The 69,289-nt window shown below is 52.1% G+C and overlaps 3 protein-coding genes across 6 annotated transcripts; 2 read left to right on the top strand and 1 right to left on the bottom strand.

Moving 5' to 3' along the window:
* The first annotated feature begins 20,977 nt into the window (after window positions 1-20,977).
* ALKAL2 (ALK and LTK ligand 2) lies at window positions 20,978-29,929 on the top strand. Its single transcript, XM_037048653.1, has 6 exons — window positions 20,978-21,223; window positions 21,832-22,153; window positions 23,305-23,358; window positions 23,442-23,522; window positions 25,654-25,719; window positions 28,098-29,929. Exons 2-5 carry the CDS (start codon window positions 21,895-21,897, stop codon window positions 25,716-25,718), a joined length of 459 nt encoding a protein of 152 aa, XP_036904548.1. The 5' UTR covers window positions 20,978-21,223; window positions 21,832-21,894; the 3' UTR covers window position 25,719; window positions 28,098-29,929.
* A 157-nt stretch (window positions 29,930-30,086) lies between these two features.
* Window positions 30,087-41,624, bottom strand: ACP1 (acid phosphatase 1). 2 transcript variants are annotated; one of them, XM_037048652.1, is made up of 6 exons: window positions 41,498-41,624; window positions 37,967-38,040; window positions 37,606-37,719; window positions 33,069-33,130; window positions 30,922-31,027; window positions 30,087-30,773 (listed from the first exon to the last, which is right to left on the bottom strand). In XM_037048652.1, exons 1-6 carry the CDS (start codon window positions 41,538-41,540, stop codon window positions 30,696-30,698), a joined length of 477 nt encoding a protein of 158 aa, XP_036904547.1. In that variant the 5' UTR covers window positions 41,541-41,624; the 3' UTR covers window positions 30,087-30,695. The 2 variants fall into 2 exon arrangements, with proteins under 2 accessions (XP_036904547.1, XP_036904546.1); XM_037048651.1 differs by lacking the exon at window positions 37,606-37,719 and adding an exon at window positions 37,767-37,880 and having other exon boundaries at window positions 41,498-41,622.
* Window positions 41,625-42,367: 743 nt separating this feature from the next.
* Window positions 42,368-68,785, top strand: SH3YL1 (SH3 and SYLF domain containing 1). Of its 3 annotated transcripts, none has more exons than XM_037048649.1 (10): window positions 42,368-42,482; window positions 51,949-52,059; window positions 54,270-54,383; window positions 56,505-56,569; window positions 58,380-58,492; window positions 59,336-59,464; window positions 61,179-61,347; window positions 62,151-62,226; window positions 65,288-65,344; window positions 68,030-68,785. In XM_037048649.1, coding segments are annotated over exons 1-10 (1,026 nt in total). In that variant the 5' UTR covers window positions 42,368-42,481; the 3' UTR covers window positions 68,221-68,785. The 3 variants fall into 3 exon arrangements, with proteins under 3 accessions (XP_036904544.1, XP_036904543.1, XP_036904545.1); XM_037048648.1 differs by lacking the exon at window positions 42,368-42,482 and adding an exon at window positions 44,590-44,659; XM_037048650.1 differs by lacking the exon at window positions 42,368-42,482 and adding an exon at window positions 50,229-50,306.
* The last annotated feature ends 504 nt before the right edge of the window (window positions 68,786-69,289 follow it).

Below are 69,289 nucleotides of genomic sequence, written 5' to 3'. Positions count from 1 at the left end.
CCTGGGAGCCGGGCCAGACGATGCTGGTGCTCTGAGGAGCCCAGCTTCAGAGGGGAGGAGAGGAGCGTGCCCCCTGTGATGCTGTCACCCAGACGCCCACGGCGTTTACGGAGGTCCCAGGGGATGTGTGTGCTCGGATGGACCGCAGTCTCGCTGGGCTGCTCAGAGGCTGCCACCAGCAGCCCTGGGGCAGAGAACTGACTTTTGGGGCTGGGAGGGTGGGGGTGAGCCCAGTGCTCAGGGGGCCCAGGCAGGTGCAGCGGCCACAGGTAGACTCTGTAAAGGAGGCAGGGAAGAGCCCGGGTCGGAGGAAGGCGTGCAGGGAACCAAATAATCTATCACCTGCAGCAAAATCCAACAGCCTTTCATGAATAATTAAAAGAACCCAATGCTCAGCCGACTGGGAACACAACGCCTTCAACGTGATGGAGGGAAGTTGAAAACCTGCAGCTGACATTGTACTTCCTAGTGAGAGAGGAAAATCTTCCCCCGCAAAGTCGGACACGAGACGAGGATGCACACTTCCACACACACTGGGCATCCCAGCCAGAGCAGTCGGGCGAGAAAAAGAAATAAAAGGCACCCAGATTGGAAGGAAGAGCTGAAACCCTCTCTGTCCGTGACGCGACTCCATGTTTCTTCGCTGCAGAAACCCAGCGAAGCTGCAGGATACGAGGCCGACTCAAAAATACAGAATTGGTTTTGTGTCTGTGCACCAGCACTTTTAATCTGAAAGAAAACTAATGACACAATTTCATTTATAATAGTACCCAAAAGAATAAAACATCTACAAATGTTTCTGGAAGAAGCCACAGAACTAAATAAAGAGAAAGACACCCATCCGTGGTCAGTTTACCAAAGGCCCCGTGGCAATCTGCACAGCTCCTTCCCAAACTCTCAGGCCTTTTGGCAGAAATGGAAAATCTGATCCTCAGATTCACTGGACCGGGAGGGGCTCTACAACAGTCAAACAACCTTGGAGAAGTACAAACTAGGCGGCCCCACACCGCCGCGCTTCAGGACTCACTGCGAAGTGTGTGTGCACCCGCCCCAGGGTTGGCAGCGGCAAGGCTGGCTTGCAGGTCATGCGTGGGCCGGGTCCGAGGGAGGGGAGGCTCGGGGCCCCCTGAGGTCAAGCAGGGCTACCCTGTGCCCTCGGGAGCGGTGTGCCCCCCCCCCTCGGCGTGGCATCCCCCCACAGGGGTGCACTGTTTGCAGCGGTTTGTGCCCATCCCCACCTCCTGGCCTTTTGGGGGTGGTGATTTGGTTTAAGATGGGCCCCAAACCCACCGCGGAAGCACGTGGTGCCGACGCTCAGGGGGGCCTATCTGCGAAGAGACAATCCTCATACGCAAATTCTAACAACTTGGTCATACAAACCTGTATTTTCTCTTTCCTAGTTTTCACTTCACTCTGTTCAGGTCAGTTATTCATGCAGAGAGCGGTGCCCCTATCCGGCCACCGCTTGCGCACAGTCGTGGCAGCTGACGCCGTCTCAGGTCCTACGATTTCCGCTCGTCAAGGGGCTGCTCCCGCACGTCGGACCCCGACCCTGTGCCGCTCGCCCTCCAGCTTCCCTGGATGGCGCTCTCGCAGTCGGTGCGTCGACACTCGGCATTCCCATACAGTGACTGTGAACTCGGGGGACATGAGGCCCATGGGGAGCTGTGGTCTCGCAGCCTCAGCCGCCTCTCCAGTGACGCCACACTGGGCCTTCCCTCGAGGCTCAGACACTCGCGCTTCTCCCTGTTTTGTCTTGGGGACAGGTGGAGACACACTGTCCACGTGAACATCCAGTCCAGGGCTGCCCGTCCCTTCCCACACCGGGCTCCGTTCTTTCTTACTTCGTCTCCCAGTCTGGAGGCTGTGCCCCAGGGTTTCCTGCAAACATGGAAATCAGGAGGCAAACTTCTCGTGTGAAAGTGTCTGATAACATCTGTAAACACCGCCCTCCACCCTAAATTCTGAAGGGTCGTGTGAGTGGATGTGGCCCCGCACAGTGAGAACAGCTTCCCATCAGGGCACGGAGTCCCTTCGGACACCAGGGCCATGCCAGGGGCAACGGCCCCGGTGTGGTGCACTGGGGGTCAGGTCTGCCAGCCTGGTGCCCACACCCGGGTTTCTCTTTCCCTCTGGAAAGTCGTGTCCTTCAGTTCTGGAGATTTGTTCTTTAACTGTGGTGACGATTCTCTCCCCTCACCCTCCCTGTCACTCAGGAATTCTGATTCGGTGGCCTAACGAACCTCCAGGACTGCCTGCCTAGGCTTCCCACACAATATTTTTGAGCCCATTCACTGAGTTTTCACTTGTGTTAAAGAGCCTGTTTCTGGGGTCACTGTGGGCCCCCGATGCCATCTGTCCTCTCCTCGAGGGGTGGTCCCTCTCTGGCCTCTCCTGCTGGCAGAGTCTGCCCGTGTGTGTACCTGCTTGTCGTGTGGTCTCCATCACTGCTGCTGGAGGTGTCCTATGCCTGGCAGCTGCCGGCCAAAGCACCTACTCGGGCTTCACATCCTCGCCAGGGTCTGGCCGCAGGCTGCCTTTCCAGGGCCAGTCACAGGTGCTGTTCCACCTGCTATGAGGACACAGAGCCCTGCCTCTCTAGGGCCACCTAATAGAGACCCACACCTGCCCACCTCGTCCTCTCAGGTGTGAGCGTGCCCAGGGGTGGGCGGCCAGTCTGAACCTGCTCAGGGGCAGTTCTGAGTCCCAGGGCTGCGCCATCAAGGATCAGGACTCTTCTGTCCCCTGCGTCACACGATGGAGCAGCTTCCCTTGCTGAAGAAGAAAAATGTGAGTTTGCAAAGAGGAGGGATGTGGGGGACGAAGGGCACGGGAGGGCTCCGGGGGCACCTGGACTGTGCCCGACGCCTGAGAAGCCAGGTCCACCCGTAGGGAGATTTAGATGCCCTGTCTGCTTCCCCCAAATAAAATCGGAAACTGCCTGGTTTTCCACGCGACTCCCTGTGCACACAGACGAGAGTGGTTCTGGCTCCGTGGCCAGGTGGGACAGCCACAGAACCGCCCTGAGAGTCCGGCGCTGGCAGCAGCAGGGAGCGCGGGGGGTGCGGGCTGCAGTGCGTCTGCACCCCCCTGGCTGGGGCCCCGAGCCGGGGGCTCAGCCCTAAGGCGCACAGGCTGCCGTGTGCAGAGGCAGCTGAGAGCCACAGATTGTGTATCCAAAGCAATTATATTTCAAAAGATGTTCAAAGTTATTTTTAACCTTTTATAGTCCTTTCTGGTTTTCACTGTTCAGAGACTATTTTAAGCCTTTTCTTTCTTTATTAAATTTGGAAATGCGGATGAGGGCACTTCTTGCAAATTGTGAATGAACGAGGAAGGGGCCTCTGCACCGGGAGGGGGGGCACAGCGGGTCAGGCAGGTGTCGGCCTGCCGACCACACTTGCCAGGCCAGGACACGCCCTGCCCACTGTGCCCCCGGGGGTCCTGTGTCCACCTTGTCCCAGGCCACACCTTTACCTGCACCTGCGGTGGAAAGTGGTGTGAAGTGTACTTGGCAGAGCTGGGTGGGAGGGGCCCCCTCGGTGTCCTGCCCTGCTCTCGGCGGCCCCACTGCTCCTCCCGTCAGGGCTCCTCCGTGGGTCTGAGCCCCCGCACCTGCAGGCGCCCCCCCTGGACCTCCCCACAGGCACCCGTTCGCTGCTCGCCCTGATCCAATGGCAGCAGAGATGCGTTTCCTTCCCAGACCTTCCCTGAGAAGAGTCGCAGGTGCCTCTTCCCTGCATTTCAGGTGCGTGCGCTTCATTCTCTGTTTTTCTCACTTGGCCAGATAGAAAGGCGAAGGGACGGAGCAGTGCAGACTGGCAGTCGCTGAACAGTCACGGGTGTAAAGTACAGCACAGGGGATAAGGTCAGTGACACCGTCCTAACTCTGTACGGAGCCAGGGGGCAAGTTGTGAGTGTCCATGACTGTCCTTTCCGTTCACGTTGCTCAGGGCTGGCCTTGGACTCCGCTCTGCCCCCCGCGTCCAGCCTGCTCCCAAGTGGCTTTGCTCCCCTGCCCCCCTTTTGCAGAGTGCGCAGAAAGAAGACGCTGTGCACTTGGATGTGAAGCTGGGATTTGGAGAGGGAGGGGGAGGGAGCATGAGTGGCCTGCTCGGGGCTGGTGCAGCAGAGCCAAGGCGTGTCCCGGGTTCCCTGGGGCACGTCCTTGACCATGGCACAGGGTCTGGGACACGGGTGTGGACAGGGGGCCGCCTTGGCCAGACACTGTTGCTGTGATTCACAGGAGTCGAGATAATGATAAGTTTTACTGGAGAATTTTTTACTTTAGAAAATGAAAACCACACACAAAAATATCACATTTGAATTCCCTCCAGAAGAGCGTATCGGATAGTACAAGCTTCCGTTCTGTGTGTGCCTATGTCTGCACATAAGCATTAGTTATTTCTCTTTTTCTGTTGGTTTGGAGGAGTCCTTTTTAATTGAGGTCAATTTTTCATGCAAATTCACAGATCTTAAGGGTATATTAAGACTTGCTTTTTCAGAGCCATTTCAGTTTTATAACAAAATTGGAAGGCGGTGTAGAGATTCCCTGTGTCCCCTTCCCCCCCCCCCCCGCAACAGCCTCCCGCTGTTGATGCTACACCCTGGAGGGGACATTTGTTACTGGGATGAACCACACCGACGTGTCCATCACCCAAGTCCATAGCCAGCGGGGTGGCCGGGCCTGGTGCTGGACACTCTGTGGGTTTAGACACATCCAGCATCGCAAACGCGACCCCTCACTTCCCCGAAACCCCTCTGAGCTCTGCTGCTAGTCTCTCTCAGCCCCCAGCCCCCCAACGGCTCACCTCCCCGTTGCCCACACAGTTTGCTGAAGAGTGTCTTGTGGTGACCCTTCGATAACAAAAGGCAGGTGCACTAGTTTCCTGTGACAGGTGTAACCGGCCAATCGGCCAGTCGGGCCGTGGGCGGGGCCTGTTCCAGCCTCTGGGGCGGTCCTGGCTCCACCCCCGAGACCTGCAGCACACAGCACCTTCTGCTCCGTCCTCCGGCCACCCTCGCCTCCTGTGTACCTGACGCCCGTCACAATTTGACAAGCTGCTCCCCAGCCACTTTAACATTTGCTGGAGTTGAATTTTTAATTTTAACAAGTAGTATCGCGCTGAGACGTTGATTTACCAATACCCACTTCCGAGCACCTTCTCACGTTCTTATGGGACACTTGAATGTCTCCGTTGGCGAAATGTCTGTGTCGGTTGCTCTGTGGGTGCTTCCTGTGACCGCATTCCACTCCTACGCCCTCTACTCGTGTTCAAGAGGCGACGTGTTTCCTTAGACATCCCAAGACGGGGCGACAACCACCAGCCCTTGAGCTCACCTCCGTTGTGCAGCTGAGCGGGGGGTGAGGCTGACCTCAGCACTCACGACGGGCACCAAACCGGGTTGCGCCTGTTGGTACCGCAGGCACACCGGGGCGCGTGCTAACTCAGGGAACAAGAAGAGTTTGCACATAGATAATAAGCATTTTGACACCTCGCGTGTATGTAAAAGAGGAATTAAAATGTCGGTTTTACAGTGTTTGGGAACCCCAGAACCGTTTCTCACGCCAAACTCACGGCCCCGAAGAAGCAGCCCAGGACACTGAAGTGTTGGGGGCTGCAGCTGGCAGAGCCCTGTCGGCCCCCCGCCCCACATCCCCAGGGCACGGTGTTGTATTTATGGGAACTCTATATAAAACTTGGAGAACCGAACAAAAACAAACAGACATGGCTTATGTTTTGAGTCATGAGAGTTCAGAACTTAGCTCGATGGCGTGTCTGCCGAACCGTCTGGAACTAGACCAGTCGGGGGTCGTGGCGCCGACAGACAGCCTTCGCCGTCACCCTGCCCTGCCCGAGCCACAGGTCCGTGCTCTCGTAGCCGCTGCAGTCGGAAAGCGTTTCAGGGTTGGCAGGATGGGTCCCGACGGTGTGGAAAATGAGATTTCTGGCTCCTAGGCCTGGAGTCTCTAAACCATGAAACTGGGGACACCTGGAAACACTGAGTTGTGGTGCAAGAGACGGAGAGGGTGGCGGGGCCTGGAGGAGACTAGCAGCCGGGCTGGCCCTGGGGGGCGCCGTCTCCCCATCGATCTTCCCCTCGTGAGAGTAGCGGGCACACCACGGACACCCTGGAATGTCACCTGGAACGTTTGACCCCCGTCAAACGTCAGAGACAGCTTCACCCCTGTGGACTCCATTCTCGGGGTTCTCACAACTCCTGAGGCCCGAGGAGCCTGCGGACCTGCACGCTGGGGCCATGGTCAGCCAGCGAGGAGTCGCAGAAAGGGAGAGGCGCGGACGAGAAGCGAGAGCATTTCCCCCTTGGCCACACACGTCCAGGCGGCGAGGCTTCAGTACTTCGGCGCCGCTCTGTGCCCTCCTTCACGGTGCTGACCATCCTCCAAATGCCCTTCGTGTCCTTCGCCCCCTCTCACATTCAGGGAGTAGCAGTTCACAGAGTGGACAAATGTGGATGGTGGGAAATGCGAAGAACTTCACCCTTCACACCAACCTCCACGCGTTTCTGAAATAAGTTGGCTTTTTCACGCGAGAGCTACGTTGCCGATCCAAGACCAGCAACAGCACCCGGGTCCATGCGCGGGCACGGGAGTGCGAGGACAGTGGGGGCTCAGAGAGGACAGGCAGAGCCTCGGCTCGGACGGCACCTGGGGCCGACGCCAACCTCGTGGGCTCCTGGGGCTCATCGCTCCCCCAAAGGGCCAGCTGCTCCCCTCCTTCCTCTTTGATTTGCCTTGTGGGATCTCACGCTCCTCACCCTCGGACTTCGGACCTGGAGGGCACTGGGTGCCTGTGCTCTGCAGGCAGGGCCTCCAGACCACCCACCAGGTAAGGACCATGTGGGGACAAGCCACTGTCATGCGAGCTGTGTCCCCACATATGAGCTGGCTTCCTGTCCCGCCTCCTGTGGGGCTGCTTCCCGTGCGTGGACGACCATGTGACAAAAACGCTCCCCGCCCAGAGGGGTGGGTGTTGTACCAACCTTGTCATTTCAGATCCAAAACGAGCCCATTTCTGGGTTACAGGCAGACGCATCGGGAATGAGGCAGCGCACCTGACCTTGGCTGATGTGCCCGAACGGTCAGCACATGGAGGCATTTCCAGTTCACACAGGGGAAATCCAGAATCGCAGAGAACATGTGGCTATCAGCAAAGCTCGGCCTTTCGAGCCCCCCTCTGGTCGCCCACACGCCAGCCCTCCGTCCGCGTGGAGGAGATGCTCCACACGAAGGGGACACCGTTCGGCCTTGAATGCACAAGGCTTTGCACGGGCGTATTGGGTAAAGCTGCAATAAAACGCCCTTCACCTTATCTGTTTAGGTGCTGCTCCTAAATATAAGACAGTGTCCTATGGAAGTGTCTGCTCCTCAACCCATGACCACTCCTAGGGCCTCAGCTACGGGTCAGTCGGGGTGTGTGCGGGCCCTGGGCTCCGGGAAGCCGTCCCTGGGGCAGGTTCTCGCACCTGGACGGGCGCTGCCGGCTGCCCTGCAGGTCGGAGTCAGGTCAGTGCAGCTGAGGGGAGGAAACGTCTGAGATTCGCATCAGGAGACGGGGGAGACCTCCCACCTCGAGGAGAAGTGTGGAGGCTGCTGCCCCAGGCTCTCCGGCATGGCCGGCAAGGACAGGCGGCGCTGGGGCTTCCTGACAGACATTACGGAGGACGCAGCCCTAAGGAGGCCGCAGGTGCAGCTGTCCGTTGTGACTGCGTCTCACCTCGTCTGCCTCGTCCTAAAATGTAACTTCCTTCGTTGGCCACGTCCTGCTGGAGCCGCGTGGGGAAGAAGGAGGAGAAGCTGGCAGGTCCTGACACTTCGGTTTCCACCCCAGACTCCCCTTTGAGAAAGACGCGTCTGAAACCAAGTGCTCAGCACCCGGTGCTGGGTCCAGACGTCACACTCCCAGCAGGACCTGCAGGCGAAGCTCGAGCGCCAGGGTGAACCTGCCCTGGAAGAGCCACCGGAGAGCAGACGCCGGGCGCCCAAGGCTGAGCAGAGACGGGACATGAGAAGTCATTTTCTGCTTCTCTTTCCTTATCTATGGAATTGTAAAGGGGAAAAGGGAAAGAGCTACCCGAGTTCGTACAAAGAAGTTAGAATTCCCGTTGTACAGGGGCCTGTAAATTCCTTTTTCTTTTTGTAAAAAAAAAAAAAAAATGTGATCACGTCTTTAAGATGGCTTATGGAAGCAGAAGGCACAAAGGTATGGAATTCAAAAGGCACAAAGCGGTGTGATGAGAAGCACTCCTCACTCCGCTGTCCATCGGCCCGGCCCACGTCCACAGTGACTCGGCGCCTCATCTTTCTCCCCTTCCCCGCTCGCCCACTCTGCCAGATCCCAAGTGCCCACCCCCTTCCAGGCTCCACTGGGGCCTGACCCCTGCACCAGGATTTCCCACCCAGATTCCATGCAAGTCTTAAACCTTGTCTTCTCCTGGGATGGCCTCCTGCAGCTCAGGGCCCAGCACTCCTGGACAGGACGGGCCCCAGCCGGGTCTGCCTTCACTGAGCGCTCAGCCCCGTCGCCCACTGCCCTGGAGCACGGCTTCCTCAGGTCTGGAGTGCCAAGCCCAGCCCAGACTGGGCTCCGAACGTTCAGCGCCTTTCTAACCACCTCCTGCTGCACGGATGGTAGGCGTCCTCGGTGGAGGGAGTGAGCAGGGCCTGAGTCACCAGAGGTCAATCTGAGGGGCCCGGGGCGGGGGCGGGGCTGGCCTCCCTGCGACCTTGCTGCAAACACAGCACCACTGTTTACATCTTGGTGCTTTTTCTGTCACTCACTGAGCCACCTCGGGGAAGATGGAGGACTCTAGCAGAAGGAATCTGGCCAGAGGCCAGGAGCAGTCGGCCATGCAGGCCTGAGGGTGGAATTCGGCCTTTATTTGGAACCAGGGGGAGGAAGAACGTGAGCACGTGGTGGGGTGGGAGGGGATGCTGGGAATATCCTTCGCGATGAAAAACTCAAATGTCTGTGTGAGTTTTGAAGCCGGGTGGCTCAAGGCTTCGTCCTTCGCTGCGGATGAAAGACAACTCCTGTGGGTCCCGGGGCGTCCTGGCCCTTGTGCGCCCACCCCTGTGCGGCAGCTGCCCGGCCCCGGCGCGAGCAGGGGGCACGCCCACGGCAGGTTTGACTAGGCGGTGTCCTGAGACTCGGACTTGCAAGGGAGCGGGCACCGGCCACCGGTCCTCTCTGTCAGGCACACGCTGGACAGCGGTTTACACTTGGCCCTGGGACGGCGGTAAACCATGCTCACCCTCGGCTGTGGTGGGGGATGTCTTTTCTAAAGAGGGGAGAGCATTAGTCAAAGAATCGGTATTTTATTTCTGAGCCCTGAAACAGACTCTCTCTCTCTCTCTTTCTTTTATTTTATTTTATTTTTTTGGCTGATAACAGATTTACCAGCATCTGGTTGTTCTATTCCAAAAAAATAGAAAAAATAGAGTTTTTCTCTCATATTATTCCGTTTACAGCCAGCACTTATCTATTTCCCATGTATGCATCACTGAACTTAAAGGTTTACCTTTTGTAAAAATATATTTTAAAGATGATAAGCAGCCACAGGAAACCTGAATCGTGGAGGGAGAGAAGCAAAATGACAGGGGACCTCCTCCCACTGACAGCGGCTCAGGTGGCCACGGCTGGACCGTGGTCGTCCCCGAGCCACACGCCGCCTTGCAGGGCAGGAGGCCTGGCACCACCACGTGAGGGGAGCGCTCACAGCTCAGCAGTGGCCACGACGCCCGGGCAAGGTTTCCCCAGGAAAACGAAGGTTCTATTTGGCAAAGCCAAGGCCACCACAGCCACGGAGGGCTGCCCTGCCCCCTCCTGTCCCTGACATTGTGCAGCTGCAAGGCCCAGAACAGGGTGGGACCACCCTGAACAGGTGTTTTTTTTCTCTGCTCAGAAACTACATTTCTTTCCATTCCAGAGCCATCCAAACACTGTGAACCCCGACCCTGGCCTGGCCTGATCTGACCCTGACACCAGCAGCATGTGCCCTGGTTCGGATGCTAGGCCTTCACCCCTCATGGGCACAGACACTCGCCTGGTCCCCGACAGACCAGAAACAGGGGTGCACGGGCTCCTGTTGTTGGTCACCCCAGTCAAGGAGAGACTTCTCAGGCATGCGAGCTGCTATCTGATTAATTAGGCCCTTTTCAATCAGGGGTCTGGGTAGCCACCATAACCTGTGTAAGTAGCGTTTTGTATGAGGCTAGCACTTTCACTGTCCCCGACACAAGTGGTTTTGACTTGAAAAGAACTGAAAGTCTACAAACTTCCCTTCTTGGTCATTAAACTGAGTCATTGTCCAGCAGCATTTACGGAGTGCTGTCCACCGTGTCCACTGTGTCTCAGATGTCCAGCTGAACGTGGAACCGTCTATGAAGACGAAACGCATGCTCTCGCTCTTCGCAGGCCTAAACCGGGAGGTGCCGGCCGGCTTTCTACCCGCACGCCTCACCGAGGGCTCCCACGCCGCTACCCCGGGCCGGGGCTCCTCCGGTGATGCACACGTGTGCTGTGGGTGCTGGGGGGCTCCCTGCGACGAGCTGGGTAAGCCTGGAGTGGGGGAGCCACCTGCCCAGGCAGCTGGCACCCCGTCGGCTGCTGGGTCCAGAGACTTTATTAAGGCTCACAACTGAAGGCATCGAATGACCTCAGTTCTGTGTGCAAAAACCCACCATTTTCCGTGTTTCTCCTTTCCTCAATTCAAAGAGTCTTTTCCTAAAGCCCAAGGGGAAGTCCAGTCAGTGCGAAGCAAATGCACTTCGGAAAAAGAGTGAAAAGGAGAAACCAAAGCAGCCTCTTGGGCTTGACTGACAGCAGCAGAGCGAAGCTTCCTGGAGACAGGAGGGCGGGGAGGGGCCCTGGGGGGAGGGGCCAGGCCCAGGCCACACCAGGGGGTGGGGGGGCTGCGGATGGAGCCCTGCGTGTGTTTCCAATTTGGGGAAGAGAGACGCACCACGAAGGCTGTAGTGTATGTGGCCTCGACCTCTCCGAACGGCATTTCGCTCTCTGGACACCTTCATGTGAACAGCGGCCGTTTCCTGAGACTTCCACGGAGAAGCAGGTTGGGCCCTGGCTCCAGAGCAGCCACGTGCCTGCAGGCTGGGCCGCCGGACGGGGCGACCGAGGAGGTGAGGGGGTCCCTCCCCCGACCCTGGGCCCCCATGGGTGCTATGTCGTCTGTCTGTGTTCGCTGGACTCACCTAGGTGGGGAGGGTGTTAGCATTTTAGAGGCTGACTGCCAGTAAAAGCCCTGCTTGGACGAACAGACACTGAAAATCCAGCAGCAAACAGCCCCTCGCCGACGCCGGCCTTGGCCTGGCTGGCATTCACATTTCACTCTCTTTCTGTCTGAGTTAGATTCCAGGTGCTCAGAAGCAGGTCTGTGTTGTCCTCTGTCGGGGAGGTGGCCGGGCCAGGCCACGAAGGCGGGCACGGCTGCGACCCCCTCAGAGCATGACCCCCATGCATTCCCTCACCCCGGTTCCCTGCAACACCATCACACACAAACGCACATCGACTCTGCACTTAGGTTCTCGCTAGACTCACAGTATGAAGCTCCGGTCCTGTCCCCTGGCCCCTGCGGTGAGCGTCTCAGGCCCATCTCCCCAGCTTCGAACCCCCTCGCTCCTGGGCCCTGCCTGGCACTGCTTCTCGCAACAGTGCAGATCGGTCAGTGCGCACCATGGGGTCCAAGCAGACACCAGCCCCACAAACCACGGGGTTTGCTGTGAATGTCAGCAAAAGGCGTCTGCCTACCAGCCCCGCCAGGCCTTCCTTGGGGATGGAAGGAGAGAAAGCTGGACTGTTGGAGTGGTTAGAACTGTAATAGAAATGTAAAGAATTTTTTTAAATATCCTCCCAGAGGCATGTGTTCTTTCGTGGTGGTAATCACCGTAGGTTATCAACAACTTTGAGAGTTGTACTGGGAATGTACAAAGGAGCGCCCTGGCCAGGTGGCTCCGTTGGTTGGAGTGTTGTCCCATACACGAAAAGGTTTCGGGTTCCATCCCCCACCTGGGCATGTAAGTGCAGGAGGCAACCGGCCAGTGTCTCTCTCCCTGTGTCTCCCTCCCTTCCTCTCCGAAATCAGTGAATGCACTTACACTCAGAGCTTCGGACCAGAGAAGGACACGGCGCTGTGGTGACAGGAATCTGGCTCAGCAAGGCCAGCCACGCCAGAGCACAGGAGTCGCAGCTGACACTGCATCGTCCAATGACTGTCTTGCTGCTGCTGTTGGGTGGGGAAGGGGCAGGGATTTTAAACCACAGCCCAGGACTCCACAGTGAAACTGCTGGGAGCCCAGCTGACCATTCCTCATACCACCCGCGGTTTCTAACCCAGCTGCTCCCACCCTGCTTTACGTCTGCTGTGGGCGACCAAAGTAACACTGGGATGTGAAGCAAAGCCTTGTTCCTGGACCATCAAATATCGTCCTGTCTCCCAGGTAATCGGTTCATGTGGTCAGACCCACAGACCCCTGTTGTCCATCACGACCAAGTGTGGTTAACGCACTTTTAATGTCATCCCTTTGAAACTCTCATGGAATCATTTTTTAAAATTTATCTTTAGAGGGGAAGGAAAGGAGAGAGGGAAAGAAATATCAATATATGGTTGCCTCTCAAGGGTCCCCTGCCAGAAACTGGCCTGCAACCCAGGCATGTGCCCTGACTGGGAATCGAACCGCAATCCTTCGGTTTGCAGGCCCGCGCTCAATCCACTGAGCTACATCAGCCAGAGCTCATGAAATCACTTAAGGAGGCGACTTAGGCTCTCGCAGAGGGAAGTCTTGTCCGTCAAAGACACACTCTTCAATTGAACAGCCAGTCACCTTCACCATGGGTTTCCACCAGATGCTGAGTCACCACCAGCCGGGAAAATACTGACCTCTGGGTAAGTGAGAAACTCTCAGTACAAACTCTTACACAAGATAAACAAGCTGTTTTAAAAATTCTGGAGTTGGCGCATCTGTGCACGTGCACATGAGAACGGTGTGAATGCGTGAAAACACACTGTCAGGACGCCTCAAACGAGAGGAGGGCCCCGTTCGCCCTGGGGAAACACCAGGCGTGTGCTACTTTTATTAAAAGTATGTCTCCGTGATGCTGGTATCATCTAACAAAATACAAAAACCAATCACTATGTCACACTGCACTTTGAGATATATATTAGTGAAGGCTAGTCATTGACAATAAATAATTGTTTACACTGTTAAATAACAAAGATTCAGCCCTGGCTGGTGTAGCTCAGTGGATTGAGCGTGGGCCTGCGAAACAGATGATCACAGTTCGATTCCTAGTCAGGGCACATGCCTGGGTTGCAGGCCAGTTCCCAGCAGGGGACACATAAGAGGCAACCATACATTGATGTTTCTCTCCCTCTCTCCTTCCCTTCCCCTCTAAAGATAAATAAATAAAATATTTTTAAAAAAGATTCAGGAGGCAAACAATCCCACTTGGCAGAGCAGTGGCCAGCTGCGAGAGCCAGGCTGAAGACTTGCTTTGCAGGAAGGCAGGTTGAATGCCGGCTGCAGCTCCACTCGGCAGGAGTGACCGGCCGCAGAGCAGCCACAGCCTCTGGGGACGGGGTGCTGGTGTCGGAGCAGTGGAGCAGGTGGCGTCACCGTTGACGTGCTTCTTGAATGAATTTATCCTGATGCCTCACTGCACAGAGCCCACCAGGTAGGGCGTTACCTGTCTCCGAGTGGTGGGCCATTCAGACCAGTGCGTTTTCGTGAATAACATTAAGAAATACACTAATGAAAGACACAAAACACGTGTAAGGCAGCCTCGCTCCGTCGAGTGCTGGTCGGCCCCAAGGTTTCCCAGAAAACCTCCGCCTGGGGGCTCATTTGCTTCACCACAGAAAATAATGAACAGCAATTTTCCTTATGAAGTGCTTATTTGCTTTACAAGTAAATTAACCACAGATTCTTTAAATAACAAACATCCTTCGCACATTTAAGACTCAATTGGACTTGAATTTCGCCTGTATTCTCAGGCGCATACACGAGTGATTGCATGCTCTCAGGGTCAGCTCTGCAAACATACTTTGCAAAAAGCTGAGCCAGTCACTCAGATGGAATTTCCACAGATGCCAAACATTTGAAAGTATCTGGATGATTGATTCCATTTTTCGTTTTCCATCTGAACGTTCCTGCCTCTGCTAAGAGCAGACATGGCCGCACCGTGTATCGGTTTCTCAAACTGCGTTTGAGAGGAAAATTACAAGCACCAAACCCACACGCGAGGGACCGTACATTCACACACTGCAAGTCGTGAGGGTTCAAATAAAAGTCAGATTTTAACGAGCTCTCACTTCTTCTACATATAAATCACACCACGAGAAGCGGGGCCCAGCGGACGCTGCCACTGCGGAATTGGTAACATTCGCTCCCACCGTTTTCCATGGCTGTGTGGTTTCAACCTGCTGATGACAATGACGGCCTGCCTCCGTGCTGGGGACACCCCTGCACCCACCGTTAGGGACCCCAGTAGGGCTGGAGCAAAGCACAGTCCCGGAAAGTGACAACCGCCAATCAATTTAAGTAGCAGCTGCTGATTGATTTTACCAAAAAGAAAAAGAGAGAGAGTGAGAGAGAGAGAGAGAGAGAGATAACGTTTATTGCTAACACTTCGACTGAAATGCCTCTAAGATTACACCAGGCAACTCCAGGTGTGCTGTGAGGTCCAGACCTTCATCGGGTCCGTTGTCGCCTCACTGTCGTCATGGTTACAGAGGACATTCCGTTAGGGTCCCATGGGAAGAGAGTCCCACGTCAAAGACTCTGAATAATGCAAATTGTACTTTTTGTCTGTGTATCCAGCTCCTATTTTGTCATGTACTGTCAATTATTTAAATGTGCAAGGCAGTTAAAGTAATTGTTGATCTTAGTAAAGTAAATTTAAAGAGAAAAAATCCCTGACTGGTGTGGCTCAATGGGTTGGGTGTTGTCCTGCAAACCAAAAGTTCACAGGTTCAATTCTGGGTCATGGCCCCGGAGAAACAACTGATCGATGTTTCTCTCCCAGTCTTTCACTCTCCCTTCCTCTCTAAAAATAAATAAAATATATGTTTTAAAAGACAAAAATAAAGTGTTCGTTTTGAATATGGGATCTCTTCCCAAACTCAGACGTCCCCACTCTGCAGGGAGAGAATGCCCACCCCGCCAACTGATACTTTTTTTTTGTAAAGTTACCAGTTTTTCTTTTTTAAGATTTTGTTTATTTACTTTTAGAGAAAGGGGAAGGGAGGGAGAAAAAGAGGGAGAGAAACATCAATATGTGGTTGCCTCTCTTGCGCCCCCTACTGGGGACCTAGCCCACAACCCAGGTATGTGCCCTGACTGGGAATCAAACCAGCGACCCTTTGGTTCCCAGGCCCGTGCTCAATCCACTGAGCCACACCACCCAGGGCGTATACTGCTACTTTTTAATGGGTATTTCTGTAAATATGTAGTAATGATTACATATGAAATAAAAACAATGTAATATAATAACCAGACTCGTACCACAATCTCCAGCTTTTCTGTGATGACCAATAATGAAGGGAAGGGAAGTCAGACAACCAGTGAAAGGACATTAAGTGTCAGCCAGGAGGAGGGGATGTCAGGCCTGCTTGGCCATTTTCAGAGCCTGGACGAGGGCCCATGACAGCACAGTGGTCACCATGAGAGTCATCTGTGGTCAACAGGTCAGTACACGATGGAGGGGTGTGGGGTTCTCTCCTGAGCATGTCTGTGAGCCCAGAGGCCCCACAGCATGCCTGCAACAGAGATTTCCAGTCCATGTGTGGCAGGATCAATGTGGATAGTGAATAATAATTCAGGAGATTCCAGTCCATTTCTCAGTGCAGATTTCCTCTGCAGCTGTGAACAGATCACAGAACTCCACTGCCCAGACGCCGTGTGCGATGTGGCGACACGCCCCTTCATGGCTGGGCCCAGGACAGAGTGTGACCTAGAGGAAGGCTTTCAGGGCAGTAACATGGTAAAAGGCTTAGTAACAGTTAGAAAATTTTTATCAGGTTTTTAAATTCTTTAGGCAGCAGTAAAAGGTGAACACACATTATGTGCACTAATGTTCACGGACCCCTGAGATAAACACCCCTGTCATGTCCCTTGTGGACGTGAAAAGACTGGGCTCCAGGGGCTGTCCTGCCCCAGACCAGGCCGCCACTGGGCAGGAACCAGCTGAGCCCTTCCACCCGCCTCTCAGCCCACATCCTCGGCTCTGTTCCACCCAACTGCCCCACGGAGGCTGACCAGGGAGGCTGGCTCCTCAACGGGCTGCACAGCCCGTCCTTTCCGCCCAAACTCATGGAGGTGCTGAGGGCCCCCCAGGGGCTCACAGGTGCGTTGCCCTCTGGCCAGGATGCTCTGCTCCAACCCCACCTTCCACTGCGTTCCAACGTCACTGTGCCCACGTCTCCTGAGAGAGCTCTGAGCGATGTCATCTTTGATCAACAACAGCGTCTGGGCCGCCTTGCTGCTGTGTGGCGGCCTGCGCTCCCAGCAGCACCGACCGTGCTCCAACTGCGGTTCTGCAGTGTTTCCACAGAAGGGGCACCGGCAAACACTTGTTTGGGTAACGCTCAGTGGCCTCCATCCGTAAACACACTCCCAAATGGTTCGCTCATTCGTTCTCTCAAAAATCCGCACATTGTGGCATGCCTCTGTGACAGGCATCATGGGACAGCTGTGACAAAGGACATGAGTCTCATGGAAGAGGCAGGGCAGGCCTGGGATGAGTCAGAAAGGGGGCGAAGGAGCTGAGGTTGGTGTGGCGAGAGGGAGACTAGGGAGTGCAGGGTCCCACAAGGAACCGTCCCTAAGTGAAGGCAAGGGGAAGAAGGAAGGAGAAAGAACAGCCAGGGCAAAGCAGAGCAGTTTGTCAGAGCAGTTGGGAGGCCAGCTGCAAACGCCTTGTATGGCTGCCCAGTGCACAGCCAGCAGGCGGGTGGGCCCAGGAAAGCACAGGCCTGTCCCGCCTGACTGTCCCTGGGGTGGCCCCTGCCCCAGCCCCTCTGCCTGGGCTTAGGAAAAAGAAAACATGGTAACAAGCACAAGTATTCTGCAAAGCACGATACACTCTTCTTACCCACGTGGACTTGAAGGTCCCAACACGGAAGGACAAGCTGCTGTGTTTGTGCTGAATGCTGACCCGCGGACGGTGGGCAGGGTGCCCGGTGCCCCCGCTGGGCCCCAGTGCCTACGACCTCCTCTGTGTCCATCCATCCCTGGCTGGCTCCATGCAGAAGACCCTGTGGGGACAGCCGGGTCCCGAGACAAGAGTGGAGCTAAGTGACAGCAGACTAGACCACCTCTGACAAGTATGAGACACAACTTGAGAGAAGTAGAGTTGTTTTTCATTAAGCCACTAAAATGGATGACTTGTTTGTCAGAGCAGTTGCCTGACCCTGAAACAAACGCAACTGTCGAGAATACCTGGAACGTGGAGCTCTTACGGCCCCTCCGAAGGGCCCACCCGGCCCACACATGCCACGTGCATCGGAACATCTGACCTGCAGGAAAACGCACAGAACGCAGACATTGTGTTGGAACACGCACACAGAATGCTGGTGTCGTTCCTCAGCACCCTTGACTGTGTTTTGTCCAGACACTCCCCTGGGCCATCAGACTGTCCGTAAGTTTGAGGTGGGCTTTCTAACAAACAGGAGTGTCTTTTTTTAACTCGGTGATATGGGGCGTGGACATTTAGATTCATAGGCCTTGTTGCCATCCCAAGGAGCCCGGAGGGCAGACGCTCTCTTCCTGAGCTGGATGTTGTAACTAGACCAGTTCCAAGGAGAAGAATGAAGCCCTTCGGGCTCTGCCCCACTGGTTTGGCTGAAGTAAATCACCGACCTGGGGGGATCCCAGGCCTTCACACGTGGCTTCACAGATGCGAGTGTCTTGGGAGTGAACTCGGTGGACAAACACTCTCAGAGCAGGGCGCTGCCCTGTACCCGAGGGGAGGCCCTGGGCGGGGCTGCGTTTCCGTGGTCCAGGACGGGCTCCCGGGTGCAAAGCGTCCATCCGCACTTCCCAGGGCTCCACTGACACCAAAGGCTGGTCCTGGCAGAAAGCGCATCTCCCCAAATGCTTTCCACAGTTTCGGTTACACCCCTAGCACACCAATAGCATGCTCATAGGGACAAGAACATAACTGGCCAAAGCTAGACATTAAACAGTATTTCTTTATAGTACATAATGTTTTCCTCTAGGAAGGGAAACTTTCCCTCTCTGGGAAGCGATTCGTCACATTGTTAAATAACAGGGTGGCTGAGCAAGCGTAACACACCAGACGTGTAGTGAACATGCGCCTGTTTTAGAAGTCTTTGAAGGTGGCTGCTATTCATCTCAAGTAAAATATGTAACTACGGAAAGCAGAAGAGTGTCTGTAGTTAAAACATTAGCAAGTTATACCATTTATAAATTTAAAAAGAGCTTGCCCGTCTCACAGAATAGCTCTACAGAAGAAACCGGTTAGGCGCAACTTTTCCCTCTCTGGTTAGTTTCATTTCTTTGACCCAGTATCGTTTTCTCAGGAGGAAAGAAACCTAAGTCAAATCTAGCAAAAGAAATTATTTGTTATTTTTTGTCAATAGTGTTAAAATACAATTTGTTGCCTAATTTTCTGTCTTTTCTTTTTTGGACCCTTCATAGTAGAAAGTTGTTCACTTACTAAAGGAGGAAATAAAATTATTTGATATAAATATATCACTTGTTGTTGCCTGAAAATAGACAGTGCAATTCATAGTGATTACTTCAAGCAATTCACTTCGGCCTTTTGCAGAGCGCTGCGGTGAGCTGCTCTGGGGACAGTCAGGGGACCGCACGGCCTTGGACTCCACAGGCCCCCAGTCCAAGCACAGAGCGAAGCAGAGAGACGCGGGGATCTGGTCAACACATCACATCTTCATGTAAACAGGCACGTGTACTCCATTTTGCCTTCACCAGCACAGACAACGCATTCAGCCAATCCAGTGGTGGTGACACTGGGCGCGGATCGCACGCATGTGCCCGCTGCCCGGAGAAGTCCACGCAGCTCACCCTGACAGCACGCGTGGCACATGGAAGAGCCCGGCAGAGACTGCTCATCAGTGCACTCATGTATTGGGGCGAACACGTCTGTAAAATGATTGATACAAAACGAGGGACACATACAGCCTTTTCAGCACAGAGAGTTACAAAAAGGAACGAACAGCTGACTTGTCTGATCCCGCCAGCCGGACCCGGCGAGTGGAAAGGCCAGCCAAGCACCGGTTCTGTGGCTGGTGGTGATGCCCGTGAGGCCTTGATCTGCTGGGCAGATCCGCACAGCTGAGTGGCAGAGAGCCGCCACGCTGCGAACCCTGTGTTTGCCTCATTAAAACTGACAAAGAAAGGATAATATTCATTACTAGCAAACCTTCCTTGGTTGGTAGAATTTGAGGAGGGGAGATCTTACTGGTATTTTTCAGAAAAAAAGTGTAGCTTTTGATTTTGTAGAATATTTATTGAAAAGGAAGGATTGTATGCAAATTTAAACTATGAGTTTGAGCTCATTCCTTGTGTTTTTCCCCCCAAACAGGCTTACAGGACAGTATTTTACAATAGGCGCTTCTCATGTGGCAGCCACGCGCCCCTCCAGCGGGGCCCCCGGGAAGCAGAATTGGGGGGGGCTTGTCACTAGGTGGCGGTCTTAAAAGAGGCGCTCACATTTTTTTTTTTACACGCGGAAAGGGAAAGGGAAAAGATATCTCATTTTATCCGCCTAAGATCTGTTTGATAAGAGTTTTTATTCTTTTCTCGAGTATTGCCTAACAGAAACGTCCCCACCCTGGTAACACTGCTTGGGTACATGCCCCCCTGAGAACCCAACCATTTGCTTCCAAACAGCAGAGTATTGACACCTAACCCAACGTGCGCGCGCGCGTGTGCGCGCGGGGTGGGGGCGCAGGTGGTCGTATTTTGTAATCGTCCATCTCTATTTGGTTTACCCAAAGAAACGGATCTGGTGAGGGGAGGGAGTGGGACACGGAGACACGAAGACAGGGGCAGAGATGGAGGCGGAGACCGAGAGGGGTCCTCTCGGCCGCCTCCCACCCCCCAGCGCCTCCCCACGCCCTGTGCTCCGGCCGGCCGCGCGGCTGCCCCGCTAATGGCGAAGCTTTTAATCCCAGCCCCGCGCCCCCTTCCCGGCGTGGCGCTCACAGCACCTCTCCCCGTCAGATCGCGGGCTTGGACGACGTCCAACGCTTGCCCAGAAAGCGCCAACGAAATGGGAAAGTGCGCAACTGACTGATAATACATTTTACAAGAAAAAAAATTACCGGAGACAAATTGTTGAACTCTCACCACGCGCCTGCCTATATCTAAAGAACCAAAACTTTCTGGAAAACGTGGGCCAGGAGGGAACCGCCCCCGGGGGTCTCCTGCAGGCCCGTCCCTGGAAGGGGCGCGGAGACCAGCCCGGAAGAGGGGCTCGCATCGAGGGGGCCTGGCCCGTCTCCGCGGGGCTCCGGGGGCCGCAGGCCGGAGAGGCGCCGGATCCTGCGCCACCCCGAATCCCCTGCCCTGCCCTGCAGTCCCCTGCCCCCGACTGCCCCTCCCAGGGCCGCCTGGCCACGCCACCAGGTTCCTCCAAACGGATAGACTCTAATTGATTTATTAAATGTCGAGGCAGCTCCTTTTTTAATAGCCCAAGCTCTCCATTTAGACAAAAACAGATCCGAGTTCCTGGTAAAGGCGTTTCTTCTCATCCTGTCACAAGTGACAGGAACGGAGGTAAATAGGTGGGGGAGGGGAAGGGAGGCGGAGGGGGTGGGAGAGGAAGGGGGAGAAGTGGGGAGGGGAGGGGAGGGGGAGGAGATGAAAGGAGGGGGCGGAGGGGGGTGACGGACGCGGCGGGGAGCGCGGGGCGGGGGGTGGGTCTGACGAAGATCCGCACGGGGGTACGAACACTTCAGCGGCTTCTAATTAAAGCCCGCGCGGAGCCCTCGGGACCCGCCTGACGTCGGCGGCGCGGGCTTAAGAGGAGACGGGGTCCGAGGAGGTCGCTGTGCAGCGCCCGCAACAGCAGAGCGGCGCGTGCGAGTCCTGCGCGCCGGTGCGCCCCGCAGTGCGCGCTCCGTCGGCCGGGGCGCCGCGAGGCATGGAGTAGCGGGACCCGGAGACGGACGCCGGAGTACGCCCGAGGCTCCGGAGCAGGTGAGCGGCCGGCTCCGGCGAGCCAGTGGTCCGCGGGCACGTGGCGGCCCGGCCCCCGTTGCAGGCTCCGAGGGTCTCCCGGACCTGGCACTGTAGGAGCACGCAGCGAGGGTCCTGGCGCAGGGGCTCCTCGGTGGGATTCGGGGACCTGTGTCAGGGCACGAGCAGCACACAAAGGCTGGAAACTTGAGCGCAGCAGCCGGGCCGGGTGCGCGGGCGGCCTGCTCGGAGGGACGAACCTTTCACACACGGCTGGGGAAGGTTAAAGAAAGTTGTGCGGACGCCTCGCGCTCCCCGTGCGGGATGTGCCGTTGGGTGAAAGTTTCGGGGCCAGGGCGGGACGCGGCGCGGAGAAGGCCAAGCTGTTCGCCCCGCAGCTCAGAGCAAGCGCCGATCTCCGCAACCGCTGTGAAACCTCGGTTGGGGTCCCCACGAGACCGCACCCAGCACCCCGTCGCCGCCCCCTCCTCTGCCGGCTCCGACCGGGGCTCGGCCAGGCGCCCCCGCGCGTGGTCCGCGGGGGTCCCTGGCAGTGGTCTCTCCACCGTCCTCCCCCACCCCCACCCCCCGACCAGCCAGCCGACTTTCTTCCCACTCTCCCTCCCCAGCTCATCCCTCCAGCCAGCGAGTTCCGGGCGCGCGGACCTCCCAGCCCGCCTGCGGAGCGCACGATGCGCGGGCCCGGGCGCCCGCTCCTCCTGGGGCTGCTGCTAGTGCTGGGCGCAGCGGGGCCTGGCCGGGGAGTCACCGAGCCCCGGGAGGCGGCGGACAGACAGACGCTGCTGCGGCTCATCGTGGAGATCATCCAGGAGCTGAAGAAGTACCATTCAGGGGAATCCAAGCGACTGCAGCCCCCGGGCCCACAGGACGCCGCTCCGGGCCGCAGGGAGGCCTCGGACTATGGGCTGGACCCTGAGGAGCAGCGAGCGGGTGAGTGGTGCTGCCCCAGGACCAAGAGCTCATGTTTGCTTGGAAATAGAAGGGTCTTTGAGAAAACATTTTTAAAAGGCAAATCCATTTCGATTGGTTAAAAAATAAAACAGTAAGTCCATGAAGGAGACCTCGAGGATAACCATCCCCCGCCCACTTCCAAGACGCGCGGGTGCTCCCTGGGTCGGCAGCGTCCGCTCAGATCTGCCCTCTGTCGTTAGGGAAACGGACGTGCTCCCCGCGCAGCTGTTCCCACTAAGAGGGAGCCGCTTGGCCTCCGCCTCCGCGGAGCCCTCCCAGAGCGCCCCAGGGGGCGTTTCCCAGAAGAGCCTGCCAGCTGCTAACGCGGCCCTGACACATGCAGGTCAAGGTGATAAGGTCGGTTTCCGGCAGACTGACCAAAGTCAGGGGTGGATGAGCACTGACACCAGGTCGATGTCTGACCCTCGGGCGGGAGGGCATCCCTGGGGGTACAGGCAAAGGTGACCACCTGCACAAAGGCAGGTCACAGGCCCAAAGCAGTGGAGCAGGAAGTACCCCCGGTGACCGTAAGGGCAGAAAATGTCCCTTAGCAAGTGCCCACCACAGCTGGGTCTGCTTGGAAGAGGGTCCCCAGAACGCTGCTTCTCTCACAAACCAGGTTCTCCTGCTGCTTTGAGACCAACTCTGCATCTACACAGCTTTCATAGCAGGTGGTCTGAAGAGATTGCATCTGTTTTCCAAATATGTACCCAGAAAAGTAAACTTCTGTGGCCATCTCTGTGTTGGGTGGATGAGGTGTTCTTTCTAGAACTTCGAGAGGTTGTGATTCCCAAGCTCTGTGAGATGACAGTGTCTAACTGCGATTTATTCGCTGGAAGCTCATTGTCAAAAAACCACCACACACACGATTTTCTTCACCCTCGACTTCACAGTCACCATCGCTCTCCTACGGGAGGGGCGAGAGTCGTGACACGGGAGTTCTGTGAGTCGTTAACACTTTAGGGAAACTGCGCCTCTGGGGACAGGGGTCCACATGGCATGAGGTGTGAGGAGCAAGGGCCCGGGCCTGTCTGGTCTGGTCTGTCCTGCAGTGACCACCCCCGCCCGGGATGGCGGGGGGAGAGGCTTCTTTCAGACAGTACAGTAACCACTGGCTTCCCCTCAAACAGAAATCGTTCCCCGGGATCTAAGGATGAAGGACAAGTTTTTGAAGCACCTGACAGGTAGGCTCTCCCTCACCCCTCACCTGCCCCCCCTTCCCTGCATCCCGAGAGCCCTCACGACCCGTGTCTCCTCCGCGTTCCAGGTCCTCTCTACTTCAGCCCAAAGTGCAGCAAACACTTTCACAGGCTGTACCACAACACCCGAGACTGCACCGTCCCAGCATGTAAGTGACGGGGCCCAGCTGTGTCGGCACAGGAGGCAGGAGGGGCGGTGCCCACGCCCTCCCTCTTATCCCCCAGCCTGCCCTCCTCTCTCGTCCCCTCGTAGCCATGGAGCCAGGGCCCGGTGACCAGCCAGTGAAGAAGGTCACGACATCTGGCAGCAGTCAGGGCCCAACTTAAAATTAGTGATTCGCCGGGATTGACAATGCTCAGGGTGGGCGGTCACCTTCTGATTCCGTTGGTGACAATCAGACGGATGTTGAGAGTGAGTGGCTGTGCCCTGGGGTGAGAAGCCAATGGACCTGGGCCCCCAACTCGCACCCTCGTCACCCCAGGGCTAAGTTGCTATTTCGAAGTCCTGCCCTTGTATTTGGCTTCATCACTAACTCGGAAATACAGACTGGCCCTTCTCGGTGGTTTCTCCGTGACAACGTGCACTTGATTTCCTCAACAGTGGCTCCTTGTGCTTGTCACGTATGATGGTGACACGTCACTGTTGGGTAAAGCAGCATCTGCCAGAGCCCAAACCAGTTTTTCTGAGCAGGTGCAGCTTCCACTGGTGGGAAGTTGACAGATAAGCGGTATCTCACCAGCTGCCTTCAGGGCTGAGCAGGGGGCACAGGCCAGATCTGCCAGTCCTGTCCTTAAAAAAAAAAAAGCCACTTCCACTTCTGTGAAGTAGACTTTTCCCAGCGCAGAGAGCAGTGACCCTGAGTAACAGCAGGTGTGCGCACTGGCAGAGGGCAGGCGCCCCTCGGGCTCTCCCAGCTCCCGGGGACAGGGACCCCAGGATGGGCAGTGCAGAGTCCCTCGGGCACTGCCCTGTTTTACGAGCTCTGAGCTCGCTGCCATAGGGGCCTGGCGCGTGCCTCTCTGCACTTCCTTCTCCCGAGAGTCACCTGCTGCTTGAGAATCATTAACCTGCTTCCTGAGGCCAGAGAACCTGCTTGTTCCCTTGTCTGTGTGCGAGTGTTCACATTACACGTAGTCTGAGAAAGTGGGACCACAAACCGGACATGACCATTGGGGTCATTGCCAACCCTCCCACTCACAGAGAAGCTCGGCCCCAGGCTCACGCCGACGGTGCCCTGGGGACTCGGCCACCTGCTGCCCAGGCTCCCGGTCACCCACACGCAGGGAGGGCATCCTCAGATGGGGCCCAACTGCCGCTCTCAAGATGGCAGGGGCAGGGTGGAGGGAGCCCAGTCTGGTGTCTCCCGCCCACAGGCCTGTGGAGCTGCTCTGGGTCCCTAGGAGGCTGGGCTGGGGGATGGGGGGTCGGGGCCGTGAGGGCCTTTGGGCTGCAAGTGTGGGCCCTCCCAGAGCAGCTCCCAGGCCAGCACACAAACCCTGCAGAGGTGGGGCCCCAGGGGCGTCTGGGTCGGAGAAGGTGAGGTCCCAGTGGAAACACCTGCACGGTGGCCTGGTAGGCTACTGCTCCGGAGAAACTGCTGCAGGAGCCAAGTCCCCAGGGACCTACAGGCCCAGCCTACAGGTGCACCCTGGTCTCCCGTGAGCCCAGGTGCTGCCACCTCTTGACCCCATGCACACCTGTGGGTACAGGGTCAGCTGCTTGTCGAACTTGCTGCTGAATGATGCATTCTTTCGGGGTTTCATGTGGGCTTAGGGGCTCTGCACCACTCAGTAGGACTTTGTGACTTGGTCAAGCAGCAGTGATTTTCAAACTGCCCAGGAAACCCCCCTGCTCCGCCCCCCACAGTCCCGGAGGCCCTGGCTTTCTGAGCACAGCTGATGAAGGTTGAACGGGGTACTTAGGGAAGGCTCTGTGTTAAGAAGCTGCGGGGACTCGATGGACGTGACCTACGAGGAAGCAAACGGAAGTCACTTGCGCTCCTGCCCCACTGCGAGATGGCAGGGCCTGCGCCTCCCCCACAGCCTCCCACTTCCCTCGTCTGACCTCTGCCACAGGACTCCCCGAGGCCCCATAAATCATTAAGTCAACAACTTGGGGCCCACGATTGCAGAGGACAGATAGTACCCACACAGCGTCCAGGGAATTCAGAATATCTAAAGAAATGAAATGGCTTTAGTGGCTGGTGCCCTTGTTTAAGAGTGCTGTTGACCAAGGAGCCGCCACAGTGGCTGATGGGCTCTGGTTTACTCCCACCACAGACTACAAGAGGTGTGCCCGGCTCCTGACCCGGCTGGCTGTGAGTCCCGTGTGCATGGACGGATAAGGTAAGCCCACCCGCGCCAGCAATCCCCTCGGGGACGGGAACAAACTCAGGGGCTTTAGTAGCCCTCATTCATCGGTGAGGCAGCCTTACTCTGAGCGAGGCTGACGGAACACTCAGTGTCCCCAAGTACCGACGGTGGCTGAGGGGCGCCTGTGCTGGCCGGCACAGTGCCTGGCCACCACTCATCCTTGTCCACATGGCGTGTGTTTATTTGAAACACACCTGAGTGTGCAACAGGGGGCACAAAATCAGGTGATGCTGAGAACAGGCCTGTGCACGGTGCCACCCGTCCACTAGCCCTCGCGAGGGGGCACAGGACTGGCGGCCCAGGCAGGTGTTGTGTGTGGATGTCTCTGCCAACATTCAAGCTGGACTATGCCAGTGAGCTGATACAGAAAGCTAAGAGTGGCTACCCTCTTTCAATAGTTCCATGAAGTTATTTTTTCATAGCCTCTAAGGGTAAAATTATAAATGTGCATTAAGAATTTATGAACTGAACTTTTCACTTGGCCTCTTGAGAGCTGACACGTAACAGCAGTTGTCAGTCAGTGGACGGACCACAGGTTTTTATTTTCCTGACACATGCGCCATGATTTCATCATTTCACACTTACTGTGTCCTGTGAGCCAGGCACACCTCAGGCCAGGTCTGTCCCCAGTAGGAAGACGTGCTTTGGCTCCCCACGGCCGTCCAGGACACTCGGGAGGAGGGGACGTGCTGCACTCGTCCAGCCCAGCGGCTCCCCTCGCTCATCTCCAGGAGCGGAGGCGTGCACAGCATGGAGAGGGTCAGGTCAGGCCACAGAGCAAGTGAGGGCCAGTTGACGGAGGGTTGGGACGGGAGGCTCAGTGTGCAGCCCAGGTCTGGGGTTGAGGTCTCAGGTCGGCCAACCTGTGAGAAGCCCGGCAGATGAGGACCCACCCTGGGGCTCTGCGGAGACTCAAGGTCGAGCTGGGGCGATCGATCAGAAGCTGGGTATTTAATGCCACAGCGGGAACGAGCGGCCATGCTGTCCAGCTCCTGCGCCCACGGCACGGAAAATCCCTTTTCAAGCACCGTGTGGGTCCCATGCATCTCCCAGGCAATGTGTCTGAGCAGATGAGAGTGCTGTTTTTTGAGCATTTGTAAAGCATCCCTGTCTACAATTCCGTGGAAAACAGCTTCCGCTCTCCTTACACGAGGGGCATACCCTCTGCAGCCCCTGACCTGGGGGCTCTGGCCCCTCAGCCAGGCTGAGAGCAGCCAGGGGAGCAGTGGTCCTCCCGGGCCTCGGGGCCCACCCACGCGTGGGGCGGTGCTGAGTGAGGCGCTGCTGCTGCTGCATCAGAACAGGCCCGGGGAACACTCAGAAGCCTGCCTGTGTAGGGTACGTGGCCCTGGGATGGCGCTGGTGGCCTCCCCCCCACCGCCGGCCCATTGCTCCTGACCCTCTAGTGGGTCAGACCAGATGAAACAGTCCAGAGGGAAGGTCGATGTGGTGCCCGTGAGCGTCCGCACGTCCCCCGGGCCACGGCCCTAGCTGTCCATTTTGGCCCAGAAATGGGTCAAGTTTAAAAGTTACACCTGCTAACTGTAATTTCACATTTTAAAAAGATTTCCTCTAGTTCCGGAAGTTTTAAACTATAGGAGCACACACTAATTGTCTGGTCCCTGCAGGCAGGGTAAGGGTGCCCACGAGTGAGGGGGCAGGGGCTCCCTCCAGGCTGAGCTGGCCCCAACACCCTCCCTGCTGTCCTCACACAGGAGGCAGCAGCGGACAGCTGCGCCGAGTGCAAGGTGAGGCTCCGCTCCTGTCCTCTTAAAGGCCATGCCTGAGCACGCCCAGCAGTCAGGGGTCTGGGCACAGGGACTCCCTTGGGACGTGTGGTCAGCAACCTCCTCCCTGAGGTTCAGCAGCTCAGCTCTCCTGGCGGAGGGCCTGTCAGCAGCCGGGCAGGCCACAGGGCCCACGTGGGGCTGAGGGAGCAGCCCCACTCAATTGGGAACCAGGACATCTCTTCCTAACATGGACGCTGCAGCAGCGGTAGGGACCGAGGGGCGCTGGAGTGTTCACTCCTGACCACTAGCCTTGCGGGTCCTACTCACAGCGGGGCATGCAGCCTGACGCTCTGGCCTGCCGGCCACACACTAAACCCATGCAGACTGAGCGACCGAGGGGTCGGCAGCACGTGCTAGGCCTCAGGGAGTGAATTCTGATGGCCCCACTCTCTCGGCGCCTCAAGCATGGAGTCACTGCACAGCTGAGGTGCTGTCCACTTTCAGGGACACAAACTGCACGCAGGTTCCCTGTGTTTTTAGAGATCTCACAGTGTGGCCTGGAGCAGTGTCTCTGGAACTGGCAGCAGTGTGGGCAGTGACAGGCCGTGTGCTTCCTTCCAGCCACGGGCGACCCACGGAAGAAACCCTGCGAAGTGCCTTGGAGACCGACAGGGACTCAGAACCGGCCACCTTCACGAACACGTCCCAGGAACAGAGATTTATTTTTGCAGACTTCCATAGCTCCTGGCGTTTCGTAGATTGTTGGCGGCGTCTGTGGACACGCACGCAGTCTGTCCGAGCCCGACAGTGGACCTGCCGCTCCGTGTTTCAGAACGAGAGCGTGCCGGTCTGCCGTGTAACGCCAGGACACAGGGGAGGTTCTCAGTCTCCTGACTGGGTGAGATCACAGGACATTTCTTTAGAAATGTAAGCAGATTTGAAACTATATTTTCATATCGCATATGGTATGATTTAATATTTTTATTACTTTTACAATTAAATTCCCAGTATTAGTTGGAATTGCATGAAAAATTTTTTAAAGAGATAAACTTCAGTTGGGTTTTGGAGACAGTAAAGTGTAAATTGCGAACACACTGAGGCTAATTTCACCTGTCGTTTGTGTAATAAATGTAAAATAGTATCAGTATACTGTGCGACATGTACATGTTGTACATAAAACAAGTAATAAAGCGTTTGTTATAACAACCTTAAAGTGGCCGTACTCTCTACCAAGTCCCTCACTGGGAATCGGCAGTTTACAAGTCTGTGAGGACGACCGGCAGTGGTCAGAGAACACAGAAGGCCTCAGCAAACGCAGCAGAAAGCGATGAGTCCTGCAATCAAGGATTAACTCGTCCTTCTGCAAAGGAGAGGCTGCTGCTGCAGTGGTGACGTGAGACCCTGCCTCAGGAGTGAACATTTCCACTAAGTCTGCGCCTGTGTTTCCTTCCTGTGTGACTGTGTACCACGAGAACGCTGAGCCTGAAGACTGCTCAGCACACCCCGTTTTTAAAGGTGGGTGCATCACGAGCAGACCCAACTGGGTCCAATTTACAAAGGCGACTGGGCTCGGTCCCTGGTCTGTGACCCCTGGTCTGGGCCCAGCCACAGCAACAAAGCAGAGTCCTGGGATTTGAGGACCCATGTTGAACATGCATGTGCAAGCATGAGAACATGTATATGGGTTCACTTATGAACATAAAGGAATAGCAGAGAGTAATAACTTTATCTACTTTGGGCTTATTAAGCAGTTACTGAAAGATTAGGATGGAGTAAAATTTTTGAAGTGCTCTGTCTTAGCCCTATGTTCCAAGTGGTTAATTACTGAACTTTTTTCCTCCAGTCTTCGCTTTTATGGGATGGTACCAAACTCTCAAGCTCTTCGATCCTCCAAGTTGCCTAGAAACTTGTTCTAGGCAAGTATGTTCTAGACAGGACTTTCCGTAAGCCTGTCGAGGAATCCCTCGGTCCTTCCTGCCCGGACCCCCATCCCACTGTCCCCAGGCCCCGGTGCCTACACACCTTCCAGGCGCACACAGGTTCAACACGAACACCCCCACCAGGGGCCTCGTGACCCCAGGGAGAAGCAGAACCCTGACAGGGAGCCCTCCTCCGTGAGACCCCTACTGCCGGGCCCTGCGCCCCGACTCTGGATGGAGGCTGCTCTGTGACGGAGACAGGAGTTTGGAGCTGGGGGAAGACAAGGCAAACCTCACCGGGGGCCCTGATGCAGAGCCAGGCCAGAAGGGTGGCTGCTGTGGGGGCCACAGACCCTTTCTTCAGAGGCCTGTGGTCTCCACCACTGCACTTCCCAAACTGAAGGCAGACGTGCGCTTGCAACACCGCCCTTGAAAGGGGCCAACCAAGGCCCCTGTTCCAACTCTCTTCACTTGTCAACAGAGCAGCAGGCAGACAGCAGGCTGACATCTCAGTTGTATTTGTAGAATTTCCCCAGTTTATTCTGAAACATCTTTTTCTGACATATAACCACATGAATTTTAGTTATCTGAAAGTACACAGAAATTACCTATATTTGCCTATAAATTAAGCAATGATGAAATAATAGTTATCAATAGCTAAGCATTCCAACATGAAAACTTTTTCCAACTATTTAATTATTTGGGTTATATTCGCACCTGAAAGCAGACACATCCTCAAATTGACCGCAAGATCAAGCAGCATGCAAGTGTCCCCCTTTTTGGACATGACTGTGGCTCCAATGGAGCAAGCCAGCTGCCTTCCCGTGCAGTGAGCCTGGCAGAAACGAGGGTGCTCAGCGTCACTGCATAATCTCTCTCCCCTGAACCCGTGTGTGTGCACGGCCAGGGAGTGAGTGGGCACAACTTGCCCCGGCTGTGTGCCCCGTGGGCAGAGTGCCGGGGACAGGGCACTCGTCCTCTCAGCCCACACACTCAGGGAGAGACAGAGCGGGTGACTGGCAAGTGTCACACACTTACCGGGGCCTCAGCGAGATCACATTCTCTGTGGCTGGTCTACGACTTTGTCTGGGAATGGACCAAAGCAGGAGATGCCACTGGACTAAGAACACTTCACGTGCCCCGAACTGTCTGAGTCAAAAACATTTATTCTTTTGCCAAACACGCCACTGATTCCCATCTACAATTACTGATTTGGGATCAAGAATAGCAGGTGGACGAAGTGCCAGCACTGGCCTCCAGCTACAGACCTGGGCGGCCCTGCTGGGGTGTGGCGGGCCGGCTAGTGGACCCTCTCCAGGAAAGCCCGGCAGCACCTCAGGCACTGCTGGTACACCGTCTCGAAGTCAGACTCGCTCCCCTGGAAGGAGGAGAGGGAAATGACAAGACAGCCAGACGGACGTGCCCTCTAGGACCTCCACACGTCACCCCACGAGGCCGGACACCAATCGGCGGTCCCCACACTGTCCCCACCGGGGATGTGGACCTGGACATGAGACGGTACTCACGTAGTAGGGGTCTTCGATAATGAGCTGTTTCTGAGGGTCATAGCTTCCGAGCAGTTCAATTTTAGCTTTGCTGTTTTTAACTTGATTACTCTTTCTAGTTAGATCTCTGTAAAATTAAAACATAAACTTAGCTCTGTGACCCCTGGTTGGAGGTGAGACAGGGCCCCTGCAGGTTTTCCTGAAACACCCCTGTCGGGACACCCATCTCTCCTCTGGCAGCTGTCCCTCAGTCCCAACAGCAACCTGTCCCCCCAACTTTTTTTACACCAACTGTGCACCCGGAGGTCAGAGCACAGTCATGAACTCTCCATAGAACACATGCTGAGACAATCAAACGCATCTCGTTTAGGACCTTAAACAAAGATGACAGAACGGAACACAAAAGACTGTGTGGGCCAGGTCCTGAGGGCTCTTATCCCCCTGACGGGTGGAGTCCCTGTGTCCCCTCTGGGGCCTCAGCCTGAGCCCAGGCTGTGGGGGACAGCCCACTCTTGACACCCTCACCACCCGCCGTCCTGCTGCTGCAGGAGGAAAGGCCAGACTTCGGTCAGCTACACTGTAACACACTCAAGCCAGCTCGGTGCGGGTGTGGAGCTCGGTGGTGTCCAAAGGAACATTTCCCCCAAGTGACCTGGGCTGACAGGAAGGCCAGTCAGCAGCTGAGTGGCCCGAGCAGGAAGGGACAGCAGGCAGACAGCCTGCTCCGCAAAGGCAGCACTGGATGAATGCCAGCCACGGTGGGGGGCGTCCCTAGTAAAGGGAGCAGCACAGAGCTTTCCAACAGGACGCTGCTGTGCAGGTGAGCAAAGTGAGAACGACCCAGTTCACAAGTAGAAGACGAGAGTGAGCAGTGCACAGACTTTATAAAGTCCCCGACCGACAGAAATGTCGGGAAGCTGCTGCACGCACTTCCACCCCCTCCGACAGAGGTGATTCAGAGCAGAAGCGGCTTCTCTGCGTCAACCACGCGGAACACGTGTGCGTTAGTTCTGACCCGGCCAAAGACTCCCTGTGGCCACAGACGCCCGTCTCTGCGCCTGCGCAGCCGCCGACCAGCCCCGTTCTCAGCACGTGGAACAGTGCAGCTGCCATGGGATAAGCAGCACAGTGCCGGGTCTTCAACCGGAACATCTTCCTGCATCCTGTCCAGTCACCTCCCCTGAGTCTGCTTCTGACTCTGTAAAACATGCTGCATCCACTCATCTTTGGGCTTGATCACATGATCTCATATGCTTTCTTCACTGGGTGTAACCGCATCTTCACACGTGTAGCCCACAGCACTGACTTCACGAGGGCAGGCAGCAATCCCACCACCATCACAGCCCACCAGCACGGGCACTGCGCCAGCCACCCAGCACGCCCCTGCTGCCCAAAGACAACATGTCACCTGCGGCCAACTACACACGAGACAGTAAGGCCTGGTGGGGAGGGCAGGGAGTGTGAGGCCTGCGCTGGACTCTGCTTCTCGGAGCCTAAGTTAGAGTCCAGCACGCCCGCCACTGCCCAAGACCCCGGGCAAGCACCTCCACCCCTGGGGCCTCGGGTTCCCTGAGCAAAGCAGGCCACAATGCCAACCTGCGGACGGCACACTGGCCACCCAGAGCCAGTGTGACCCACATGTGACCGAGCAGCCAGCCATTTTCCTCGGACACTCTGGGCTATCAGCTGGTTTTGTTTTTTTTCCTTTTACTCGATTAAGGTGATCAACAACTTAAATAGAGTAAGAAGTTTTCTGTTGGTTTTAGTTTCTGGGGGGGGGGGGGGCAGGAGGTGGTAAAGGAGGAGTAAGATGAGGGACGATAAAACCCCACACTGTCCACAAATCATTTCAGCCACAACAGAGTCACCTCCCTGCAGACACGGCCCTGCCTGAGAGAAAGCCGCATCCCCACCCAAACGCTCCTCAAACGGACGCTGCCGACTGAACGTCCCCTCATCCGTGGCGCGTCTCCTCGTAAGTGTGCGCTTTAGACAGTTCTAAGTTGCTTTCCACATTTCTCACTGTTCTAACGCACTAATTCTGTGCACGGTGGCCATCACTCGCTATTAAAACTGTAAGGCAACAAAAAAGTCACTTCACTCGCACAGCAAAGTACTTGGCCTGCCCGTGACAGTGGACAGCATGCACTTGGAGGGGCGCCACTCACCGCAGGTTGCTCTCGTCCATGCACAGCATGTAATCGAACGTGGCGAAGTCCTCTTTGGTCACCTGCAACCGAGCAAGAGGTCGAACAGTGTTTGCATTTATACCAACCAAGCCTAGAGGACAAACATCAGTGCAGAGTAATAAAAACAGTATTTTAAAAAAGGCTACATTAGAATCTGTTACTCAAAAATTAAAATAAGGGCCCTTTAAAATGAAAAGAGAGTTAACCTCTTTCCTAAAATTGCATTGCAAAGAAATGTTATGTTATGAAGTCCCTGGAGTGAACATGGAAGAGTGTAACATGTAGACTCAAAGTTTATACTTCACCTTCAATTTCACAGTAACAACGTGAAATTAGTTAACCTGTGGAACGTCACACACAAATGAAGATGAACACACAACGACTCGAAATCTACGGGACACAGAGAAAACAATGCTGAGAGGAAATGCACAGCATTGCAGGCCTCCCTCAGGAGGTAACAAAAGTCTCAAACAAACAGTCTAACCCTACTCCTAAAGGACTAGAAAGAGCAAGGCCCAATGTGAGCAGAAGGAAGGAAATAATTAAGGACCAGGGCAGAAATAAATGAAATGAGACTAAAAATAATAGAAAAGATCAATAAAACTAAGAGCTGGTTCTTTGAAAAGATATACGAAATTGATAAACCTTTAGCCAAACCCGTCAAGAATAAGAGAGCAAAGACTCAAATAAATAAAATCAAATGAAAGAGAAGTAACAACGGACTCCAACAACTATATGGAAACAAACCGGACAATCTGGACAAAATGGGTAAATTCCTAGAAACATATGATTTTCCAAAACTCAGCCAGGAAAAAGAAGAAAATCTGAACAGATAGATTACTAGCCACAAAACTGAAACATTAATCAAAGACACCTAACACACGCATGCCCTGGACCACGTGGCTTCACAGGCGAAGTTTACCCAACATTCCAAGGAGAACTAACAACCACGCTTCTGAATCCACTGTGAACAATTCAAGAGGAGGGAAGGCCGTCAGCTCAGTGAACAAGGTCGGCATTGCCCTAATTCCGCAACTAGACAGGAACATCGCCAAAAGAAGAAAACCGCAGACCAACGTCCCTGACGAACACAGGTGCAAAAGCCCTCAACAAGACACTAGCAAACCAAATCCAGCAAAACGTTAAAGATCCCACACCACAATCTGGCAGGACTCACTCCAGGGACGCAAGGTTGGCACAGTATCTGCAAATCAATAAGATGATTCACCACATTAACAAAACGAAGGGTAACAATCACAGATCACACATCCATTTTTCTGGATGCAGAAAAACCATTTGACAAAATCCAGCACCCTTTATGAAAAGAACTGTCAGTAAAGTGGGAACAGGGGACACATATAGGACGGACCTACAGCCAGCCTCATACTCAACAGGCAAAAACTACCAGCGTTCCCCTTAAGATGGGGAACAAGACAGGATGTCTGCCTTCACCTCTCATATTCCACACATACGGAAGTCTCAGCCAAGCAATCTGACAAGGAGAAGAAAAACAAGGCATCCAAACTGGGAGGGAAGAAGTAAAACTCATTATCTGCAGATGACATGATAGTTGAGCACTGGTTGTACTTTTACAAATCAATAACAAACTGCCAGAATGGCAAATGAAGAAAACAACCCCATTTATGATGACACACAAGAGTGTGTGTGTGTATACATATGTTTATTCATATACATATGAATAAACTTGACCAAGGGGTGAAGACCTGCACTTGGAAATGAAGACGTTGCTGAAAGACACTGAAGACACACCCACAGGAAAACAACACTGTGCCTGTGGACTGGAGAACCAACATTGTTAAAATCAACCTATACATTCAACCCCTACCAAACTGTCAGTGGCACTGTCCACAGAACTAGAAGAAATAACCCTAAAATTAACACGGAACACCCAGGATTCCGAAGAGCCACAGCAACCTCGGAAGAGAACAAAGCTGGAGGATTCACGCTGCCTGGCAAGGACAACACAGTAAGGCCCAGTAATCCAAACAGCACGGCGCTGGCATGAAAACAGACACACAGATCCACAGAGTAGAATGGAGAACCCACAGGGTCAGTTGGTATGGGCAGAGTGGGCAGGCATATACCAGGGTAAAGACAGTGAATGGTGTCAGGAGACCAGGAGACAGCCATGCACAAACGAGTGACGAAAGACCGCCTTCTCATTCCACACACGAGAACAAACTCAAATCCCGTCAGGTATGCATCCAACCTGGACACAACATGTGATGCCGAGTGTGTGCCCAGCAGAGCTGCACCCAGGGTCCCGGAAGACAGACGCACAGACATTCGCAGTGGCAGAGTCCCAGGCTGGAGGCGGGAGCAGGAACCAAGGCAACGCCCCAACAGGAGGGACCTGCCACAGGGCGTGGCCGAGGAGGAGGGGCAGGAGGGGCAGAGAGACAGGACAGCCTTCCCGGGCGGCCTCCGGAGGAGAGGCACCCGCAGACAGTCAGCGTGAGCGCTGGCCATGCTGTAAAACGTCCTGAGCTCACGCTGACTGTCTGCGGGCCTGTCCGAGAGGGTTACTGCAGAGAGGAAAGCAGGCGGGGAAGGCAGACACCCCCCCAGAACGCCCGGGTGTGCGACCTGAAGATGGCACTCGAGAACACCGACTGGGCGCGTCACAGAGACAGCAGCACCCAGAGTGCGTTTTGTTCATTACGCCCACAATGAAAGTCCCAGGAAAATGAGCACTGTGAGAAACAGAACACAACAGCCATCGCCTTGCACAAACTGTGGCAAAGACTAAAGAGAAAACCTGCAAACATTAGTGAGATTCTGAAATCACAGATCTGGTTTCTAAGATGTGTCTTATTAGTGAATTAAAAAAACTGAGGTCGTTCTTAAAAGCAACAGGAACAGAAAAACGCAAAAAAGATGATTATCCATAAATGCTACTTCTAAAACTTGTAATTACCAATGTTCCTATACAAATAGTTTCTGGCTGTGATGTTTTTACGGCATTATTTAAAATACTTTCTTTGAATCCATTTTTAGTATATAACAATGCATGAGAAACCATCAAAGCTTGGTGATAAATAAAAAATATGAGTTCTCATAATTCTGAAGAACTCAAAATACTGATATATCTACATTCTTTAAAAAACACAAAGGAGGAACTGGCAAGGTGTGCAAAAGCTTGATGAGATTAGAAAGCACAAACAATAAAATGTTCAATCTTGTGTCCAAGGAAAACCCCACTGAGGAAAGGCCCAGGTCCTTAAGGGACGTAACCTGAACAATACATTGTTGATATGCACTCGATGACACACCAGAGACGGACGTTCACAGACCTCAGGGTGAAGTTATCAAAGCCCAAAAGAACGTCTCACTGATTTCTGAATCATCATCAATGTATCAGAAGTGTTCCCCAGACAATTTTGTCGTGTGAATTTTCTGGCTCACACTCTGAGGTTTTCATTAAAACAAAGTGATGATCAAACCCCAGCTTGAAGCTGGGTGACTTTTAGTAAGTCATGTATTTTCTCTCCAGAACTCAGTTTCTTGATCTGCAAAGTAGGTTTACCAACTACTGTGTTTTTCAGACCATAAGATGTACCTAGGTTTTAAAGGAGGAAAATAAGAAAAGTTTTTGAAGCAAAAATGTGGTAAAATATTTAATAACATAAGTAACATAATATTTCACCAATGTAAATGTAAACAGAACTCAACAGCAACATTAACAACCCTTATTCCTCCCAAATGGGTGAGGATGTGTCTTACAGTCTGAAAAATACAGTACTCCCCCAATGAGTGGCGGAGAGGGTAAAAATTAAGACCACGATGCCGGCAAAGCTCTCTGAAAAGCTTTAGAAGATGCAGTGTAGCAAGGAGGAGGGCCCTGATTCGAGCACTGACACTGAATCGCAGCTCTCACGTGGCCACCCACAGATTAACGTGGAACATACCAGGCCCCCCGGAGTCCAGTGTGTGCCCACCAACCCCAGGTGGCAACTGAAATCAGTTACAGTTTGAAACCCAGTCCCTGCGTCACCCCGGCATTATGTCAGGTGAGCAGCAGCCACATGCCTCCCTGGAGGGGCAGACGCAGCCCCCTTCCTCACCACCAAAGGCCCCACAGGCCTCAAGGTCCCAGTGCTGCGTGCAGGCTGTGCCCATGACCCTGTGGCCCTCGGATGGAAACGGCCGCACGGGCGTCGCAGGGCTTCACCCCAGCAACACGCTGCGACACACGCAGAGCGGCCACAGTGGCTCAGGTGTCCAAAGCCAGATGGAAACGAGGAGGAGCCTGCAGCCCAGGGCACCCCGCCCCTGCCGCCGCCCCCGCCCAGAGCTTTCTCCGAGACAAATCACAAGTCAATGCCAAGACCCCAGCAGTCTGGGGAAGCAGAAGTGGAGCAGACTGAGCACACTGTGGCCAGTAAGCTGATCGTGAGCACACAGGCATGGACAGCAATGTCTGTTCAGTGAGGCCTCTCAGAACCTCTCCCGTCACGGACTCTGCGTCACAGAAATGAAATAAGGTGTGTTCTACCTGTCTGGCTCTGTGGGCTGTCTCAGTGCCATGATTTCTTAGGCAGCTCACAGCTCTGGGATCTGGTGACCGGCCCACATTCCAGTCAGAAACAGCACCGCTGTCAATCACCCACTGTAACACAAAACACACGTGTGCACCTTCAAGTTCAAGTACGGTACCTGCCGGGCAATGTGACTCATGGGGACACCATGCTTCTTCATGCAGTTCTGCCCTCGGTAATCAGGAGGGTTTCCTATTTCATACGTGGAGGTCGCTGCACTGTCTATCCTCCACTGCAGGAGAAAAAAAACATTTTCTCACAATTTCCTGACCCAAAGGTGTTCAGACGGGCCTCTTTACAACAGTGAATAGCACTCACCTTGTCGGAGACATTTTGATCAGTGACCAGTTTCCTGAAAACTGCTTCTGCGATGGGTGATCGACAGATGTTACCTTGAAGAAAGAGGGGAGAGCAGAGGGTGCGCGTCAGGTGTGAAGCAGGGCAGGTCCTGAGGGCCAGCAAGGGTCCCCATTACACACGGGGGCTGTGTGCGGGGGCGCAGCACGTCCCCAAGGGCAGCACGGGGAGAGCATCTGTGTGGATGCCGCCACCCTGCCCGTCGTGGAGGGACCTGTGAGGGACAGCTGGCCACACCCATGGCCAACGGTCTGACACCCACCGTTCCAGTGCTCAGAGTACAAACAACAAAGAATTACCACCAAGTCAGTTTCCAGGTTGCTGTCGATGACCCCAACATGGACCATGAAATCAGTGAGGTAGGTTGTAACCAAGCATTTCTTTTTTAATCCTCACCTGAGGACATTTCTTTCACTGCTTTTAGGCAGAGAGGGAGAGAGAGAAGCATCGGCCAGTTGCACCCCACACTCGGCCCTTCTTCCATTGTAGGAGAGCACTGCAACCAACGAGGCCACACTGCCAGAGCCACAACCAACCAATTCTAACATGAAATAAAACAGCGTTCAAAGCAATGTATTTTCAAGTATTTGCATGTAATGAGGACTACTACTACTGCATTTCATCAAATATACACCAAAGTCCTCAAACACAAGAGCAGTCAACACAAACCTGCCGCACAACCTGCAGGAAGTCTCTGCTTGAGTGCTGTGGGCTCAGGAGTCGCCCGCGTCATAGACGCGGTGGTGGCCACCAGGGCCACCATTGCCTCAGACCAGCTGGCTACCAGTTCAGGAGTCCCACAGGTTCAATTATCCCTTAGAACAGGGGTCAGACTCATTGTCACCGGGGACCACACCAGCCTCACGGTTGTCTTCGAAGGGCCGAATGTAATTTTAGGACTGTATAAATGTAACTACTCCTTAACTAGGGGCAAGGAGCTCCACACTGCCACCGGGTAGAAACAGGTGCTGAGCCCGATAAAACAAGGTGGAGGGCTGGATTCAGTCCGCAGGCCTTGTGTCTGACATCTGTGCTCTAGGACTCACATCATCAGGAGAATGCTGCACTTGCGACTGTAGTTTTATTGTAACAGAAGATACAAAAGAGAGCAGACAGCAGAGCCTGGAAGAGGCCCCCACAGAGCATGTTCCGGTGTGGAGGCACGTGCCCCGCCCCTAGGACCCCAGGGTGACAACACTGAGCCCTGGATGCTCCCAAGGGCCCTGAGACTGGGGGGCCTGGGTTCTCCCTAAGTGGGCGTGACTGACTGGATGAAGAGTCTGGGCTGGACCCCACCTCTAGTGCCCCCGCAGCTGGGTGGCAGCTGGGCTCACGCAGGGCAGGGCCCTCCCTGAAGAATAAGACTCTCCTCCAGAAGCCAGGGCCATAGCCAGACCTTTCTCCAGCTGGGGCCCAACTCCTTACTGCACAGGAGAAAAGATAAAAGACATAAAATCTTCTATCAAATTATCCCTACCATGCGCCCAGCAATGTACTTACAGGAGACACAGAGTTGGTTACAATAAAGACAAGAAAATAGACAGGAAGGAACCTCGAATGCCCTTGAGAAGCTAGTTTGTGCTGTGAAGTTTTTCCTTTTCACATCCTAATTTTTTATTAGTTTTTAAAACAGGTATCATGATTCCACTATTCTAATTATTAAATTTTAATGATACCACTTCCTGTGGTGGTCGTCATTATTTTACTTACCACCATATTCCCTGGGAACCCTTTAAACAGCAACCACTTTTCCAAATTAAGACAACAGTTATTATTTTGGAACACTACAATAATAGATGCCTAATACCTCAGCACCTAAAGATATAATAAACATACACCTTTACAAATATGTAAGATTAACTATAAAATAACAGCTTAGTTTTCCCACAATAAGACAAAAGTGTGGACGATTTACTGCCTTAAAGTTAAGACAAATTTATCCACATTTCCTTCAGATGGTTATATTTGGAACAAGAAGATATGGGTATAGGTGTAGATAGAAAAAAAAGACTGCCATAAAGATCAGAAGGCCTACTGCCTAAAAGATCAACAGATAAGGATGCTTGCTCTAACCTTCCCACTTGAGTACAAGCAAGCACATCCCCAAGTTCAAGTGCGATCATGGAAACACAGCACTCCAGGTGCAGGTACAGAGAAGCTGTGAAACTTAAAATGTCATGGTCAGATTTCTTTAGAAAAACAATTCAATCTGTGAAATTTGAATAAATTGCAACTTTGTTTTTCCAAATTAGACAGCATAATGTGGGCTTATTCCACACTTCCATTTCAAGGACAGAGACTCAGAAAAATTAAATTCTCCAAGGGCAGGGGCTGTGTCTGTCCATCAACTGTGCTGGCTGTGGCACAACTACCTCACAAAAACATACATACTTATAATCCCAAGAAAGTAACCAGTACAGATCAGTGAAAAACACTGGACACATTATACCTCAGTCTGGAAAAAGTCCACACAATCGCTCTGAAGGATCGCAGAGCTCCCACAGTCCTGCAGGCTCCAGCATTCCCGGCCCCCGGCTCCCCAGAACCCTCACCCCAGAGCTGCTGTGGCCCCTCGCTCTTCCCCAGCGTCATCTGCAGCCCACGCCCCGCTCTAATCTGGACACAGCAGCCGCCAGAATCCTCCCCCAGGCGTCTCCTACCTCAGCAGACCCGTCCTTCTCAGGCCCTGAGACAGGGGTCTAAGAACATGGCCCGAGGGCCACCATCTCTGTGTTCGGCCCATGGAGATGAGAATAATTTTCACATTTTTAAGTAGATAAAAAAACCTCAAGAGTAACACCTTGCAACATGAGAACATTATATAGAATCCAAATCCCGGTGTTCATAAAGTTCTGCTGGAACAGCCAAGCTTAACCCTTTATGTCTTAGGGCTTGCAAAGCACAAAATGCTTATTCTCTGGCCTTTTACGGGAAGTTTACAGACTCCTGGCCCAGGGCACCCGAGGGGCACAAGGAAGTAACTCCCCTGCACACTGAGAACAGTACATCCATGAGCAGTGAGAAAAGTCACTCCAGCTGCCTTCCAGCAATCAGGTACTGGCGAGGGCTCCTTAAGCAAAGATCTGGAGAATTAGATCTCCTGCTTTGGCTTTTACAACCCAAAACTCCAAAACCTCGCGGTCCATCTGACTTTAGCTCAGATTCAGGTAAGCGCGGGGGCACCGCAACCTGCTGGCAAAGCTGTCAGCGGGCTGAGGGCGCAGGAGGCCTCTCGGGCAGCTTCAGGGCTCCCCACCACCGGGCTGGAGAGATTTCAGCAGCTGCACTGGAAAGGGCCCTGGCCCGGAGCTCGGCGCAGGAAAGGGTCCTGAGCGCAGAGCCGACCGGGTCCCGGCGCGGCGAAGTTGGGGAGCCTGGAAACCCCCGCTCACTCTCTGGGCCCGCGTCCGCGCCCAGAGGCATATCGCGGGGAGCACAGGCCCACCCCGACCCCCAGGAAAGTCAGAGCGGGGCTAGATCAGCGCGTCTCACCCAGACAAACGAAGAGCACCGACTTCGGAACCTGCTCTGCCATCTTCCCGCGAAAACGCGCAGGCGCCCACTGACCGCGACCGAACGTTCGTGGCGCAGCGCATGCGCACTCAGAGCGTCCCGCCCTGCGCGCCTGCATTATCTGACTTTAGGGGAACAAGCCTACGGGTCTCGCGCTTGCGCAGTCAGGCACTAGCCGCACCGGAGGCGGGGCCGAGTCGCTTGGAGGGAGGGGGTGGGGCCCGGGGAAGGGGAGGAGTTAGGGCGGAGCCGGCGGCACCTAGGGGAAGGGAGGCGGCAAGGCACTCTCGGACGCGGCGGTGGGACGCGGCGGCGGAGGCGGGGTCCCGAGTCACCTGGACGGCGGGGGAGGGGTGGGGAGGGGTGGGGAGGGGTGGGGAGGGGTGGGGAGGGGTGGGGAGGGGTGGGGAGGGGCCTCGGAGGCGGAGGGCTTAGGTTAGGGCTTTGCGGAGCGACCACCTGAGGTGGGGAGGGCGCCAGCCCGAGTCCTGGGCCAAAGGTGGGACTGCGGGTGTTACAGAGCGTTACCGAAGGGGCGGAGTCGTGAGCGGGTCCAGTGGGCGCCCCCCCACCAGCACCTGGGCCTCGCGGCCGGAACCGGAGGTCAGGGACCAGGGTTGAGCGGGGTCCGCACGCGACCTCGGGCCCCTCCCGGACCCGACACCCCGATGGGAACGGACGCGCACAGCCGTCCGCTCTGCGACCGGGACTGTCGGCCTGAGCGGTCTCAGTTCTAAAAACGCAGGGTGCGCTAGAGGCACCTAGGGACGCAGTCGGGCACAGGCTTTCCCCAGTTGCCAGCCCCCGGGTCGAGCGCCTCCTGCCCCACGTTACCTATCTCAGGTGCGCGCCGCGGGGCCGTCCTTGAGCTGGGAGGCGGAGCCGGGAGGAGCGCGCCCTTCCTCTTCCTGGCTGGGCGTCCGCGGCTCGAGGGGCGCCGGAGCGGGCCGGGCTGGGGTCACAAGTGAGTACGGGCGTCGGCCGGGCCGCCGAACCTGTCCCGGAGTCGCGGCCTCCTCCTCCCCTTCCAGAAAAGTTTTGCTAGAGCGGGTCAGTGGTGAGAGAGAGGACGCTCCCGGGGCTTTCCGCGTGGCGCATCCCTGGACGCTGGTGGACCGGGAACTGTCACAAGTTAGGGGCGACATCCCTCGGTGCCCCCCCACCACAGCGCCTTGATTCGGGTCTCATCCCAGGTGTTCCGATTCACAGAATAGTTCTTCCTGAAGTTTTCATTTTAATGGTTGCAGTTTTTCTTATTTCTAAGTACCTAATATGTGAAAGGCCTCGGATTGGTGTCTTTTTCGTTCCAGTTTGCGTGGTGGTTTGGTTTTGGCGTGTGCTTGAGTCGTGGGGGCAGAAAGGTGGGGTGACGTGTGTGGTGGGGGTCCCCGAAGGAAAGGAAGCGAGACCCCGCCCTGAGCCAAACAGTCTGAAGCCTGAGAGCAGAAGAGCCGGCGCGGACCCCTTACGAGGTGGTGGCTCTCCCTTGTTGGAACAGGTAGAAACTGCTCCACTGGTACCTGACGATGAGAAAATGAGGTTCTCCCTATTGGGTGGAGACTTGCCATTCCCACTCCATTTCAACCAGTATTTCAGGGTCGCCACTGCTGCTGCCAAGGTTGGAAAGGACACAGGCCACACACTTGGGACCCTGCTCCCATCCGAGGGGCCCAGGAGTTGTCCTAGCAAGCTGTTCATCAGGATGGTAGGAAGCGCCCCGCAGAACTCCTAGGGGTGTTGGGCCCCTGTGGTGCGGCCGCTCTGGGGTCGCTGGAACGGTGGCCCCGTTGGAGATTACAGTAATCCGAACAAGTGAGAGCTTCGCCCTGCTCATCCTGTTTCAGGAGGGTTCATTATTTGGGTTACTAATGTCCTACTTAAACAAAATTTCTGTAGAATGTGCAAATACTACCCCTGATCTTTTGTGACATTGAAAAAAACAGTTTGAGAAATCTTGGCTCATCAAGGTCAATTCGGTGCTTTTATCCCATTTAGGAAATCATTGTTCTCAGGAGATTTCTCACTCTTTAGAAATAAGGGGGAAGTGGGGTGTTTCCAAAGGAAAGGAAGTTGATGCGGGTCAAAGGGAATGAGGACGGTGTGCCCGGCTGGTTGGTGGTGGTCATAGAAGTCCCCCGACACCTTGTCTTGCTGGCAGCACGACACTGGGCTTTTGTTATCTTGGGAAGATCCATTTTCACGCCAGCTGATCTGGCAGCATGGACACGTACCCCTGCTCCCAGCCAGGGTCATGTGAGCTTCAGTTTGGGGAGAGGGAAAGGTTTCCTTGCATTGGAAGCTCTGTTTCTCATCACTCCCTGCTCTCTGTCCCTGTCTGCACCTGGGGATGGGAAAAGCAGCCCTGGCCACAGGAACGTTTGCATTCAAATGATCAGTTTTGTTTAAAGTTTGAGTTAGGAATTTGGATTAGGAAAGTTAATGATCTGACCAGAGAGACCGGTTTTGATTTCTAGAACAGACAACTTGTCTCTTCAATCAAAGGAAGCAGTTATTCCAAGGATGAAAGATAAGAATTGGTTTCACAAACAATGGCCCTAGTTACCAGGCAGTGGGGTTTGTGGCTGATGTTCTACTAAAAGTTCTGAGCTAACTTTTAAAAGCCACTTTAAAGATAACATAGATGAAGTTTCTTTTGTTTTGGCTAGGCTTTAACTCATTCTAAATATTTCTTTGTACCATTTTAGTTTTTTTTTATTTTAGTTGGGATTTTATCAGTTTAGTGAGATAACTTCTATTTCATATAAACTTTAAGGTTTAATAATTTCATTAACATCTAATTAACAGAAATTCAGAAAGCCAAATTCCTAAACTTCTAGCCTTTACCTAGAGGTGCCCTTCCCATGACAGAGTGCACTGAGAAAAATAAAGGTGCCTGTTGGTGGGAGAAGGTCTGGGAGCCCTGCACTCCCCTGCCTCACTCCAGACCCTTGGCGGGAGGTGGATTGGGGACCATCAGTTTTCTCACCCCCACTGCAGTTTACTCCAAGTAGGGTTCTAATGTCCCCGTTTGCACCGCCCCCCCCCCCACCCCCCTGCCCTCAGCCTGAGCTCACTGTCTGTGATCAATGTGTGAATCATTTCCACAGCCTAAACCCATTTCCAGCTTTGGAGGTTTCCAAAGTAAGAGTTTTTCTCCCTACTATTTTATAAACTTCTCTTAAATAACCTTACTATAAAATTTTCCAAATATTTTAATTACTTTTTAAAGAAAACTTCACCTCTAAGTTTCTTAGCTTGAGGTTTGGCAGCTCTCTTCCTGCCGGGAGGAAACTTGAGTGTTTATAGAGAATTTGCTTTGGAATTCAGAAGACTTAGGACTTTTATGACTGTTCAGACACCTAGTACGATTTAGAGTTTAAGGGGCTTCTTCAGGTATGACCTCTGTCTCCACCACCTCGGCCACGTTCGATCAGGCATGCTCTGTACTTTGTGGGTGGTAGGGGTGGAGGGCAAGCCCTGACTGGGTGCCGAGAGCAGGGTTGCAGCTTACATCTACGTTGATAGTTGTAGGCTCTGACAGAAAGTCACTGTATGTAACTACGACCAGGCAGTATGATTTTATCACAAATTTAATGGAATCTGTACTATTCAAACAAGTTAGCCAGGTTCTTCCGTGGTTCAGCTGAGCACAGTGGTGTGTTCCCCGTGACCAGTCTTGCCAACGCCCATCCACAGTGACACGGGCTGGGCGGTGCCGAGACAGGGCTCTGCTCTGGCTGCTGGTCGGGCTCTGAGGCCTGCAGGCTCCCTGGCTGCTCACTGCCCACTCAGATCTGCTTTCAGTCGGCAGGCATCACTGACCCTGGGGGCGCTGCCAGTCCTTGCTGTGTTCACAAGGCCTGACCTTGCAGCTCCACGCAGCACAGCAGAGTTCCCTGTGAGCACCGCTGTGACCGCCCTTGGGCCTTGCAGCTGGAGGGACTCGGGGGCGAGCTGCCCTCATCCCGTCCGCTGGGCTGCCTGAGGGCTCCCGGAGCACTGCTCACTGGTGTCCTTGGTCGGGTATTTGGGTCCGAGCGTGTGTTTTGTGACATGGTCTTTCCTATAAGCCAGACCAGTCTCACTGGGGTCGTTCAATCTGGACCTCAGGAACCAAAAGTGCTGAGCCGCCTGTACGACCACCAGTCCTACGGGTGACACCAGCACCAAGAAGTAACAGGGAGACAACACAGGTGACTGCGCCATTCACTCTGATTTTATTAATGCAGGTTTAATCCGGATCCACACTAACCTAATAGTCCTAATCACTCAGAAACAATCAGTAATAGCATCACAGGAGAGGATCGAGGGGCACGAACCCGAGTCCCAGAGTCTCAGTCTTTGGTTCCAGTCTGCGGTGTGGTGGGCAAGGGAGCCTTCAGTATCTTATGAGGCAGCATCTCCAGAGCCAGGTCAGCAGTGGCACGAGTGAGGTCCTCTGTCCGGCGGGGCCAGGCTCTGGCCGCACCAGACCTCCGGCAGCAACGGCTGTCCGGGGATCAGCACTGCGTGGGGCAGCCCCTTGGTGCGTGGCGGTCTGCGGTCTCAGTGGTGGCTCTGAAGCCCACCTCCATTCTACCCATGTTCTCGGCACCCGACTGAGCTGGGAAATTCCGTGGCTCAGGGCCACGAGCCCCAGTGCTGGATCAGTAGGCGTGGCCTCCCTGCAGGCACATCTGTGTGCCCATATCTTGGGTGTGCCGCCCTGGCAGGCCTTTGGCTGGGCGCCTGGTGTGACTTAGGCAGCTGCCTTCTTGAACCAGAGTGCCCAGTGCCATGGCTGACCATGATTCAGCTGTCTTGGTTGACACTGAGTGGCGCCATCTTGCATTACAGGCTTTATCTTGTCTTGGTTGGCCCCACTCTGCAGGGTTTGTTTGGTCTTGTTCCCCCTTTCCGGGGAGGGCCCGGAAGGGACTCTCTCAGGGCAGGACACTAGCATCTGCAGCTTGCTTCCCTCCGGCCCTCCTGTCTCTCAAGGTCTGGGAAGTGCCACAGACGGAGGGGCAGGGGCACTCTGCTGCCGGCGAGCTCTCTTGTGGATCTGTCCGGTTTCCTTCTTAAACAGACCTTTCCTAGTTCCCACGGGGATTTAATTCCCAAAGCCACATAAATACTCTACCCATTTAACAAATATTTGTTGTCCCGTGACTACAGGCCATTATGGCTTGTGCTGGTGAAACCACAATTAACAAGGTAGTCCGTGTGCTCACATGCTAGTGAAGCTCAAGAGAAACAGCCACCCAGTCAGCCCACGGTGCAGCGGGCGTTCCCATGGGTGGGTCCTGCCTGCGGGGGAGACTGGGGAGACCCATCACGCTTGCATGTGTTTCATGGGAGACGCTCACCTGATTCTTGGGCTGAGCAGGTCACTGATGTTGGGGGTCTAGAATTTAGAGGAAGGTTAAAGAGTAGATGAAACTTGGAGAATCATCAGGCATAAATGGCACTTAAAGCCACAGGCCTGAGGCTGCAGAGAAGAGAGAGCCCTGGGGAGGGCCGGTGACCCTGAAGGGAGGCTGGCTGGTCAGAGTGCGCTTCCCTCTGTGGAGGCAGCTCAGGTGCCTGACGGCAGCCTCAGGTAGCATCTTAAACATAACGTGGCTGCTGCGTCCTACCTGGCCATGTCACCAGACCCGGGGCAGGTCTGTCCCTGCTCCTCAGGGCACTGAGTGTTGTGTGGGGGCTGAAGTGCAGAAACTGCCTGGCTGCCCCAGGAGAGTGATCCTGAGCCGGGAGCACCCTTCAGGACCGGGCCACCCTTCAGGACCCTGTCATGCCACCCGAATGCCCAGCAGTGGAGGTGGCCCTGCCAAGGTTTCAGTTCTGGGAGGGGCTGTGTCACATGGTTTCATGTGGAAGCAGCATTTAAAATGCATCTTGAGGAATATTTCAAGAGGTCAGAAGTTGGCAATATTTTTCCTTAAAGGGGTAGATAGGACATGTATTGGGCTTAAACTTCTGTGTTTTTTTTTTTATGAAAACTGAAACATCATTAAATATTTTTTTAAGATTTTATTTATTTTTAGACTTTATTGGGGAGGGGAAGAAGAAAGAGGGAGAGAAGCATCAATATGTGGTTGCCTCTCACACGCCCCCTACTGGGGACCTGGCCTGCAACCCAGGCATGTGCCCTGACTGGGAATTGAACCCGCAACCCTTTGGTTCTCATCCTGTGCTCAATCCACTGAGCCACACCAGCCAGGGTGAAATTTTTTTTAACACAAGTCTGCTGATGAGAAGACTAATCTTTATGGGAGGACATTTTGCAGCTCCTGGTTCAAATTGTTTCTTGTCATCAAAATAGGTCACAGAAGTCCAGCTGTTACTGCTGACCTAGGATGTGATTTTACCTATTTCATCTTTAAAAACGTGTTTTCCCACAACCTGTTATCTGTTTAACTTTTCAGCCACCAGACACATAGAAATGGTTCTTCCCTCCCAAGCCCAAGGTGGCTGGACTGGGCTGCAGGTTGCCCAACCTGCCACTCAGCGCCCAGGGCGCCCTCCCCACACTCAGGGTGAGCAGCAGGGCCCCCCCTTCGCAGTGGTGCCCCAACAAAGTGGGCGGCAAATGCCTACGTTTCCTCATAGGTTTTTAATGCACAGGGGTGGGCAGAGGCAGGTTCACAGTTGTTTGCATGGAAAACAATACAGGGGTAGACTGTGTTCACATGCACACAGCTGTGAGTAAACATACTTTTGCCCACCCCATGTGTGTGCACATGAATACTCTTGGGTGGTTCTTGTCATGGAGGTGGTCTTTTTCATGAAATGCGATAGAGCAGTCAATAAATTGTCTTGTAAATACACGTAAAAGCACTGGAGTCTTACTTCACATCCTAGACCAACATAAGGTGGAGGCGGCTCAGATATTTCATGTAAAGGAAAAGCTCTGGAAGGAAATGCAGAGTAGCAGCTGTGTCGCTTCTTAGTGAAGACCTTTGGCCACCATAGCAGATGGAAAGATGATTAAAACAGAAAGCCAGGAGAGACGGTGCTGAATCATAGTGATATAACTAAGGTAATACATGAAAAGGGTATGACACCAGAAAAATTGGCTGAGAACGTGGCCAGGAAATGTGCAAAACAGGAAAAGCGAACCAAAGGGGAGAAGCCCCTAGTACCCCCGAGTTCACTCAGGTGGCCTCGGGCACGGGGGCCATCCTTCTGGTGCCCGAGCTACTGCACAGCCACAGAGGCAGCGGGAACCCCCCGGCCATGTGTGTCCAGTGGTCCATCCTGCACTTGGGGAGTGCCTTAGAAAGCTATTCGGTGATGTCATGAAACCTTTAAGAAGTTGCATGTCCAACTCTTAAGTTCTCATCTCAGGGTAATCCCCATCCAACAGTGGATGGTAAAAGCCAGAAAGGGAGGCAGTCGCAAGAGGAATCGGTGGAATACGGAAATGCCAGCCGCAGAACCGGCTCTTTGGAGCCTGAACGCTTCCCCCCTTTGGTACAGTTCTGTTCATACTCCTCCTTTTTTACAATGTGCTTGTGCCATGATTTCTGATCACTTAAAACTATAGAAAGATTGTCATACTTGGGCCTTTTACAGTATTGATTTGGTGAGTAATTTTCCAACAATTCCTGGGTCTTTTATGGCTTGATTTTTGGCATTTTAAAATGTCGATAAATTTAGAGTTTATCTTTATGTAACATGAATCTGTGGATGAATCTTTCTTGTTTTTTCTTTTCCCCAAAAGACCACTATTGCTGCACGTAGAGCTTTGTCACAGTGATTCGAGGTGCTGTCTTTACCATTATTAAATCATCGCATACAGTGTATCTGGTCAGTTTCTGGGTTTTCTACTTTGTCACTTCGATTTTTCTGTTTACATCTGCACCTACAATCATCGGGGCTTTATCACAGAGCGCCTAGCAGAGCTTGTCCCCTCGTTGTTCTACCTTAACATATTTTTCCTCCTTTTTCTTGGTTGCTTATTTTTCCATATGAATTTGAGAATTAACTACTTTCTTTAGGTAAAACTCTTGTTAAGACTTAGAAGATGAATTTTATTTCATTAAGACAAAAAAGCAGAAAGATCATCATAAGAAAATTCAAAAGATAAGTGGCAAGCAGAAAACGAGCATTTGTAACTCACATTGTAGAAAAGGCGTTAATTCCTGTAATATGTAGATCAGTAAGACCCGGAGAAATGCCCCGTACACGGAGAGGAAGGCTGAAGAAGCTGTGACCCAGTTGACAAGACCATCAGCATAACTCGCCAGAGAAGACGGTGAACGCCCGCCAAGGGCTGGGGCGAAGGAAAGCGAAGCCCTCTGGAGTGGCCGGTCCCTGTAAACAATGGGAAACTGGGCACCGCATGAGGGGCGCGCCTGTCTTGGGGCGGCAGGCAAGTGGGTCCCAGGACATGGGTCCTGGGTGGATGGAAGAGATGGCGTGAGTTTGGGGAGGGTGTTTGCAAAGCAGATTTGGAGAACAGAGGGCATTAAAGAGACAAAAAGCGAATTGCACAGTGACAACCTGCCAGGTTCCCAACTTGTAGCAACCGCCCACTCTTACCAGCAAGGGGTGGGAGCGGGAAAATGCAATTCATAGGTAGGAGACAAATCAGTGAGAAGCAAACCCAAGAAGAACAGGCGTAATGCAATTAGACAAGGACGTAAGAGCACTTTGTACAATGTGCTCAAGGATTTAAAGAACATCATAAACATAATCAGCAAAATGGGGGAATGAAAATCGGCCAAGGGAACTTTCAGAGCCAGAGTCACAGTCTGCACAGTGAGGCGTTCGCTCGATGGGCTGAGCAGCAGGTTTTACAGTAAGTCTCCTGGTGTCTTTGCCCCCGAGTGGCTACCACAGAGGGACACGCTGGCTGTCACTGGAGGAGGGAGGGGCTTTGTTCTCTGGGGTCACACTACCTCAGGCTCAGGAAGGGCCAGGAGCTTTTTCAGAATAACCAGTCGCCTTCCCAAGCTTTCTGGGGCTTCTGATGGGTCCACCCCCGACCAGCAGACCCCTTGACGGGCCTGTACGGTCGCCCTTCTGGCTCACCTCCCCCTTCACTGGCTTGTCCCTCCCCATGTTTGTCCCTTCCCCGGGCATGTGGGGACACACCCATGGCTCCCTAGGGAGAGTATGAAGCTGGAACTTCCGGGGAAGCAAGCAGGCTCGTGCTCCTAATAACCTCAAGCAGACATCATTAAGTTCAATCATGTCTAGTTCCCTCTTCTTCCTTCCCTTAGTAATAACTAGCTACCTGCGCTCACACCCTGTCCTGGGACAGGGAAGGACCCGCCCCTTGTGCTCCTGAGCTGGAAGGGCCCTGTGAGCCTGGTCAGGAGCTTATGGTCCTCAGTGCAGGGGCCACATTCTGCCTCCCTGAAGCTACCCTTTTGGGATATTGATTTTAAGCTATTTACTAAGAAATGAGACCCAGAGAGAACTTTGCCCCCCACTTTCTTGCCCAAGAGGTTAGAGAAGCGCGCTTCCGGAAGGGAGACGCAGCCTTAGCCCAACTTCACTTAAGTGTGGTTGACAGACGGGCTTCCGGCGGGGCCTGTCAGCGGGGCGGCCCTGTGTCCCATTGTTTCAGGCTCGCCCAGCCAGGGTCTTTCTGCCATGAGTGTGCTCCCTCAGCCACCTGTGCATCGCCCGTCCTCACCTCCCAGACGTGATCCCCACCCCTACCCCGCACTCCGTCCCCCGAAATGTGGTGTTCCAGTGCTGCCCCAGTGTCTCGGGGACTTCCATGGAGTGTTCACACCCATGTGAGTCCCCCCCCCCAACACATGTTCCACCTGGACTTCCTCCTGTCACTGTCCCTGCTCGTTTGGTCGTCAGCCCAGCCAGAAGAAGTCAGAAAGTGGAAGGAAAAGTATTAGCAGTTTTTAGCTGCCACACAAGCAATATTTGAAGGCAAAGCGCTACACAAATGAATGCGAGCCTTGTGACTTGGAGAAATCCCTCAATTCCTGAGTGTCCCAGAATTTTACTAATAAGGAAAATCTACAAAGACAGTTCAAACATTTTGGGCAAAAGTAGCCAACTATATCAAATATTGTTATCTATTATAGTCAGTTATAAAATATATCTTTTTAAAATTCTTAATATTTTAATGTTTTTAGTAGTATTGAGGTGAGTTAAGAATTATGGGGAGAACCTACATAATTGCGAGATTGGACTAGATTGGACATAATTGGGAGATTGGAGAGATCCTTTAGAATCCCATGATTTTATAATTTCTGAGATGTTTAAGGGTTCCCTAACCTCCAAGTGGATTTAATTTATTAGGAATATAGAGGTGAAACAATGAATAATTGAGTATTTCCAGTTCATTTTCTGTGTCTGGTAGGGCATGATTTGTTAATACTTAATTGTGTATGGGAAAAATGAAATTACAGTAAATTTCTAACTTCTGCTTAGTAGATTTTTTGCATTAAAATCTTTTTTTAATGTTTTAGTGAATAACCCTATACCTTCCAATTTGAAATCAGAAGCAAAAAAGGCTGCTAAAATTCTAAGAGAATTCACAGAAATAACTTCCAGAAACGGACCTGATAAGATCATCCCTGGTAGGTAACTAAGATGTACACTGTTCACTTCTAAACTGTTCTGTGTTCTAACTTGGGCTTTGCCTTCCTTGACTTTCGGCCGCTGAGCCCCTGAGGGCTGCCAGTCCTCGGAGCACCTCCCTCCCTTGGCGGCGCCACCCACCCCCACTCCCTCGCCTGCCCCACGCCCTGTGCCCTCCACCTGGGCCGTTACCTGCACTCACCTGTCCTTGTCCTCCATGTCTGAGAACTTTACAAGCTGCCCTTGCAAATGCACTAGCTAATCTCAGAAACAAATTTTAACTTTTGTGTTATTTCTTTCTAGCTACTTACAGTTCAGAGTGATTTAGGAGGTCATTAATCAATGAGTCTCTAAACATCTGCACATCAGTGTTCCTGGGCTGTGAAAATAACTCCCCCAAACCTGCTGAATCAGACCCTCCCCCAAACCAGTGTTTCTGGGGCGCAGATTTTTGAGACCCTCCTGGTGTGATTCTCATGCAGTCAGGCCTGTGCCTAAGTCCCGGTCCCAGATGAGCCACCAGCAGTTATTTCTGAGGGGTGTTGCGTGGAACGTGCGCCACACCGGCGGAGACGCACGTGGGGACGTGGCCGGGCGGGCCGTGTGGCGGAGGAATCCCTCTCAGTGACCGCAGGGCCTGCCTCTGCTCCTGCGGTAACGAAGCTCAGCTTCTGGAGCAACACTTTCTGAAGCTATTTAACAGAATAGGCGTCCAAACATTTAAAAATTTGTTGTTTTCATGATGTTAATAATATTAATTATGGTTTGGGTTCAGCCACCATAAGAAAACAGGGCTTCGAAAACCCTGCCACTCCCAGTGCGGTGGGGGGGCTTCCTGGAAATCCAGGTCCTCAGGGCGCTCTGGCCCTCTGGGCGGGTGGGCTGCGCCCTCATTTTCACATGCTCTCCAGGGACTAGTGTGCACACGCAGGTGTGAGAGCACTCCTTTAGTACTTGAAAGCTCAACCAGAAAGACTGAACCTGAATTTTTGGTAACACTATTCCAAAGCATGAAATGTGTTCATCGTAAAACACATGCTTTTGCTGTGTCTGTGTTTCTAAATAGCAGTGGAACTAACTACCAAAGCTAAAAGTGAGACTGTCATGTGGGGTGCTGAGGGAGATTGCCAACCCGTGGTGGTAAAGATGAACCTACCTGACGTAGAGTTTAGCTCTCAACCTTGTCACAATGTGTCTATAACATTTTCAAGTGCGAAACTAAGCTGCACTTTGCTAGACTTCCACCTAAGAAGCCAGCTTTACTCACGAACCACTCCCCAGATGTTCTGCATAGAAAGTTCTTCATGTTCTCTGATGAAGTATCTTGGAGATTATGCATTAATGTGTTAATTTACATCTGGAAGTGATGTGCATAACTGTATCAGAAATTTAGTGTTTTTCTGGGGACACCTATGAAACCTTTTTCGTGTATTTGAGTAGTCTTTGGTTTGACATCCTTGACAGAACATTTAGCTGAAGTGATATTAAATTATGTTAAAAATAAAGTTGAGGTTCTAAAATGATTTCCACTGTTTAGTTTTTCATTGTCATTTGAAATACATAGTATTATGTAAATAAACCCAAAGAACAGTGAGGCTCTTTATGTATGTACTTCCCTGAAATGTGAATGGGCCAATATTTCATAAGTTGAATTCTATTTCCAGTGCACTCAAATACTATGACAGATCGTCTCGTAAAGTTAAAAATGTCTTAAAGTGCACAAACCACTACATTTTCCATTTCTGAGTCTGGATTTTCATAGTCATAAAAGGTGAACTGCGCAACTTCAAGGTCAAAGTTGTGCCGGGTCATTTCAGACTTTCTCCTTAGCACAAAGAAATTGCCATTTCTTTGAAAATACTGGCTTGTTATTTAAATTATGAATTGTGTTCCAAATTAATCAAAGTCTCCAATGATTTGTCCGGCCACTGGACCTCAGAGAAACCGCACCCAGACACGTCTCGTTTGCTCTTCAGTTGTGGGGTCTCTGAGCACCTACTGGGGTCACATCTGCAAAAGCAACAAGAAAGCCCAGGTGGGAGTCGCCACGGCCCACCAGTCCTGGGACTAGTTTCATTCGAGGCTCTGGGGCACCACTGGGCTTCGTGTGAGAACCAGGAATCTGCCCAGCACACGTGTGTGTGCACGCGCATGTGTGTGTGGAATCTGCTTACACCTGCTTACCTGTCCCTGTCTTTGACCCCGGCAGCCCACGTGATTGCCAAAGCCAAGGGCCTCGCGGTCCTGTCGGTGATCAAAGCAGGGTTCCTGGTGACCGCCCGAGGAGGCAGCGGGATCGTGCTGGCGCGTCTTCCCGATGGAAGTGAGTGGCGCTCCTTCAGGTGGGAGGCGGGGACTCCTCACTCCTTTCCCCAGTTTCCATGTGCACATGCTCCACCAGGAGAGTGGCAGGCTTCCCACGCCCCAAACGGTCGCCTCAAGGGCCCCTCTCTCTGCTCCTCTGAGGCACCAGATGGGACCCGGGTGGACCTGGCTTTGTCCGGCACACGTCTGTGGATCTGTCACAGAGCAGATACTAAACATGACAAAACTTGCATTCTGCTGTTAAATGTGAGTTCTTGTTCCTCAGTGTCATGGTACGACAGTTTCCTTCTGTTTCATGTACTTTTAGGAGGAAGTGGGAGCCATCAGGACACTTCCCCGGGCTCCTGCAGGAGTGGCTTTAACAAACTCCCCCAGAGCAGAATCATGTGGAGATCGATCTGGTTTTGTTCCACTTTCTGCCATGAAATCTATGGTTTTTCAGAGATGAAATCAAAGTATCTTTGCCTTGAATCCAAAGAACCAGCATTTCTAGTAATATTTATGTTTGTTTTTCTAAAGACTTTATTTCTTCATTTTAGAGAGGGGAAGGGAGGGAGAAAGAGAGGGAAAGAAACATCAACATGTGGTTGCCCTTTACGCACCTCCCTACTGGGGACCTGGCCTGCAACCCAGGCCTGTGCTCAACCCACGGAGCCACACCAGCCAGGCTGTGGCAATATTTAAAATGTATGTAGGTGTGCCCTGAACAGCTGAAATGCTTTTATACCAGTTTAATGCTTGCTGTTCGGTCACATAAGTGAACATGTCTCTGTGTAAAGACTACTTTTCATTAGACACCCAGTGGGACATTCGTTGATGGGAGCCACGTCCAGGTGTCTGTGGGCCCTGCCTTGGACCAGCAAGGCCAGGCCCACGGCTCCCCGAGAGCTTTCCCCAGAGAAGGGAGAGTCTCTCCAAAGCTGGGGCTCCGCTCGCAGGGCTCGGTCCCCAGCTGTGACACCAAAACAACGGGACTGTCTTCATCTCAAGCTCTGCCCAAGTTTGTATGGGCGGACTTCCCAGCTGCACGACCAGAGTGGGGGCATGTCCAGAGGGCGTCCCCACCAGGCAAGCCCACACCTGTGAAAAGTCCTCGGCCCTGGACAGGGCCACCCCGCACAGGTGCGGGGGGGTCCTTCCTACTGGGGTAAATACCCACATTTCTCCCCTATCTTGCCCAGTAGCCCCTGCACTGGGTCGTTTGAAAGCTGCCCAAAAGAGGCACAGAAAATTCCCGGGTCCCTGCTGGGTGGGGCGGAGACAATTCCTAACCCAGGAAATGGGAGATCACTTTGGTGGTGTCACAGACACTAACTTCTGTGATCAAAACTCCTCTAAACCGAGCAGGTCCGTGCTGGACACACCCGAGCAACACTCACCATCTGGTACATGTGCAGGGAGGACAGTGGGTTTAGAAGCTAATAAGCATTGAAGGAAATTGCTTTATCTGGACAGTTTCGCCCTCCCCCAACCAAGTTCATGTTTGCTTCTGGGCTTGTTTTGCCTGTTTCCAGATCAGAAAAAATAAGCCTGCAGTAGTCCTGCAGTGTTCTATGTCATGGCAAATGGAAAGCACTTAGTTTCCAATTGTAAGGGAATTCATTTTACTGGAAACTCAACCTGACTTTACAGCCCGTTTCCTGTGCTTCTCCTGGGGACAAGGCCGTCAGAACAGCTTTGCCCTCGGAAACGCAGAACAGGGACACGGTGGCAGTGTTACCCCTACGAGCGAGCGGCTGTGTCAGCTCTTTCAAGCCTTTGCTCTCATGTCTGTAATAAAAATCTAAGTGAAGACTAGAATTACTGCTCAATTATCTTGTAAAACAATATAAAATACTGATTGTTGAAATTATCCAATGCTATCTATTTTTAGTTGGGGAGAATTCAATAGCTTGGTGTTAGGCATCTTTACTGAGGAAGGTTAGACAACATGGACTTGTGAGTCTACCTTTCACATTTTTTAAATTAAAAATTATATATAAAGAACATTTAAAAACATAGAGGAAAATGCCGAATTTTTATTGTTTTGAAAAGAGGCGCACTCACTCTCGTGTTAGCATCTTCCCTCCAACACCCACGCGGTGGTTTAATGGAGGAGTAACGTGTTTCTCTCCGCCAGAATGGTCCGCACCCTCGGCCATCGGGATCGCGGGGCTCGGCGGGGGATTCGAGGTCGGAATTGAGGTGAGTGGCAGATGTCACACACACCATCTTCTTTTCTCCAAAAGCAATGGAAACTGGACACGTGAAAGTGAGAGGTTTCCTCCTGTTCTTCTCTTACCACCTGTGGAAATGGTTCCCTGATTCCCCCAACTCTCTACCTAAAACTGTCCACTGCTGCCATTTTTCCTCCTTTTCTCTCCTTTAGAGTAGAATGTGTTTCTTTCATTGCGTTTCCATCTTTAGCACATCTGTAGAACCGACGGGCTCAAACCTGGCATACACCTGGCAGTTCACGGCTTATTTTTCTCCTTGGTGGGCTCAGTTAGTGCACCGGTGTGATGGCCTGATGCTGCGTCGGCACTTGTGGCAAAATCCAGTTTTGTTACGTTTGATACTCAAGTTCCTTCAGATTCACCAGATGGACAACTCAGCTCCTAAGCATTGAGGCTCCTTCTGGGCTGGACCAGACACTACACTTGGGCGCTCCTTTGCGGAGCTCCGGGGCGAGGGGTGGATCTTTCCTCTGCTGCTTCATCGCTCACGTGATGTCCCAACACCCTCAGACTGTTTTCTTCCCGATTCCAGTCCTTTCTTCCTGGGCAGCCGTCTCCTGAAGAGCACAGTGTGCTTCCCCCCTCCCGGCCCCTTCTGGCCACGGGGGCTAGTCTGGGGACCCCTCTGTCCGTGCCCCTCGGACTCCTCGAGGCTGAAATGGTCTTTGGGGTCTGTCTCAAAGAATATTCCTTTCTGAGTGGTGAGAGACTAAGTAATGGTGACGTCGGTGCAGTTGACACAGCAAAGACCAATGGGAGCATCGCCACAACAAGTCTGTGGGAACTGGATTTGGGGCCACAGTGCCTGTTAACAGCCTTGAAAGACAAGTACCTGTAAAATGTACACCCAGCATCCAGTAAATGTGATAGAAAGATTTAAAGTAAACATTCTATAAAGTGAGATGCTTGTGCATCCTCCCAAAGCAACGTGGCCCATTGTCTGAGGTGCAGGAGCCGACAGCAGCCCAGCCCCATCCAGCCGGCCCAGCCAGCCCAGCCAGCCCCTGCCCATGACTCTGCCCATGGCTCTGCCCTCGCCGAGGGTGCATCTGTGCAGGAACAGCCTGCAGCAGCATCAGTCGCTGAGGCGACAGGTGGGATTCAGACGGGGGTCTCTGTCGTGCGGCCACCCTGTCTCTCATTCAGCAGGCAACTACTTTCAATCAATCACTGCTCTGTTCTCACCATGGGCGCTGCCACAGCCGGCGAGTCTACAGAACAGATGCTTTCTCCACCCCACGTGCCTTGCAGGTTCCTGTCCCCCTGCTCGTTGCTTTTCCTTAGGGAATGAGGTGGGTGGGGGGCAGGCCCTCCGTGCGTCTCCCTGGTATTCTAGCCTCCGTGATGTAAACTGAGGCACACTGTGCCATGGACTGGTGCTGGCCCTCGGCCCTGCCGGGTTCTTTGGCTTGGCTTCCGGGGGTGTCTAGCGGCAGGCAGTCCTTTCTGTGTTTCCCACCCACCCTGTCTGACCTGTTCTGGTTCTGTGACGGTTCACGTAACCCCACTGACACTCTGTCACCAACTGCAGTAGGCAGTGGAGGGAACCCCAGCGAGGCACAGCAAAGCTCAGAGGGGTTGTGGTCCATCCTTATCAGAGGAGATATTGGTTACTTACGTCCTCATGTCAAAGTGAAAATGTGACTCTCACATTCTTTCTCTGTCTGCACTGAAGGGCTTACTGCAGTATACATAGTGGATGTGAGTTTTAATCTGCATGTATTTTAAATAATACTTAAATATGATTATTTTCAGATAGATGGGTTTCTGCATTTTAGGTCTCCGATCTGGTTATCATTTTGAACTACGGCCGAGCAGTAGAAGCTTTTGCGAAAGGCGGCAACCTGACCCTCGGAGGGAACTTCACTGTGGCAGTGGGGCCCCTGGGAAGGTGAGTTCTGGAAAGTGCACTTGACCAATGGGGCATAGAAGCGTTTTTAAAACTGTGTGTTGTTTAAAAATCTACGTATTGTTGTGCATCAGGAGGAAACTTGAGTCCAAATGAATCAACTCGTGGGAGGTTTGAGGTTGCTTACCAAAAAGAAGTTTACAAAAAATGGCCAGTGTGTTAAAATGAGAAGCTTTGCACACACAACAAGAAACAATATTCTGAAATGCAAGCCGTGGTATCTACTGGAATTTAATACAGAATCTACATCAAGCTTTGAAGGAGCCAAAGCAAGTTAAATTTGGTTACCTGGTAACGGGCCGCATTGATGAGGAGAGAAAAGGCTTTTTTCCAAACTGAATTATGAAAAATTGAAATGGCAGCGCTTTGCTGGGTGATGTTTCAAACACAGTGGGTTTCCCTTCTCTGTGGATGAAGCACTCCTCACGATCGCTGAGCAATTTGGAAATAATTTAGACCCAGACTGTTCGTAGAAGTCACACAGTGGTTCTGTTGGGACTATTTCTTTTATGGGACTTAAAATCTAAATCCCGTAAAAGTGCTCGGTGTGCGTGGAGTCCACAGGCCTGCACCCTGGGGGTGTGGCTCCCCGTTTAAGGAAAGGACGACATAGGGGAAGACCAAGCTCCCTGCGCCTCCTCTTCCACGTGGCCCCCGGATTCCGTGCTCCCAGACCCGCCCCTCCCCACCCCACCTCACACTCAGGAGGTGAGGCCAGCCGCAAGTGAAAGGTTATGCCCACTGCAGTCAGTCTTTCGGGTCAGAAGTCCGCTCTCCCCAGAGTGGTCGTCAGGGGCAGGACCCCTCACAAAGCCTGTTTTGCAGGAATTTAGAAGGAAACGTGGCCTTAAGAAGCTCTGCCGCCGTCTTTACGTATTGCAAGTCCAGAGGGCTCTTTGCCGGCATCAGTTTAGAAGGCAGCTACCTGATTGAAAGGAAAGAAACCAATCGAAAGTAAGTGCAAGCCAAATAATTTTCACTGATTTAAGAAACTGTTATGAGAAAATAATATTTCATAAATTTATATGGTAGTTCTCATGCATTTGCAGAGTACCTTTGTATATTCTTTTCTTAAGTCAGCATGTGGCTCCAAGTGTATAGTTCATTTAAAAATTCAATGCAAAATTATATGTACCTATAGAAAGTTTAGAAAACACAAAAAGTTAAACAGGGTGGGAAACTTTTTACCTGTCAAAGGTGATTCACATTCTGCATTGCTGCCTTCCAACATTTTCTAAGCATCGTTGTCTTCTGTTTTGCCATATGTCATTGTATCATAAGATTCCATCCTAAACCCTATTTTCCCACTTAACATTATAAGCACCATAAATGTAAGGTAGTGGCTACATAATATTCTACTGGTCAGATGTGTTATATTAGACATATTTCTCAAGCATCTCGAGGCACATGCCAAGCACAACTTGTGGTTCCGTCAGAATGTTTCTCACCGTGAGAGGTTTCCTGCTATTACGCTCTTTCTTCCACAAAGTAGACACCACTTTTGACTTAAAAAAAAAATGGATTTGGATGTATCCTAACAGGCCAAGAGGAACGTCCACTTTAAACGGGCATCTGGCTGATTTCCCCAAAGCGGCTCTTTGACATTTCCTCTAAAACGTGTCTGGTGGCCCAGAAAAAGGTAGAAATCTGAAACACACAGGACTTCTTCCGGAACCTGGAAGGGGTTCCTCCAGCTGTGAGCCTGCTGGAGCCGACGGGCCGTCCACAGCAGACAGACCCCCGCACCCCCGGCCAGTCCATGCAGGACCCAGCAGCACGTTGATAACACAGAACATAAACTAGAAAACAGGAGGAATGGGGGGGAAGAACAGGTGTGTGAAACTAACTCTTCATCATAGAAAGTCAAGGAGGACGTTTTTATTTCTGGTTTTATAAATTTGAGAAGTATAAGCTAAGCATGCATTTAGGAAGTTCTTATTTTAGCCCTTGGAAGACTTCCCAAAGTTCACCTGATTCTGGAGAAACCAAACCAAACATGCTAATCAGCCCCAGGGCCTCCACACGGAAGGCAGATCTCACCGAATTTCAAAGCCGATTTATACACCTAAAGGAATTACAAAGGCATATGCGTTGGCATAAAGCTTCAGGTTAGGGTTACTGAGAAAGTTCAAAAATAAAACCTGTGAAAATGGATGTGCTCGCAGGTGGGTTTACAAAAGTGTGGGCGTGTTTGTGCAGTGGAACCGTGGTTCTCAAACCTAATTTTTTCCGGAAACGGCTCAGGAAGCAATTTGTCCAAAAACCGGATCTCCTTGTCTGTCACCTGAGAGACACTCACCGGCCAGCACGAAAGGGTTGTTGGGGACAGTCGAAACCCGAAGGTTTGTCGGGCAGCAGACACATTCTTTCTGTGAACAACTTGGCTGACAACCAAATTGTTCGAGAACCAAGACCCTTCAGAACCGAGGTTTGACTGTGTGTGTGTGTGTGTGTGTGTGTGTGCATTTTCTAGTTTTTGTGCATCAATCTATTTCTGATGGTTGCCTCTAGAGATGAGCTTGGAGGGTGAATTCCGGGGCTGAACCTGGGTTTGTGGCTTGTATTTCTTGTTTGAAAAGTAGTTTACAAATGAATACACACACAGGATTTAACTCCAGAAACGATCTGTCTGCAAAAGAAATGTGCTTAATTTGATTTTTCTTCCTAGGTTTTATTGTCAAGATATTCGAGCCTATGACATCTTGTTTGGAGATACCCCACGGCCTGCTCAAGCGGAAGACCTTTATGACATTCTGGATTCCTTCACTGAAAAGTATGAAAACGAAGAGCAGCGAATCAACGCGAGGAAAGCGGCCCGGGAGCAGAGGCGGGCTTTGGTACCGTGGGCTTCTGCTTCTTGTAGCCACAGGGCACTTGTCGGTGTGGACCAGTCTGTCCTTAAGAACAGCTCCCTCGCGACCGCTAGCCTCCCTCGTAAAGTCACTGACATGGAGGCCTTGCAAAACCGTCCCACAGGCTTGACAGATTTCCAGGAGAAATGCAGTTTGTGTTCCGTGGCTGCCTTGCTCGGAGGGTAGAACTCTGTCACACCCATTACTGACACGAACCTTAGCTGCTGGTCTGGGGCCTGGAAGTGCGGGGTCCTCTAGTCCCCCAACATGCATCCAGTCACTTGTCCCGTCGCACAGAGTTTGAATTGTCACTGCCAGCCACCACGTTCGTGTACCTGCAGACATTGTCAGAGGTACCTGGACGAGGTGTGCTTCCTGTGACGAGGGCCCACCCCGCCACCACCCGTATATCGTCCTCCAGCCCAACTGAGTGTGGCCCAGAGCAGTGCATGTAAGTGTGAGGCAGCTTCACTAGTAGGTGCTGAGGTAGAAGCTGCCACGTGTGGTCATGAGGAGAAAATGCCTATGTGCTTTTAAGAACAGGGTTTTAATCTTTTTCCATTTTATTTATTTATCTTTAGAGGGGAAGGGAAGGAGCGAGGGAGAGAAATATCAATGTATGGTTGCCTCTTGTTCGTCCCCTGCTGGGAACTGGCCTGCAACCCAGGCCTGTGCCCTGACCAGGAGTCGAACTGCGGTTGTTTGGTTCGCAGGCCCGCACTCAATCCACTGAACTACACCAGCCAGGGCAGGGTTTTTAAATCATGTGTATTTTTTGTTCCTCCCAGGCTAAAGAATTGCCTCCAAAACCATCGTCCAGAACTCCGCAACCGGCGCAAAGCCAGCTGACCTCTGGCTCTCAGGGTAAATATTTTTGTTGCAATCCTAATGCAGTTATAATTAAACAAGTATTAAGTATTATTGTTAAGAAAAGGAGCTACATTGTTAAGCTTTACAGTCAAGTGAAAGAGCTAATGGGTGTTAGAGAAAAACAAATGCTTGGCCTCTTCTAAAGGCGTAAGACAAATTCTCGTTGCTGCTTGTTAGAACTTCTAGTGCCTTAGATGCTACTCCAATTTACAAAGAGGTGGGTCTTCAAAGTCAGTCTCATTTGCCATTTCTCCCAAAGATTGTTACCCTACTGGCATGAAATGGGAACAGATAAGCCTGTTTTTCTCATGTACTCATAGGTGTGTAGTTCTGAATATGGGTTTTGCCACACATCTTGGGAGCCCAGGACTTCGTGAGCTGGTTTTCACGTTGACACTGCTCCCATTTGGGCTTCACTCCTCTCCCCACCACTCACTCATTTTTACAATGGTCACTCTCAGGAGGCTGCTTTTCTTACAGCGAGGTCACCAGGGAGTGGCGGTTTATCGAAGTGGGTGAGGGTCCCCTGGATGAGCAGCAGTGCTCAGGAGACACCGTGCCAGCCAGGAGGAGAGGTGCACGTGTGCGGAAGTGGCCACGGTCCCTGGAAAGAAGCCTGGTGTCTGGGGAGAGCCCGGGAGTGAACCTGCCTCAGGAGAAGGCTTGTCTGGCATCCCAGTCTGCCCAGCTCCGGCCCGGCTCCAGGTCCCCGTCCCCCTGGATTCTGGCCATGCCCTTAGCCCACCTAAGTCAACCCTCCCAGGAGGGCAGACAGCAACGCCGCCAGGGAGGCGTGGATAACTTGACAGACACAGCCTCCAGACCTCTAGCTGCCAGAGCTGTTCTTTCTAAAGCTGATGCAGCCGAGAATGGGACAGGCTGTCTGCCCTGCCTTCCGTCCTTTTCCAGTGGTTGCCCTTTTTTTCCACTTGAGTAAGAAAAACCCAAATCATCCTGAGTCACACAGTGCTTCATGGTCCCCCGAAAAGTGAGAACAGGGGTTCGGTTTGAAGTGTGGATGCCAATAGAGTTGGTACATGGTCTGATGAGCAGCAAATAGTTTTGTTAACAAGGTGGTTTCCCTTGTATAGTATTATCATTAAATATTATTGTATCTTACATATTAATCACTGCTTATTATTTTAAAAATCACATAGCTATCAGCAAAACAAGTTATGGTAGTAATATTATAATATTTTATAAATACTTGAGTATTGTTGTTGTTTTGATGGTATATAACTGTGATTCTTTTTTTTATCTCTATCTCCAAAGGGACACAAAATAATTGTTATATTGATATAAAATACCTTCTTCTACCTCTATTTAGGTTTTTTAAAACATTTTATTTATTTATTTTTAGAGAGGGGAAGGGAGGGAGAAAGAGAGGGAGAGAAACATCAATGTGTGGTTGCCTCTCATGTGTCCCCTACTGAGGATCTGGCCCGCAACCCAGGCATGTGCCCTGACTGGGAATCGAACTGGCAGCCCTTCAGTTCCCAGGCCTGTGCTCAATCCACTGAGCCACATCAGCCATGGCTTTATTTACTTTTTATAAGAGTCAGTTTTCTTAGCACTTATATCTTTTAAAAAACAATTTAATGTTGAACCGCTCTGATGTTGAACTTATTTCTCATTGTAGAAATAAGAAATAGTCATTTCGTGAACATCAACTAATTTTAAAAGTCTCATATCATGTACTGATATGCATTTCAAATAGTTTTACTTTTGTTTAGTAAGTTAATAAGTTTGTAATATATTTAAGATTTTGATCAATTGTGTACAAATGATTACAGTAATAACTTAATCTATAAGAAATTATTTAGTAGAGCCTTGTATTTACTTAAAACAAAATTTAGAAAATGACTGTCTATACACATCTTTGTTGTAGAAACTGTTACATGGAAAATATAATATTTGGAGCATTGGAGACTTACTTCCGGCGTCTGTCATCAGTTTGGCTCAAATCAAGTCTCAGAAAATATGACATTAGCATATTAACATGAAATCTTTGGAACAGATGGCATGAAACATGATTTGAAGGTTACCAATGAATATTGCATACTTTCCCACTAAAAAAATGCTTGTTGATTTTCTTTAATGACTGATGGTGGGTATCACTATTTAGAGTCTTTTATCCAAAAAATGAGATATAATTATCTCATTTAAATAATTGATAATGGCCCTGGCTGGTGTGGCTCAGTAGGCTGAGCACAGGCCTGGGAACCAAAGGGTCATTGGTTCAATTCCCAGTCAGGGCACATGCCTGGGTAGTGGGCCAGGTCCCCAGTAGGGGGCACAAGAGAGGCAACCACACATTGATGTTTCTCTCCCTCTCTTTCTCTCTCCCTTCCCCTCTCTCCAAAAATAAATAAATAAAATCTTTTTAAAATTTTGATAATGACACGTGCTAAAAAGTACACCCTTTACAAAATCCATGTGGTGTTAAAAATGTTAGGTGTTGATTAAGAAATATACAAGTTTTCACAGGAACAAGTATAAAGGACACATGGACAAAAACTAAGGCCTAAGGGGGGGATGGGAGGGGGGATGGGGGAATGGGAGGGGGGATGGGAGGGGGATGGGAGGGGGATGGGAGGTGGGGAGCACTGGGGGGGGTGGGCTGGAATGAGAGTAAAAGACAGAAAACTGTACAGAACAATGATTAAATAAAAATATATATACAAGCAAGTGGATACATGCTATTTAAAAATTATTTTAGGAGTTAAGCAAGCATGGGAGTTCAAAGATCGTCGGCTTGGGGGTTGCAGGTTCTTCCTACTCAGATACTCTTGATCATTCGCTTGCAAAGGTGTCTGCGTTCGCCATGGCCCCACTGCAGGGCATGTGGGTGTCACACACGCAGTATCTGCCTTGTATTCGGTGTATTTTCTGGGTTAATTCAGTCATTCCCTCTTGATAAAACCAGGTAAAATAATGATATTTCTATCAATTGTAGGACTGAAGATACCTGCTTAGCGAGGCCAAGGTTTGGCATTCTTAGGTACTTTATAATCATGAAAGCTCTGAATGTTCCCTCTTGTTTTCTCTTTTTCAGGTAACAGAAGTGAACACAAACTCTACCCTGAACTTCCCAGCTGCCACGAGAGAGTTGGTAAATAAAAACATCTGTGTCCTTCTCAGCAACACAAACTCTACTCTGGCAGGGGGTGAAACACCTCTTTGATTTTTCAGGCTATCCATATTATTTTAAGAAATACTTGACTCTAAAAAAATGCTACGCTTTTCTTCTCACCCTTGCTTGAATTTGAGGCGATGGGAGTGATGTGGAAGCCGCCGAAGAAGCCCGAGCCCGCGGGGGGTGCGCTGCTGAGCGGGGCCCCAGGCCTGTGGGGGCGTGGCCGGGCGGCGGGGGCGTGGCCGGGCGGCGGGCGCTGGTCAGGGACCCGTCTCTGTCTGCTGACTGCGAAGTGCAGCTGCCTCCTTATTGATTTTCTCCGGGTTTGAGCCCCATGCATATCTTTAAGGAAAGTTTTGTTTTTCAAGTTCAAATATTTTTACTGTTATGGGGAACAACTGCATAAAACTTACTAGGATTTTCTACCGTAAAAATAGTCCTTCAATCTGTCTTTAATATTCTTTAGAAAATGTTCTCTGAAGGAATTCAGCAATCAGTTGGAGTTGTGAGTGGGACCCGGATCCAGGGCAGAGGTTAAACAGTTGTTAAATAGCAGATTTATTTTCCCACGTGTCTGTTGTCATGGCACCCAGAACCCCACCTTCTGGATTAACTGGTGGAGAATCGTGTAAATAGAATATCAAGTTAACCAGGCGCCCATCTTTTTAATTAAGAATATTTCAGGAATGCTTCTTAAGCCAAGCCCCTGAACAGAAGTCACGTCTTCCTGCTGGGTCGCGGGTTCAGGCCCTCCTTGCTCACGGCCCGGCTGCTCTGGCTGGGCCCCTGCTCCCGGCCCTTTTCGCAGGTGACTCCCTGAGAGCCCCGAGGGCCAGCGTGGAGTTTGCCCCCCTGCCCACCCCCCACCTGCCATGCCCGGCGGGGATGCCAAGGACTCAGGCGCGCTGAGAAAACTCTGCAAGATGAAGAAGAACATGCTTAGCTCTTCATGACTTACCAAAAAAATACTGAGTTTATGCTTTTGGAGCAAAAGAGGCTAACACATAGATGTTCATACCAAAGTAGCACATCTAGAGGTTTCGACTTTAAAGACTGTTAGGATTAGACTTGGACTTGGGGGTCCTGAGTGAAAGGGGTTCGTCAGCTTGACAAGGAGCTGACAAGTACAGGAGCTGAGTCGCTTGGGTCAGGGGCAGGTCCCCCGCAGGGACACTGAGGGGAAGGGGCCCAGTGATGGGATGTGGGGACCAGGACTCCCGTGCTCTGGTGCCTAATAAATACTAGAAATGTCTCTGAAAGGCACTGAGGGAAAGTGTTTGATGACAAGAAACAGAATCTTAGCAGGGCGCTGGAGGCAGAGCCCAGAAGTGGGACCCGAACACACGTTTTCTGCCCACGGCTGGCTGGTTGGTGGTTTTTGTGTTTGTATTTGAAGGCAGCGAAAGTTCAGTTGTACAAACTGCAGGACCTGGGTTAATATTAATAGGAAGTTATTTTAGTCCTTTCTCCAAAGATAAGGGATTTTGAAGGAAAAAGGGAAAACTTAAAATGCATTTTAAAATAAGCATTGCTTTGCTTTGCTGTGCTTTGTGAAAAGCAGTGTTGAAAGCAGGTGCACTCCTACCAGGACTTACCCATGTGGGTAAGAGCCACACCCCGGCCCCCGGCCCCCAGGCCCCCAGGCCCCCGGCCCCGACCCAGGCTGACGACCCATTTGGGCAGAACGCCTCTCGTGTGCTTGTCCAGTTGTTGTGAGGTTTGCACGGGGAGGGCTGCAGCACCGTCTTGGGTGGCCGCCCATTCAGTGTTTCCGTCGGTGGAGTTTAATTAAAGTGTTGGCCATTTTTGTTTCTTACAGGCCAAGTTCAGTTATTTTTATTACAATACTACAGGGTCAAATAAAGAACTGATTTTAGAATTTGCTTGTTTTCAGTGCATCTGTGCTTAGATGCAGTTAAGCCTGGAATTGCATGGTTCACACGCAGTTACATGGGACACAGAAATCAAATTCTGTGCAGTGAGTGCATGGAAGTCTCTTTATATTTTCATGAAGCTGCATAGTTTACGTTTAATGCCTTGTACTCATGTTAACCACTCAATTCTCAAAGTATTTTTCCTGATATAGTACATTAAATTCTACACATTGTGTCTAAGTTTTTGTTAAACATACGTAGGTCTGCTTCTTGATGTCATCATTTCAATATCATCTTCGTGTTGGGAGAAAGGACCAACAAGCCCAGAAATGGAAGTGGCCATGCAGTCTGGGGGCAGGGGTGCTGGTAAAGCAGCACAATGCACACGTCCGAGCCAGAACCCCGGTCAGTGGCCTCAGAGCAAACCCAGTGTCCCTCAGTCCCCTGTGGCAGCTGTGAGTTATGGAGCCACTGTGACTTCATGTTAAAATAGGAAAAATGCAAATAATAGTATCCCATAGGTCATTCACAAGTCAAACAGTAATAACCACAAATATTTGCTAAATGCATCGCTAAGTGCATAGCGGCACACAGTTGGCCCGGTGTGCACTCAGTAGGTGTTATCACCAAACATTTGCTCTTTGCCAGGAAGCAAAGCACGAGCGATGCTGTGGTGGAGGTCTGCCGGGCACCAGACCCCTCGGCCAGGCCTTCGCATTTCACCTGCACATGCTCCCCGTTCTTCCCGTGAAAGTGTGACTAACTTGAGCATTTCTTCCTGTTTTAGGCAATTCAAATCGGCCCATAGAAGTGACTGCACTGTACTCTTTCCAAGGACAACAGCCAGGGGATCTGAGTTTTCAGGCTGGAGACAAAATCACAGTCACGTCGAAGTCAGAGTCGCACTTCGACTGGTGGGAGGGGAAGCTTCGAGGTCAGACCGGCATTTTTCCAGCCAACTATGTGACCATGAATTAAAGTTTGTTATTTTCTTCTCTGAGAATTACAGAAAGTAATTATTTCCACGCTAACAGGATTTACTGTCCAGTTATGCAGTGTTTCGTGTAAGTTTAAAAATTTGACAAGAACAAGAAATAAAAGGCATCCAAATTGAATAGGATAAATGTGTATCTTTATGTAAAGGAATTTGTTTTTTCACCTGCAAATAAATGATTAACTTGCACATCTTTAAATGCTTTGTATTAATTTTATTACATATGCTATTTAATAGTTAAGATCCTCAATTTATATGGTCACAGTCCTTTTGTGTTTATTTTCAAACATCACTAAACATTTGATTTGGCAATGTATATGGTAACTGTTTATTTTAATTTAAGAATCTTGAGGGTACAGGTGAAAATACCAATACATTTGTTTCAATTTGCAAAAAAAGAGAAAATCAGCTTACATAGGGTAGCAGTAGTAATACTTAGAGCTGTAGGTGTTACCCAGGATATGAATCCTTAAAAATTATCTTTATACCTTTAAAGATTATGTATAGACATGCATAGTAGAAATGTACTATTACAAACATGTTCAGCTACTATGCACTTAAAAAGATGATACCCACTAATTTTTTCTTTATAAGGGTATGTTTGTTCATTTCTAGAAATAGAATCCAGTAGAAACCATTGACATGGTTTTTCTGTCCCTAAATAAAGGTTTTTTAAATGTAAAGCTAATGTCTTGATTCTGTTTTTCTCATGTTCTTTGTGCAAAGAAAGTGTGGGTCCTGTGGGTCATCTGCAGGTTAAAACCCGCCTCCGTGATCAGGCTCCCGAGCTGTTTGTAAAGCTTCACTGATGTATAATTGACAAATAAAAATGTAAAGTATTTAAAGGATACAACATGGTAATTTGATACACATATACATTGTGGAAGGGTTCCCACCAGTCAGCACACCCATCATCTCACATACTTACTGTTTTTTTCTCGGTGAGAACTGCTCTTTCAACCACGCCGGTTACGCAACACAGCATTATCAGCCGGGTCAGCACGCCCCACTGTCGATTACCAGAACACGTTCCTGTGAGAACTAAAGACTTTG

Source organism: Sturnira hondurensis, unplaced genomic scaffold (genome assembly GCF_014824575.4).
Source record: "Sturnira hondurensis isolate 20B ecotype Veracruz unplaced genomic scaffold, ASM1482457v3 Scaffold0006413, whole genome shotgun sequence".
Taxonomy (NCBI): domain Eukaryota; kingdom Metazoa; phylum Chordata; class Mammalia; order Chiroptera; family Phyllostomidae; genus Sturnira; species Sturnira hondurensis.
Note: the sequence above shows the minus strand (reverse complement) of the source record. Positions and strands in the feature narration are given on the sequence as shown.

Excerpts from the sequence above, each read along its gene's own strand:
- ALKAL2 (XM_037048653.1), top strand. The coding sequence starts at position 21,895 with ATGCGCGGGCCCGGGCGCCCGCTCCTCCTGGGGCTGCTGCTAGTGCTG. Across the intron at positions 22,154-23,304 it reads CCCTGAGGAGCAGCGAGCGG|AAATCGTTCCCCGGGATCTA; the intron begins GTGAGTGGTGCT and ends CCCCTCAAACAG. Across the intron at positions 23,359-23,441 it reads GTTTTTGAAGCACCTGACAG|GTCCTCTCTACTTCAGCCCA; the intron begins GTAGGCTCTCCC and ends TCCGCGTTCCAG.
- ACP1 (XM_037048652.1), bottom strand. The coding sequence starts at position 41,540 with ATGGCAGAGCAGGTTCCGAAGTCGGTGCTCTTCGTTTGTCTGG. Across the intron at positions 37,720-37,966 it reads ATCAAAATGTCTCCGACAAG|TGGGTGATTGACAGCGGTGC; the intron begins GTGAGTGCTATT and ends TTTGTGTTACAG. Across the intron at positions 33,131-37,605 it reads CAGCCCACAGAGCCAGACAG|GTGACCAAAGAGGACTTCGC; the intron begins GTAGAACACACC and ends GCTCGGTTGCAG.
- SH3YL1 (XM_037048648.1), top strand. The coding sequence starts at position 44,605 with ATGTGTGAATCATTTCCACAGCCTAAACCCATTTCCAGCTTTGGAGGT. Across the intron at positions 58,493-59,335 it reads GCAGTGGGGCCCCTGGGAAG|GAATTTAGAAGGAAACGTGG; the intron begins GTGAGTTCTGGA and ends CCTGTTTTGCAG. Across the intron at positions 59,465-61,178 it reads AGGAAAGAAACCAATCGAAA|GTTTTATTGTCAAGATATTC; the intron begins GTAAGTGCAAGC and ends TTTTCTTCCTAG.